At 42.5% G+C, this 72,089-nt stretch overlaps 1 protein-coding gene across 1 annotated transcript; it reads left to right on the forward strand.

Annotated features, from left to right (window-relative positions):
* The first annotated feature begins 3,100 nt into the window (after positions 1 to 3,100).
* On the forward strand, positions 3,101 to 39,577 carry KIFBP (kinesin family binding protein). The gene is made up of 7 exons (XM_047702125.1): positions 3,101 to 3,598; positions 10,609 to 10,707; positions 26,328 to 26,407; positions 26,724 to 26,907; positions 29,519 to 29,603; positions 34,129 to 34,244; positions 38,137 to 39,577. The coding sequence occupies exons 1-7, from the start codon at positions 3,173 to 3,175 to the stop codon at positions 39,010 to 39,012; spliced, it is 1,866 nt and encodes a 621-aa protein (XP_047558081.1). The 5' UTR covers positions 3,101 to 3,172; the 3' UTR covers positions 39,013 to 39,577.
* Positions 39,578 to 72,089: the final 32,512 nt, after the last annotated feature.

The raw sequence follows: 72,089 nt of genomic DNA on the forward strand, positions 1-72,089 counted from the left end.
CTTTCTGATGTAAAAGACAAAGAAATTCATGAATTTCGTTTTTGTTGTTTTCTTTGTTTTCTGAAGTGTGGAGGGACAGAGAGAGAGAGAGAGAGAGAGAGAGAGAATCTCAAGCAGACTCCACGCCTAGCACAGAGCCAGACATAGGGCTCAATCTCACGAACCTGAGATCACAGCCTGAGCTGAAATCAAGAGTTGGATGCTTAACTGACTGAGCCCCCCAGGTGCACCAGAATTAGTGCTTTTAGTGTGGAGCTTTTACTACAATGAAGGTAACTGGTAGACATTAGCTGGGCCAAGCAAGTTAAGTTCCTTTCACTACAGATGCCTTCCACTTTTCTGTCTCTGTTGTCACCTTCCGGGAGACAGAGCTCAGCTCACTGCTCTGTGGTGAGCTGTGCTCTGCTACCCACTGCACACCTTTCACAGATAGCTTTCAAATGTTTCATGGGGCTCTTAAGAATGCTCAGCCCTCAAAATACCTCTGTACAAAGAAGACCGGGAAAGGGAACATACTCCCTCTATGGCAGCCAGAGTTCTATTGCAAATTTCCTACTCTCATGTGTTTGTGTTTTTTACTATGTCTATGTAAGGATTTTCCAAAAATCCTCATTTTAGTTTTCATCTGGGTGTTCTTCCAGTTAGATATGTAGAGGTCAGCACCATGGGTCATGGAGGTTTATCTTTTGAGCTCCTACTCTGATAGCATAACATACTGATTGAAAGTGTGGGCCCTAGAGCAAAACTGCCTACGTATGACCTTGGTAAATTATTACTCTCAATGGACCTCAATTCTCAATGTGCAGAAGGGGAATAATAATAGTTGCTCACAAAGTTGTTCTGGGGATTAGATGATTTTTCCCCCCAAGTTTTTATTTACATTCTAGCTAGTCAACATACAGTGGAATATTAGTTTTGAGAATTAGATGATTTTAATATATAGAATGTTATTTGGCTTGTGGTAAGCAATTAGCGACCATTATTAAACTGTGCCAGTTGCTTTCCTATTCATGAACAGCTAGGTACCAAGCACCTACTATGATTATTACAGCAGTTTCCTCACCAGTCTTCCTGTTCTTTCTCAGTCCCCCATCCCCCAGTTGTTTTAAAAATAATCCTGTAAGTCAGATTTTGTCACTCTTTCAAAACCATCCAATGGCTCCCATCTCACTCAGAATAGCCAAAGTCCCTACAGTGGCCTTAAGAGCCCTACATGATTGGGCCCACATTGCTTCTCGGACTTCATCACCTTTCCATTTTCTACCCCAGGCTCTTTAAAATCTTCCTGTTCCTTAGACACACCAGATACATTCCTATGTCAAAGCCTTTGTGTTTGTTTGCTCTTCCTCTTTCTGGGATATACCTCCCTTAATGTCTTGATGGCTCACTGTCTTACCTTCAGACCTTTACTCAAAAGACACTCCTCAAAAGCACCTTTCCTGTTCAAAAATAACAACCTTACTTCACCTGCTAACACTCCTTATTTTCTCTTTTGTTTCCATGACAATCATCTTCTGACATTGCTATGTAGTTTTTGTTTTGTTTTGTTTTAAGATTGTATTTACTTATTTGACAGAGAGAGAGAGAGCACAGCTGGGGGTACAGCAGGCAGAGGGAGAGGGAGAAGCAGGCTTGTGGGGCGGGGAGCCGGATGTGGGGCTGGATCCCAGAACCCTGGGATCATGACCTGAGTGGAAGGCAGACACCTAACAACTGAGCCACCCTTGCACCTTTGCTATATGGTTTATTTAATATACTGAATGTCTTTCCCTATAGGAGGGCAAGACTTTTGTGTTTTTAACTGCTGGATTCCCATAGTGCCATTCTCAGAGATGCTGAACATAAGAGTTAAAGTGGTGTGGGAGGGAGAGGGGGCATGTGAAGAGGAAGAGAATGAGTTCCGGTTTCAACATACCGACATACAGTGGAACATTCAGGTGTGGTGGTTCCAGCAGGGAGATGTACATTACAGTCTGGAGCTCCAGAGAATCATTGGGCCTGGAGACACAAGTTTTTGTAACAGAGGCCATGGAAATGCATAAGATCTCCCTGGGACAAAGTTTAGGAAGGAGTCCCAAGGAACATTAACATAAAGGATTGATTTTTTTTTTTTTTAAGATCTTATTTATTTACTTGGCAGAGATCACAAGTAGGCAGAAAGGCAGGCAGAGAGAGAGGAGGAAGCAGGCTCCCTGCGGAGCAGAGCCCTATGCGGGGCTGGATCCTAGGACGCTGGGATCATGACCAGAGCCGAAGGCTTGAACCCACTGAGCCACCCAGGCGCCCCAAAGGATAGACATTTAATTTCATTTCTTCCTTAGGATAATTCTGTAGAGATAAGTAATAGTATCCCTTAAGTTTTACCGTTAGAAACCTGAAGGTTAGAAAAGTTATCTTGTCATAAGCAGAGCTGAGAATCAAACTATGTATATGAACTGCTAAAATCCGCGCTCATCTGTGTATCTCCAAGCGCACCCCCGAGCTGGCTAGCGCCCAAAGGTTAGCACCTCCGCCCCGCGCCTTCTACCCACATTTGAATTGCATTTGTGTTCATAACTTATGGAATGGAAAAAGCCACGCCTCAAGTGGCTTATCACAGGCCTGGGACTTCTGTGTTACTTTGGGAAGTTGTACGCATACCTACAACCTATTTCAGTGAAAACACCGGTCGATCACAGGGCTTTTTACGTAGTGAATGCTTTCATTCAAGAAGCTACATATTAATAATAAATGAGTCCTTGTTACATTTTCATCCCGTCACGTGCTAGGTTACATACGAATATCAGCAGGCTTCTGTCATTCAGATTAAACCAACTAACGGGAATAGTTAGGTATGTTTCTAACGTGTTCGCTTAAAGGCAGCCGATACTTGTAAGCAGAAAGAACTTCTACGGGTCCCGCAAGAGAACAACTAATCACCGCAGAGGGTGGGGCGGGCGGTGGGACCACCCTTATGGAGAGCTTCGTTTCCGCGACAACGGTTGCTGTGGCGCCTTCCACGCCTTTCCATTGGTTACGGCCGAGCCCATTGCCGGTCCTCTGGCGGACCTGATTGGTTACGGTTCTGCAGTATCGGAAATCTGTCCGGGGCCGTAAGTGAAGTGTCGCAAAGCAGAACGAAGGCGCGAGTCCCGATTGCAAGTATTGAGGACGCCCAGGCTGTAGAGCCGTTATGGCGAATCCTCCGTGGGCCGAGATTCGTGAGAAATTCCAGGCCGCGCTGGCTCTGTCACGGGTAGAATTGCATAAAAACCCGGAGAAAGAACCCTATAAGTCCAAATACGGCGCCCGAGCACTGCTGGAAGAGGTCAAGGCGCTGCTGGGCCCCGCGCCTGAGGACGAGGATGAGCGGCCTCAGGCGGAGGACGGCTTGGGCGCGGGGGACCACACCCTGGGGCTCCCGGCCGAAGTGGTGGAGGCCGAGGGGCCCATCGCCCAGGGGGCAGTGAGGCTGGCGGTGATCGAGTTCCACCTCGGGGTGAACCACATCGACACCGAGGAGCTGTCGGCGGGGGAGGAGCATCTGGTGAAATGCCTGAGGCTGCTGCGCAAGTACCGGCTGTCGCAGGACTGCGTCTCCCTCTACATCCAGGCGCAGGTGAGAGCGAGCCCGGCCCACGGCTGTGGGCCAGAGGCGAGGGGTGGAGAGGGTCCCCACTCTCGCCAAGGGCGAAGGCAGATGTTATCAGGCACAGTTTGGCCCCGTGTTTTTGAAGCTTTGGAATAAACAGCTTGCCAACTCCAACAACATCACTTGCTGTTTCTCTCGGTCATGGTCAACGCGTTGGTTTCGTGACACCCTGTTACATCGTAAATACCTTTTCCAGCTCTTCTCCACCAGTCCAACTCCTTTCATTTCATTAAGAAACCCGCAGTAATTTAAATCTAAATTTAAGGTCTCGAGGAAATTACGGAGGATGATCTGAGTGCATGCTTAATTTAAAACAAGGTTGTTTGAAAATCTTCAGTTGCTGTTTTTACCCTATATGTATGTGTACGTTTGCTCCCCAGGGAATTCCTGCTCATTCTTCAAACCCGTCTCAAAACAAACTTAATACTTTTAGTGACTTTCTTTGGATCATTTTGTTTCGAATTTGTATCTTTGAATTCTTATAGTGCTTATTGTTTCCCATTTATAGGGCCCCTGGTTTATTAAGAAATAAATCTGACATTCCCTTCCAGAACATAACACTTCAAAATACAGGTTTGTATGAACTCCTCGTATGGGCCAGGAACTTGGCATAAGCTTACAAACCTTTACATCCAGTAGTTCCAGTTTTTAATACATGTGATCCAGGGAACATTTACCAAAATTGATCCTATGATAAGTAGGCCTCAAAGAAAAACTTCAGAACTAAAAAGGAAATTGTATAGGTCTTTTTTTTTTATCATGATCCAGTAAAATTAAAAGCTACACAATAACAGGAACTGTATCTCTTTTTGTACACTATTTATAACCTCCTACCTCCTGCATATTAGGCCATTCCAAATATTTGTCCAGTGGATGAATAGTCTAATGAAATTCATAGAATGCTGAACTCAAACAAAACCTCAGTTACTTGAAATTTTCTTTAACCATATCGTTGCCTAAAATCTTAATAATTTCAGCATCTCAAGAATAGAATTAGAAACCTTTCTAAATGTGATATAGAATGTCCAGTATTTACTGTATTTTGATTTTAATGTGCACATTGTTTCATATCTTAATATTTCTAAAATCAGGATGCATCTTATAGCTGTGTCATAATTTACTTGGCAGTGTTTTCTTGGTGATAGGTAAAATAATTGTGTCTTACAGATAGGACATCTTACATCTTGAAATACAGTATTTCAAGCAGCCAGCGTTTTCTGAACGGTGAATTATTTTAGGTATTCTTACCAAAATCAGGAACAAAACCTTGATTAGAAGTTCTGGCCATTGCAGGGGCAACTGGGTGGCTCAGTTGGTTAAGTGGCTGACTCTTGATTTTGGCTCAGGTCATGATCTCAGGGTGGGTCAAGGGATCCAACCGAGGTGTTGGGCTTCGTGCTCAGCAGGGAGTCTGCTGCTTTCCCTCTTTCCCCCCTCTGTCCTTCCCCACTGCTCATTCTCCTTCTTTCAAATGAATAAATAAAATCTTTAAAATAAAATAAAATGAATGGGTGAATCTTAAAAAAAAAAGTTTTGGCTGTTAAATAGTATAGAAAGCCAGTAAGAGTTACTAATTTTGGGAAAAAATAAAATAATTTCTAAAAGTAACTATTTGCATATGTGATCCTGGTATAACTAAAAACTGAAGGCATCAGCTGAAAAACTAATAGAACTGTGATCAGTTCAATAAAGTGGGAAGATATAAATAAATGTATTTAATCAGTAGTATTCGTGTATCTAAGCAATACTGGTTAAAAATACTATTTTTAGAAATTACTTTCACAACAGCAATATTAGGGATAATAGAACTGATAATCCTAAAAGGAAAGATATAACAGTTTCCTGGGTGGCAAGAATTAAACATAACAGTCATATTCTCATATTCGTTTGTAGGTTTGATGAAGTTTCTGCTGAAATCGTAGTAGTTTTTCTGGAGCTTGACAGAATGAATATGTGTATCTGAAAGAATAAAGAAAAGTGAACATAGGAAAAAGAAAAATGCACTGAGACTAGCTTACCAGGTATTAAAACTATACAGCAATAGTAATTTAATTAGATTAGATTAAATAGTAATTTAATTTAATTAGCTAGTACCTAGCTTACCAGATACCCAAACTATACAGCAATAATAATTTGTCTATTTGTGCTAATGTGTTTCTTTCTTTTTTTTTTTTTTAAACATTTTATTTATTTATTTGACAGAGATCACAGGTAGACATAGAGTCAGGCAGAGAGAGGGGGGGAAGCAGGCTCCCTACTGAGCAGAGAGCCCGATGCGGGGCTCAATCCCAGGACGCTGGGATCCTGAGCTGAGCCAAAGGCAGAGGTTTTAACCCACTGAGCCATCCAGGCGCCCCTGTGCTAATGTGTTTCTACTCTAATGTTCTGTTGATCTGTTGTTTCCAGTGGCATTATTACCGTACTAGAATTTTATTACATTTAATATTTGCCATACAGGATGAGAGTTTATTATTTATTTATTTATTTATTTATTTTAAAAAAATTTTTAAAGATTTTATTTATTTATTTGACAGAGATCTCAAGTAGGCAGAGAAGCAGGCAGAGAGAGAGGAGGAAGCAGGCTCCCTGCTGAGCAGAGAGCCCAATGCAGGGCTCGATCCCAAGACCCTGGGATCATGACCCGAGCCGAAGGCAGAGGCTTTAACCCACTGAGCCACCCAGGTGCCCCAAGAGTTTTTTTTTTAAAGATTGTATTGATTTGTTTATTTTAGAGAGAGAACATGCAAGCAGGGGTGGGGCAGGATGGGAGGGAGAGGAAGGGAAAAAGAATTTTAAGCAGACTCAGTGCCAAGTGTAGAGGATGGGGCTTCATCTCACAACCCTGAGACTGTGACCGCCACCAAAACCAAGAGTCTGAAGGTTAACCAGCTGAGCCACCCTGGTGCTCCAATGATGAGAGAGTTGATCTCACTAATAATAAAACAAACTAAAAGAATTAGAAAAATTGTATCAGATTGGCAGAGATTATTAAAGATATTGCTTATACTTGTTATTGGAGAGAGAGATACTACCAAAATTTGTATTTGAAATACAAATTCACAGAACTTTTCTGAAGATCCGTAGGTGTCAGAATTCTGGAGTCAAGACTTTGACTTTAAAATTCCATATCAGGGGCGCCTGGGTGGCTCAGTGGGTTAAAGCCTCTGCCTTTGGCCCGGGTCGTGATCCCAGGGTCCTGGGATTGAGCCCCGCATCGGGCTCTCTGCTCAGCGGGGAGCCTGCTTCCTCCTCTCTCTCTCTGCCTGCCTCTCTGCCTGCTTGTGATCTCTATCTGTCAAATAAATAAATAAAAATCTTTAAAAAAAAAAAATAAATAAAATTCCATATCAATATCCTAAAATAATATTGGGACAGGTATGCAAAGGTACGTCAACTTGGATATCTTCAAAAACCATTGAAATAAATATCAGTCAGTAGATACATGGTTAAATAAATACTGATAACATCCATTCAGAAAAACAGTGTGCAGCCACTAAAAAATAATGATTTATATTTGTTAACCAAAAATATCAATATTAAGGGGGAGACGGAAGACCATAAGGCAGGTTTGGAATTAGGTAGAATGATTCTGTTTTGTAAAAGACTGTGTATGTGTAGGAAAAAATTTGAAAGTAACAGCTCATGGGAATTTATGATATTCTGACTGCTTTGTCTCAATATGGTGTTTCCTTCTTGGGAAATTATAAAAATACAAAACTGGATCCACATTAGAGGCTCATGGCCTTAAGAATGATTTTTCTTCTTGGGGCACCTGGGTGACTAGTCAGTTAAATATTGACTGTTGATTTCAGCTCAGGTCTTAATCTCAGAATGATGAGATTGGGCTGTGTGCTGGGTGTGGAGCCTGCTTAAGATTCTCTCCCTCTCCCCACATTCCCCCATCTTGAGCATGAGCTCTCTCATTAAAAAAAAAAAAAAGGAACTATTTTCTCCAGTGTTCTCTCCAATTTTTGCTATCAGCAAGATACACTTGCATTATCATCTTGTTTTTTTTTTAATGAAGATTATGTTAAGTAGGCTCCACACCCAGTTTGGGGCTTGTACTCATAACCCTGAGATCAAGAATTGCGGGCTCTACCCACTGAGCGAGCCAGTTCCCTTCATTTTGAGTGAAATTTAACTGCTTCACCTTAGTAAATTTCCACACAAATTAGTAGATTATTGAGGGTTGCTGGCGGGGAGGGGAGGGGAGGGAGAGGGTGGTGGTGGGGTAATGGAAATTGAGGAAGGTATGTGCTATGGTGAGTGCTGTGAAGTGTGTAAACCTGGCGATTCACAGACCTGTACCCCTCGGGCTAATAATAGATTATATGTTAATAAAAAAATAAAAGAATTATATATAAAAAAGATTAGTAGATTATTCTCCCCACTCCCTGGATATATATGTATGAAGAGTAGCTTTTGTGTGTCTTTATAGCTTTATTGAGGTATAACTGGCATACAGTAAACTGTATGTCTAAAGTACATGATTTGATGAATTTATATACCCATGAAACAATCACTCCAATCAAGGTATTGACCATATCCATTAATTACCACTACAGGCTTCCTGTGCTCCTCTGTGGTCCCTTTCTCCCTCCCTTTCTCTCTCCCTTCTTCTTAGTCCCTCCTCCACATTTTCTAGAATTTCATAATGGAATCATTCAGTGTATCCCTTATTTTGGTCTGACTTGTTTCACTCAGCAGCATCATTTCATTGCTGCATCTGAGACATTCATGTTTTTTTCTTTTTTAGTCTGTTAATATAGTGAATAACCTTGATTGATTTTCCAGTGTTAAACCAGCCTTTCCTTCCTGTGGTAAAATACACTTGGTGTTTTTACCACATAAAAACTTGGGTGAAGTATTACCCTTTCTATGTATTGTTGAACTCAGTTTGCTAAAATTTTAACATTTTTTTCATATCTATGTTCATGAAGGGTATTAGGCTATGATTTCCTTGTTATTGTCTTTGGTTTAGAATGAGATGGAAAGCCTTCTTTCCTCTACTGGAATAAGTTGTACAGAGTTGGTATTATTTCTTATGTGTTTGGTAGAATTTGCTAGTAATACCTTTTTAGCTGTTTTTATTTTTTATTTTTAAAAAGATTTTATTTATTTGTTTGACAGAGAGAAAGGGATCACAAGTAGGCAGAGAGGCCCACAGAGAGAAGAGAGAGGGGGTGGGAGAAGAAGGCTCCCTGCTGAGCAGAGAGCCTGATGCAGGGCTTGATTCCAGGACCCTGAGATCATGACCTCAGCTGAAGGCAGAGGCTTAACGCACTGAGCCACCCAGGCGCCCTGCTGTTTTTATTTTTATTTTTTACTTTTTTTAAAGACTTAGTTATTATGGCACTGGTGGCTCGGTCGGTTAAGTGTCTGCCTTTGGCTCAAGTCATGATCCTGGGGTCTTGGGATCGAGCCCTGTGTTGGGCTCCCTGCTCGCTGGGGAGCCTGCTTCTCCCTCTCCATCTGCCTTTCCCCTCCACTTGTGTTCTCTCTCTCTTAAATACATAAATAAAATCTTTTTAAAAAGATTTATTTATTATAGAGAATCTGAAGCAGACTCTGTGCTGAGCATGGAGCCTGATGCAGGGCTTGATCTCATGGCCCTGAAATCATGACCTGAGCTGAAACCAAGAGTCAGATGCTTAACTGACTGAGCCACCCTGCCCCAAATGTTTTTATTTTATATTTAATTTTTTTCCTACCTAGTCTGGTTTCTGAGGGCAAGAACATGATGATGCTCTGTGAATGATATAATAGTTTCTGGTGTATTTTAGGATTTATATTATATTTAAGCATAATTTATGTAGATTGTCAGTGGTAGTTATCTTTGTGGAGTGAACATTTTAAAAAACCAGTAACATTATGTGTCAGTTATATCTCAGTAAAAAGAATTACAAAACTAAAAAAACATTATTGATTTTTAAAAATCAAATAAATTCTAGATCTGTTGCATAGTCTTTACCTTTAAGACCTCAATAGGTTATGGTTCAAAAGAAAAATATTAGTCATTTCTAGACATGCTTTAGGGTTCTCTCCTTGGTTTAACATTTATCGTACACTGCAGTCGTTGATTTCTGTAGCACAGGCTACCCTGGATCTAGCAGGTTAAATATATCACCATACCATCAAAATTGAGCAAATGTGCCAACCAGTTCCTGATACTAGGGAAATCTCGAGACTCTGTAGGCTAGATACAGTATTCTCGGGTTGGGCTTATTGGTGTCATGGCTAAGTGGAGCTTCTCAGGGACTCTTGTCAGGAAAAATAAATTGAACTAGAGAGTGAGACGAGGTGACTTGTGGATCCATTTCTAAGATCAGGAAATGAATATTAAGGGAGATTATATTCCTCGAGCCTGGTGGGCAGAATAATCAGTAAGTTGGTCATGGGCCAGACCCTTCAGGTTTCCCCAGGGTCCTGCAAAGAACCCTCATAATTAAAAAGGAGATAACGGTCCCATCTCTGTACATTATCCTTATGACCTACAGTCCCTACTGAGGACTGATTGCTTAACTTAAAAAAATGATAGAAACATTATGTGAAACCAGAAGACCAGAGGTCTGTGTTCCAGAGGAATGATCAGGTCAGCTTTAAACTGTAGGATTTCTAAACATTTTTGTGCCTGTGCCCCTTTTTGCAGCCTGTATTTTATAAAACAAGATTATTTTAAATGTATAATAGAAAATGTAAAGGATTACAAAAGAAACCAATAATATAGAGGTTTATCGAAACGTTTGCTTAAAAGATTTATTTATTTATTTAAGGGGTGGCACAGGGAAAGGAAATCTCAAGCAGACTTCCTGCTGGGCCTGGAGCCCGAAGCAGGGCTTGCTCCCATGACCGAGATCATGACCAGAGCTGAAATCAAGAGTCGGATACTCAACCAACTGAGCCAGTGAGGCGCCCCTGAAAGTTACCTTTACTGGAAGATTTATATTGTCATTATTTATTTCTCTTTTATTTTCCAGAATAACCTGGGCATCTTGTGGTCTGAAAGAGAAGAAATTGAAACTGCACAGGCTTACCTAGAATCATCAGAAGCACTGTATAACCAGTATATGAAAGAGGTATGTTGGATGTCAGATACATTTAAAATTTTTTTTTGAAGATTTTATTTATTTTACAGAGAAAGAGAGAGACTGCGTGCGTGCACAAGCAGGGGGAAGGGCAGAGGGAGAGGGAAAAGCAGGCTCACCACTAAACAAGGAGCCCGATACAGGGCTTGATCCTAGGACCCTGGGATCATGATCTGAGCCCAAGGCAGACGCTTAATCGACTCCGCCACACAGGCATCCCAGATTTTAAATTTTTATTGAAATGAGTCAAGTACCTGGGTAGTTCAATTGGTTAAGCATCTGCCTTGGGCTCAGGTCATAATCCCGGGGTCCTGGGATTGAGCCCCTCATTAGACTTCCTGCTTAGTGGGGAGCGCTTCCCTTCCTCTGCCCCTCCCCTACCTATGCACACGCACTCTCCCTCTCTCTGTAAAATAAATAAAATGTTAAAAAATAAAAAAACTAGTCAAGATATGAAGGCTCTGATTCCTCATTTACAATGTTAGTACATGACTCTTTAGTTATACTGAGGAATCTCTTGATAGGGGGCTGTCTAGGTGTTTACCTAATAGGGTTCTTAAAAATAATCCTCGGGCACCTGGGTGGCTCAGTGGGTTAAGCCGCTGCCTTCGGCTCAGGTCATGATCTCAGGGTCCTGGGATCGAGTCCCGCATCGGGCTCTCTGCTCAGCAGGGAGCCTGCTTCCGTCTCTCTCTCTCTCTCTCTCTGCCTGCCTCTCTGTCTACTTGTGATCTCTCTCTGTCAAATAAATAAATAAAATCTTTTAAAAAAAAAATAATCCTCAAATGGGGACTAAGGGCAATCTTAGTCCAAATATAATTGTATAGGAAATATTCTGATACTATCCTAAAATACTGATATTGGCATACTTTCATTTATAATCTAAAAATTGTATTTTGAGCACGCCTGGGTGCCTCAGTTGGTTAAGAATCTGTCTTTGACTCAGATTATGATTCCCAGGTGCTGGGATTGAGCTCTGGATCGGGCTCTCTGCTCCGTGGGGAGTCTCCTTCTCCCTCTCCCTCCCTCCCTCCTACTCATGCGTGAGCTCTCTTTTTCTCTTGTAAATAAATAAAATCTTTAAAAAAATAAAAAAATTAAAATTAAAATTCTATTATAAAAATAAATAAAAATAAAAATTTTATTTTGATTTCCATGAGAATAGCAGTGCTTACAGGAAAGCAAACAGCTGCTTTAGCAAAATATCTGATGTCTTTGAGGCATGGTTCTCAAATTTCAGCATTATCAATCTGGAGGGCTCTGGGGAGCTTGTTAAAACAGAATGCTTGGGGGCGCTTGGGTGGCTCAGTCGTTAAGCAACAGGTCTTGGTCCCAGGGTCCTGGGATTGAGTCCTGCATCGGGCTCCCTATTCAGCAGGAAGCCTGCTTCTCACTCTCCCGACTCCCTCTGCTTGTGTTCCCTCTCTTGCTGTGTCTCTCTTTGTCAAATAAATAAATAAAGTCTTAAAAAAAAAACAAACCAGTATGCTCACAGGGCACCTGGGTGGCTCAGTTATTAAGCCTCTACCTTCGGCGCAGGTCGTGATCCCAGGGTGCTGGGGTTGATCCGCACATTGGGCTCAGCGGGAAGCCTGCTTCTCCCTCTCCCACTCCCTCTGCTTGTATTCCCTCTTTCGCTGTTTCTTTCTCTCCGTCAAATAAGTAAATAAAATAAAATCTTAAAAACAAACAAAAAAAAACCCCAACAGAATGCTCACCCCAAACCTTTCAGTAAGTCTTGGTTGGGGCCCGAGAATTTGCCTTTTTAACAAGATGCCAGGTGATGTCGATGCTGCTGGTCCAGGTACTACACTTTGAGAACCACTGCCTCAGAGAAAGGATTTTCAGTGATTTTTTTTTTCCACTTGTGAAATCCCTTTGAAATATAGTTTGTAAAAACTGAGCCACTGTGGTTAAGCAGGTCAGAATCCATTCAGCTCAATCGTCTAGACACCTTCTTCCCACCCCACCTTGGTAGTACAAAAGAGGTGCCATAGATCTTTCTAGGGCTGTAGGGAGCTTAGATCGAAATTTTCAACTTTAGAGGTTCACAACCTTGCAAAGGCGGCAAATCACTGTGTTACCATCCATTTCTTAATTTTTTAAAAATTTTTTAATTTTAATTTTTTTTTAAAGATTTTATTTATTTATTTGACAGAGAGAGAGATCACAAGTAGGCAGAGAGGCAGGCAGGGAGAGAGGAAGGGAAGCAGGCTCCCCGCTGAGCAGAGAGCCTGATACGGGGCTCGATCCCAGAATCCTGGGATCATGACCTGAGCCAAAGGCAGAGGCTTTAACCCACTGAGCCACCCAGGCGCCCCACCATCCATTTCTTAACAAATTTTACTTACTAAAAATTGGCAGTTTATAGGAGATTACCTATGTGTGCAGGCAAGGGGGGAATAAGAGCTATTTCTGTATTGTCAGCTTAACTTTTCTTTCTTTTAAATGTTGGCAGTCTTCTAAAATTACAGTGGATTTTAGTTAATTCTGTATCGAGGCTATGTGTAGCACTCCTTTAAATAACCAGATATTTTGAGGCTTCTCATATGCAGAGTTCAGAAGCAGTGCCTTACTGGGGCACCTGGCCAGCTCAGCCAGTAGCATACGTGACTCTTGATCTCAGGGTTGTGCATTTAAGCCCCATGTTGTGTGACGAGATTACTTAAAAACAAAATCTTAGCACTCTTGTGTGAAGCAAGCAGAGCCAGAGTCAAGACATGATGGCCTGGCTGCCCCACAGGATTATCAAGGGAACCCAGCATTTGCTGGCAGAAGTTCCTGGCATCCAAGCAGAACCAGATGAAAGCAGTGCGCATTATTTTCATGTGGTCGTTGCTGGCCCGCAAGATTTCCCTTTGAGGGAGGGAATTTTATTTTATTTTGATTTTGATTTTAGTTTTTTTTTTTTTTTTTTTTTGAGGGAGGGGGACTTTTAAACTTGAACTACTCCTTCCAGAAAAATACTTGATGGTAGCCCTTAAACTATGTTTCAACACCAAAACTTATCATTATAATGTAAAGATGTTGGGAAGAGTATGTTTAGATGTTTAGAAAGACAGTTGGTCCCCAGCACTGTGGGTCTGCACAGTTCTGCTACCGATCCAGGTTTTACTGAGTGTAGTTTGACCCATGGTGACGAAGCGGAGCAGCAGAAGACCAGTGAAGCCCCATGCACTAGGCTGTATACCATGAGTAATTCTTAAAGTCAATCTGATCGTTAAGCGTGCATCACTTCTTTTCTGCCAAGACTTCTTCCTTTTTTGTTTGCACTTAATGGACACAGTCTTAGAGACCTTACGGAATAAAAGCCCGGACATCTTCAGTCCTTTGGTGATTAAATGCACATTAGCAGATCTTTGTCTTGTCCTCTTTCACTGTTGTAAAGCAGGAGCAGGGGCTAGAAATATCTAGGGGCTAGAAATCATCTGAATTGTTGTGAATTGTTTAAAAGCAGTCCTCTCTGCTTTTATTCATTTCCCCCATCAGGTCTAAGTGTAAAGCACTGTGGATGAAGTTGTCAGGATTAGCTCTAGGGGAGTGGGTGTTTTCACTTTTTGGGGGGGGGGGCAGAAAAGTAGTTCTAATTTTATGGGTTCCTTTCCCTCTTTTATGGTGGTCTAATTGCCTTGGATAACAGCAGCTAACCAGTTCTTTAGAATATGCTCTCTAGCCAAGTCTAACTTTATTTAGATGCTACAGATGAGCAAGCTTGATTGAACCAAAGTGGGAACATTAAACAAACATCACAGCCCTCACTGATAAACATTATGACTTTGCTGTCAAGTGTAGAATCCTTCCTTCAAGAAAAAGCTAATGACCATTTTGTATGGCTTGTCTGGAAACTTCTGTAATCTTATGTTTTAGTAAAGTATTTTTTGTTATTCTACTTTGCCTTTGTTACAGTATTTATTCTATTTTTCCAATGTGACAGTCATATTTAAAAATTAAAACTGAGGGTGCCTGGGTGGCTCAGTCAGTTAAGCATCTACCTTTGGCTCAGATCATGATCCCAGGGTCCTGGGATCCAGCCATGTTGGGCTCCCTGCTCGGTGGGAAGTCTGCTTCTCTCTCTGCCCCTCCCTCCCCCACCATGTGCGCAGGCTTGTTCTTGTTCTCTCAAATAAATAATTAAAATCTTTGAAAAAAAGTTAAAACTGATGGAACATTCTGTTTTGGTCTTCACCATCTGACAAGTTGAGTGTCAAGCAGTGGATTTTGCTAGTTTCTTTTCACCAATGCAAATTTGGAGTATTTATAAGCTGGCCCTGAGTGAGCATAAAGCATTGGTGTCTGGTATTTTTTTTAACCTCCTAGGAACTAAAAATAAATGTGTGTTTTCTGAATAAAATCTTAAAAAAGAAAAAGAAAAAGAAAAAATCAATGTCTTACTAAGTTCACCAGTGTTTTATATGTTGCTAAAATCACTGGTAAGTTTTTAGTCCTCATTTTATTTGACTTCTCATTAGCATTTGGCAGGTTGTTAGTCTTTCTTCCTAAAACACTTCTTTAACTTAGCTTCCACCTCCCACTTCTCTGTGGTGCGCCTTCTGTGGTTCCCTAGCCTCTGAACACGGGAATACCCAGAGTGGTCTCTGGGCGTCTCCTCTTTCCATCTGCATTCATTCCCTTGTTCTAAATAACATCTCTTCGCGATGGCTCCCAGTTATATCTCTGGTCTGTACCTCTCAAATTCCAGACCTGTCTGTCCCACTGCTGCTGTGATATTTGCACTTTTTAAGGAGTAGGTATCTCTAAAACCACTGTCTAACACTGAGCTTCTGATAACCTTCCTCTCCCCACCTCTCTTACGGTAAACACCAACTTCTTTCTTTAGTTGCTGAGGCCTAAAGCCTTGGAGACTCCTCTTCTCACACTGTATCTTATTTACAGTTGGCTTCACCTTTAAATTATATCTAGAATCGGACCACCGCTATCCCCTGGTGCAGGCTGCCACCCCCTCTTTCTGAGGTTAGTGCTGTAGTCTCTGAGCTGTCCTTCCTGCTCTCATGCCCCCTTCGGCCTGTTCGCAGCCTGTTCAAAGGCAGATCACATCACACCACTGCTTCCCTGGGGCTCTGTGCTCAGAGTAGACCCCAAAGACCTTATAAAGACTACAAATTCAGTATCTTACTTGGCTATCCTTACTTCTGTAATTTTTTTTAAGACTTATTTATTTGAGGTGGGGAGGGGCAGAGGGAGAGGCAGTAAGAATCTTAAGCAGACTCAGTGTTGAGCACAGAGTCTGACCCAGGGCTCGATCTTACAACCCTGAGATCATGACCTGAGGCGAAACCAGGAGTTGGATGCTCAACTGACTGCACTACCGAGGTGCCCCTTTTCTATTTTATCTTCTGCTATTCTCTCCTGTCTCATTGTGCTGTAGCTTCATTGGCCTTCTTGCTGCTCCTGAAAAACACCAGACAAGCTCTTGACTCAGGGTCTTTGCCCTTAACTGTTCCCTCTGCTGAGACTGCTCTTCCCCTAGCCACTGACCTGGCTCACTCCTTCATTCCCTCCCCCTCGTGACCCAGATGTCTCCCATCCAGTGAGCACTCGCTGGCCACTCCGTCTAATACTACAGACCACCCTCTGATGCTTCCTTTTCTCCTTCCCTGCTGTATTTCCTGTTTCACATGTACATTGTCTAACACATTGGCCATTTTAGTGATTTATCTTACTTATCACCCATCTTCAGTACTAAAATGTAAGCTGCATCCTGATGACAAGGATTTTTTTTTTATTGTATTCACTGCTGTCTCCACAGCATCTAGAACAGGACCTATTTCTTTCTTTCTTTTTTTTCTTTTAAAGATTTCATTTATTTATTTGAGGGAGAATGAGTGAGAGAGAGCATGAGAGAGGAGAAGGTCAGAGGGAGAAGCAGAAGCCCAATGCGGGACTCGATTCTGGAAGTCCGGGATCATGACCTGAGCCGAAGGCAGTTGCTCAACAAACTGAGCCACCCAAGCGCCAAACAGTACCTATTTCTTGAAATAATGAGTGATATTCCACTTTGTCCATCCAGATCAACCAAAAGCAGAATGTTACTACTGTGTGAATGCTTGAATGAATTTAATAGAGCATTTCAGTTTAAATATATATACAGTAGTAGTTTGTTGGAGAATTTAATTGCTTATATGATTTTGTACTTAGTATCAGTAGTCATTCGGAATAAAAATATTTTTTAATATTTCATAAATTACTGAGCTAACAGTGGCAGGCGTTAGAATGTCATTTAAAAAATCTGTAGATAAGAAAGAGTTCTAGGTAAAGGAGAGATCTAAACACAGCACGGGAAGATCACTGGGTTTGAAGGTAGGAGAGCAGGGATTCTAATTTGGTTTGTGGTTGTAACTAACTGACCTGGAGGAACTCAGACTTTCTGTGCCACCTGTTCCTCATCCCTAAGATGGAGATAACTTTCCTATCTTAACAATACAGAAATGTTGTGGGGATCAGATAATAGAGTAGTTAAAGCAGAGTCGCCAGAAACATGCTCTATCAAATAGTCACATAATGGTTAAGTAAACGATGGTACACTAATAAAAGAGAATATGATACAACTGTTAAAATGATAAACTCTGGATCATGAATACATGGAAAATGTATACAATACATGCATGCACCTTGATTATACTTTTCATCTTCCCTGTAAGGATGGGCTAGATGTTATAAGTAGTAACAATGATCATTTTAGTTTTGGAAGTTGTAGGGACGCCTAGGTGGCTCGATCAGTTGGGCGGCTGCCAGCCCAGGTCATGATCTCAGGGTTCTGGGATCAAGTCCTGAATCAGGTTCCTTGCTCAGTGGGGAGCCTGCTTCTCCCCCTGCCTGCTCTGCCTGCCATTTTCTCTGCTTGTGCTCTCTCTCACTGACAAATAAATAAAATCTTAAAAAAAAAAAGTTGTAACTAATGAACACTAATGTTTATTGTGTGCTTAAGCACGCTGTATTTTATTCTCACAACAACTCTGAAGGAGGTACTGTTTAGTGGTTGTTCTTGTTTTATGGAGGAAGTACTGTTACTCCCATTTGCAGGTAGTGAGTGTCTGATTCAGTGAGGTTAACATAGACTGTATGGCAGAGTCAGGATTTAAATGGTTTGTCAGACCGTAAACTCTTGTTCTTTCTCATGTACCATGCTGCCTTCCAAGGTAATATTGTTGAATAATTATTGTATTAAGATAAAAGGATTCTTTTTCTCCATAAAATTGTTCAGCTATAGAATAAGTAATAAAGAAAATATATTTTATTGTTACAAAGAGTATATTCATTAGTAGGTTTTGTGTGAGGTTAAGAGACCAAATATTGGGGAACCTAACTCATTTGGTGGGGCATGTGACTTTTGATCTTGGGGTTATGAGTTGAACCCCACTTTGGATGTAGAGATTACTTTAAAAAAAAAGTCAAAAAAATCAGACAGAGGTATATTTAACTTACTTATTTAAATTTTCTCAGCTTTTTATTTTTTTTTTTTAAGATTTTTATTTTATTTATTTGACAGAAGAGATCACAAGTAGGCAGAAAGGCAGGCAAACAGAGAGGAAGGGAAGCAGGCTCCCTTCTGAGCAGAGAGCCTGATGTGGGCCTCATTGCCAGGACCCTGGGATCATGAACTGAGCCCAAGGCAGAGGCTTTAACCCACTGAGCCACCCAGGTGCCCCTTATTTTTTAAGATTTTATTTTTTAAGTAGTCTCTACACTTAGGATGAGGCTTGGACTCACAACTCCAAGATCAAGAATTGCGTGCTCTACCTACTGAGCCAGCCAGGCGCCCCCCCCCCCCAGCTTTATTGATATAATTAACATATAACATTGTATAAGTTTAGGGTGTGCTGTGATAATTTGATAGGTGGATATATTGCAAATGATTACCACAGTAGGAGTAGTTAATATCTCCATCACCTTACATAATTACCTTTTTTGGAGGGGGGTGATGAGAACATGTACAATTTACTTTCTAAGCAACTTTCAAGCATATAGTACAGTATTGTTAATTATAGTCACTGTGCTGCTTATTAGATCTTCAGAACTTACTCATCTTTTAACTGGAAGTTGCGCCTGTTGCCCAGCTTCTCCTCATTTCTCCCTCTCCCAGTCCCTGGCACCCACTGTTCTACTCTATTTTTAGGAGTTAAGTATTTTTGTGTTTTGTTTTTTAAATTTAAGATGCTATGTATAAGTCGTACCATTCAGTATTTGGAGAATAGCCATTTTAAAGCATTTGACATGTTATAAAATTGCTTTTCCAAAAAACACTAGCAATGTACTCTTTTTTTTTTTTTTTTAAGATTTTATTTTTCTGACAGAGGCAGGCAGAGAGAGAGAGGAAAGGAAGCAGGCTCCCCGCTGAGCAGAGAGCCTGACACGGGGCTCAATCTCAGGACCCTGAAATCATGACCTGAGCCGAAGGCGGAGGCTTTAACCCACTGAGCCACCCAGGCGCCCCACTAGCAATGTACTCTTATTTCACTAGTATATGAGAGTTCTCATCTCCTTCAGAACTTATCTATCATAGCTTTTAAAAAAATCTGTGCTGTTATTGTAGGCAAAATGGTCTTGTTTTAACTTGAATTTCTTTGATTATTTTTAAGTGTTTATATTCTATTTTTATCTTTTTTTTGAAAGCATTTACTTCATGCCTTTTTACGTATATTTATTTAAGTTTGTGTTTTCTGGCTGATTTGTTTGCTCATTTATATTAAATTTTTATTTTAAACTGAGATATTGAAATATTATGTTAGTATAGGATGTACCATGTAATGTTTCAATATATGTATATATTGTGAAGTGGTCATCGCGAGTCTAGTTAACGTCTGTCACCACATACATTTACGGTTTTCTTTCTTGGGGTTGAGATCTTTTAAGCTCTATTCTTTTAGCAAAATTCAGATGTAGAGTACAATAGTAGTAACTGAAGGCACCATGCTGTATAGTACATCCCCAGGATTTATTTGTTTTGTAACGTGAAGTTTTTGTCTCTTGACCACCTTCAGCCTTTTCTCCACTATCTCTACCTCTGGAAACAACTAGTTTGCTCTCTGCTTCTAGGCATTCTTTTTTCTTGTGCGTTTTTGCCTTTTCTTTTTTTTTCTTTTTAAAATTCCACATGTAAGTGATCCCACATGGTATTTGTCTTTCTCTGACTTACCTCATTTACCATAATGTCCTCAAAGTCCATCCATATTACAAGTGGCAGGATTTCCTTCTTTTTTTTTTTAATGGTTAAATAATTTCCTGTGTGTATGTGTATTTTTTTATCCATTTATCCCCTGATGGACACCTAGGTTGTTTCCTTGTCTTGGCTGTTGTAAATAGTTCTCCAGTGAACAAGGGGGTGCTTTTATCTTTTCGAGTTAGTCTTTTTATTTCCTTTGGCTAAATACCCAGAAGTGGAATTGCTAGTCTTATGGTAGTTTTATTTTTAATTTTTTGAGAAATCTCCATACTGTTTTCCATAGAAGCTGCCTAATTTACATTTCTACCAACAGTGCACAGGGGTTCCCTTTTCTCTAACTTTGCCAGCACTTGTTATTTCTTGTCTTTTTTGGTAATAGCCATTCTGACAGGTGTGAAGTCATTTCTCATTATAGTTTCGATTTGCATCTCCCTGATGATTAGTGATGCTGAGCATCTTCTCTTGTATTTGTTGGCCATCTGTATGTCTTCCTTTGAATAATGTCTGTTTAGGTCCTCTGCCCATTTTTTAATTGGGTTGTTTGGATTTTTTTGGTACTGAGTTTCATGAATTTTTTATATATTTTGAATATTAACCCCTTCTCAATACATGATTTGCAGAAACTTTCTCCTATTTGGTAGGTTGCCTTTTCATTTTGTTGTTGGGTTCCTTTGCTGTTTAGAAGCTTTTTATTTGTTATTTTCCCACTGTTCATATTTTACTTATTTAACAAACATTTATAACACTTACTTACAGTACCTTCAGGCACTGTTATAAATATTACCAATTTTAACTCACTTAATCCTCATTACAACTCATAAGGTAGATACTTTTATTATTCCTATTATATAGATGAAGAAAAAGAAGTACACTAGATTGTGACTCACCCAAGGCCACACACTAGTAAGTGGTGAAGCTGGGGTTCTGACCCACATGATATGATTCCAGAATCCATACTTTTAACCACTATAGTCCATTGTCTCAGTAGTTGGACTTAGTCTAAAATACAAGTTTGAGGTGCTCCTTTAAGAACTGTGTAGGGTAGGGGTGCCTGAGTGGCTCAGTGGGTTAAAGCCTCTGCCTTCGGCTCAGGTCATCATCCCAGGGTCCTGGGATCGAGCCCCACATCGGGTTCTCTGCTCAGCGGGGAGCCTGCTTCCCCCCTCTCTCTCTGCCTGCCTCTCTGCCTACTTGTTATCTCTGTCTGTCAAATAAAAAATTAAAAAAAAAAAAATAGACCGTGTAGCGTAGGGGCACCTGGATGGCTCTGGTGGTTAAGTGTCTGCCCTCGGCTCAGGTCAGATCTCTGGGTCCTGGGATCGAGCCCTGCATCTGGCTCCTTGCTCAGCGGGGAGTCTTCTTCTCCCTCTCCATTTGTCTCTCTCCCTGCTCGTGCTCCCTCTTTCTCTTTGTATCTCTCTGTCTCAAATACATAAATTTTAAAAATGTTTAAAAAAAAAAAAAAAGGGGATGCCTGGATGACTCAGTCGGTTAAGCATTTGCCTTCAGCTCAGGCCATGATCCAGAGTCCTGGTATCAAGTCCCACATCAGGCTCCTTGCTCATTGGGAGTCTGCTTCTCCCTCTGCCTGCCACTCTCCCATGCTTGTGCTCTCTCTCTCTCTCTGACAAATAACTAAATAAAATCTTAAAAAAAAAAACAACTGTGTAGTATAGAGAGGACTTCCGTATCTATACCAAAATGATAACAAGTAAAAGGAGTGTGCTGTGAGCAGAATGCACAGATGGAACATTTCTGTTTGCTTCGTCAGTTTAATTCACTAGACATTTATTGTTTTTACTATGTGACAGATACTGTGCAGAATGCTAGGGAATCAAATAGGAAGGAATAAAATATGTTCCCTAACCATAACAAGCTACCCCTAGAGGATAAAGATTGGAGCAAATCAGCATGTTAATTATACCCCCAAGGAATTTTTTAAAAATATTTTATTTATTTTTTTGACACAGAGAGATCACAAGTAGGCAGAAAGGCAGGCAGAGAGAGAGGAGGAAGCAGGCAGAGAGAGGAGCGGATGCAGGCTCCCCGCCAAGCAGAGAGCCCGATATGGGGCTCGATCCCTGGACCCTGAGATCATGACCTGAGCTGAAGGTAGAAGGCAGACACTTAACTGACTGAGCCACCCAGGCACCCTCCCTCTCTGCCACCCCCGCTCCCTGTCAAGGAATTTTAGAATGTACATTTTTTTAAAAAAAGGATTTTAGGGGGCGCCTGGGTGGCTCAGTGGGTTAAAGCCTCTGCCTTTGGCTTTAAGTGCACAGGCAGGGGGAGCAGCAGACAGAGGAAGAAGCAGGCTCCCCCCTGAGCAAGGAGCCTGATGTGGGACTCCATCCCAGGAGCCTAGGATCATGACCTGAGCCTAAGGCAGACCCTTGGCCATTTGAGCCACCCAGGCGTCCCTGGATTGTACATTTTAAAAGTCATGGTGCTTCTTCTTGGTGTTTTAACTTACCTCCAAATGAACTAAGAGGAGCAGAGCACCACAAAGCCAAAGGAGATGTTACTCTCTGTTCTGAACAAAAGATTCACAACAGCCAATGTTTAGGTTTTGAAAAGTAAAGAGATCTTTATTAATTATTATAGAAACCTAATAGAAACAGAAGAGGAAAGGAATCTCTACATAGATGAAGGTAATAGGCAATAAGTGAGAATAAAGGAAAATTACGTCACCCTGGGTGCTTAGAACATCCAACCTCCTTAGCTGGGGAAGCCCGGGGGAAACAGCCAGGTGGGATCCCGATGGAGAGGCCTGGGGAAGTGGCCTCCCCTTAGGTGAGACTTCGAACTGACTGTCCCCAGAAGGGCCATATTTATAGAGCAAATGATGGGGTTTAAAGTTAAACATTGTTTGCTTCCATGAAGCTTGGAGTGAGCTGCATTTCTTTGTTACCATGTTTTTATATTTTCAAGGAGCTGGGGCTCTGTGCGTCTGCCTCCCCTCCTGGGTTCTATTCCAGGGAGCCAGCCCAGCCTGGAGCAGGAGGGGATATGAGACAAGATTTATAGAATAAAACAGAACAGAAGGGCCAATTCTGATCTGGAGGTCAGATAATATATTTCAATCAACTAGGCTCTCAAGGTTGTCCTCACAGCATGAGTCTCAAAAACATTAGCCTGCCTGTGTATATGCAGGTCTAGGTGGTCACTTATGTGGGACAAATCACAGAAACAGCTATCCATATTGACCACCCTCCTTTCATGATTTTAGGCTCATACTCTTTTTTTTTTTTTTTTTTAAAGATTTTATTTATTTGACAGAGATTACAAGTAGGCAGAGAGGCAGGCAGAGAGAGAGGAGGAGCAGAGAGCCCGATGTGGGGCTCGATCCCAGGACTCTGAGATCATGACCTGAGCTGAAGGCAGAGGCTTTAACCCACTGAGCCACCCAGGCGCCCCTAGGCTCATACTCTTATACATGGAATTCTTCATTTAAAATGTTAAGATACAGACTGCCTGGGTGGCTCGGTTGGTTAAGCATCTGACTCTTGATTTCAGCGTAGGTCGTGATCTCAGGTTCGTGAAATTGAGCCCATGTTGGGCTCTGCACTTGACATGGAGTCTGCTTAAGATTCTCTCTCTCTCTCTGCCCCTCCTCCCTCAGAAATGTGTAATACCAAACACCTATGATATTTCATTAAAAATTAGTATTAATATGGAAACATAAAACATATCAAACATTTTGTACTGAGTTATACCTGTGTTTTAGTTCTGAGAAGAGAGTGGTTTGATTTAGGGTCATTTATGACATGTGGTAGCTGTAATGATGAAGTATGTATAGAAAATAATAATTGATTAATTCCCTTCTTCAAAAAAGAGTAAGCATATATATATGTATATATATATATATATTTTTTTTTTTTAAAGAGTAAGCATAGGGGCGCCTGGGTGGCTCAGTGGGTTAAAGCCTCTGCCTTTGGCTCAGGTCATGATCTCAGGGTCCTGGTATCAAGCCCTGCATCGGGCTCTTTGCTCAGCAGGGAGCCTGCTTCCCCTTCTCTCTGTCTGCCTGCCTCTCTGCCTACTTGTGATCTCTCTGTCTGTCAAATAAATAAATAAAATCATAAAAAAAAATAAAGAGTAAGCATATAAACAGCCCTCAAAATTATTGAGATCTTGGAAGAATTACTTATCTGTTGTGTTTGCCTTGGGCCTTGCTTCCTGTCTTAGTCATTTTTACTTTCTGTAAATTCTAGGAATCCAAGTTGTGACGCTTTTAGCATTTACATCCAGAATGTAAGATCACATTTTTAAAAACAGAAGAGGGATTTTGCTATTTGAAGTCCAGCGAATTCACTTTAAAGCAAGGCTGGTCTTGCAGATGTGTCTGTCCTCGTAGAAGTAGATGGACAGTGGTGCTGTTTTGGAGGGCTGAAGATGGTATTATAAGTGATTTACATGTATTAACTCACTGAATCCTCATTAACAATCTTATGAAGTAATTTTATCAACGAGAAAACAGAAGTGCAAGAGATTGGGTGAATTGGACAAAGTAATGCACAATAGAATCACTGATTTTATTGCCTCTGTATTAAAAGGGGGTAATCTATATGCTTTTCTCGTTACGTTGAGAAAAAAATTATTGGAGCAGGGACGCCTGGGTGGCTCAGTTGGTTAAGCAGCTGCCTTCGGCTCAGGTCATGATCCCAGCCTCCTGGGATTGAGTACCACATTGGGCTCCTTGCTCGTCAGGGAGCCTGCTTCTCCCTCTGCCTCTGTCTACCACTCTGTCTGCCTATGCTTGCGCTCTCTCTATCAAATAAATAAATAAAATCTTAAAAAAAAAAGTATTGGAGCAAATATTTAAATATTTTAAATATTTTAAATTTAAATATTTAATATTTAAAACTTTGATTTGATTTTCACTAGTGGTCAGTTTAGAACAATATCACTCTAAGCTTGAACATACCTTTTTATTTGCCATAATTATGTAGGTTTTTTTATTTTTTAAGATTTTATTTTTAAGGGATGCCTGGGTGACTCAGTTAAATGTCTACCTTTGGCTCAGGTCATGATCCCAGGGTCCTGGGATCAAGTCCCACATCGAGCTCCCTGCTCAGCAGGGAGCCTGTTTCTCCTCTCTCTCCCCTGATGCTACTGCTCTCTCTCTCCTCTTATGCTCCCCTCTACTTGTGCACTCTCTTTCTCTCTCTCTCTCTGACAAATAAATAAATGCAATCTTTGAAAAAAAAAAGATTTTTTTATTTTATGTATTTTTTTAAAAAGGTTTTATTTAGGGACGCCTGGGTGGCTCAGTTGGTTAAGCGGCTGCTTTCGGCTCAGGTCATGATCCCAGAGTCCTGGGATCGAGTCCCACATCGGGCTCCTTGCTCAGCAGGGAGCCTGCTTCTCCCTCTGCCTCTGCCTGCCACTCTATCTGCCTGTGCTCACTCTTGCTCTCTCTCTCTCTCTGACAAATAAATAAATAAAATCTTAAAAAAAAAAAAGGTTTTATTTATTTATTGATAGAGAATTCACAAGTAGGCAGAGAGGCAGACAGAGGAGGAGGGGGAAGCAGGCTCCCCACATAGCAGAGAGCCCGATGTGGGGCTTGATCCCAGGACCCTGAGACCATGACCTGAGCCGAAGGCAGAAGCTTAACCCACTGAGCCACCCAGGCACCCCTAAGATTTTATTTTTTATTTTTATTGATTGATTTATTTTTTTTTTTAAGATTTCATTTATTTATTTATTTGACAGACAGAAATCACAAGTAGGCAGAGAGGCAGGCAGGGGGTGGGGAGGCAGGCTCCCTGTAAGATTTTATTTTTAAGTAATATCTACACTCAACATGGGGCTTGAACTCACAACCCCCAGATCAAGAGTTGAGTGCTCTACCAGCTGAACCAGCCAGGTGCCCCACTTATGTAGGTTTTGAAAAGATTTTTTTTTTACTGGACAAAATTAAGACTTGAAGGCAAATTGGTAGATTTTTTTTTTTTTTTTTAGTGTATTTGAGGTTCACTTTCCACAGCAGTTAAAATTCTGTCAGTTTCTAGGCAATCTCCTTTCATTGTTTGACTCTTTAAAAACGTATGATTAAGAAAATTACTTCTTGGGATGCGTGGGTGGCTCAGTTGGTTAAGTGTCTGCCTTTGGCTCAGGTCATGATCCAAGGACCCTGGGACTGAGCCCCATGTCAGGCTCCTTTCTCAGTGGGGAATCTGCTTCTTCCTCTGCCTGCAGCTTCCCCTACTTGTACTTGCTCTCTCTGACAAATATATAAAATTTTTAAAAAAGAAGAGAAAATTACTTCTTGGGTAACATGAAAATGAGCTAGTAAAAAATGAGGTATACTGAGCTTTAAAAATTTGCTTTGTCCAATTTCTCCAGAGGAGGGCGCTTGGTGTTTACAGTTTAAAATTTTAGAGTTCTGTTAAATTTTTAGAGTTCTGTTTTTCTTTAATTGTAGATTGGGAGTCCTCCTCTTGATCCTACTGAGCATTTTCTTCCTGAAGAAGAGAAACTTGCTGAACAGGAGAGATCAAAAAGGTGAGTAAGTACAGAAATCTGCTCTCACAGGTAAATTCCACGTAGTGTAGATAAGATGATTGTTCCAAAAGGCACAGTATTTTCTCTTTTGAGATGCTCCTAAAGTTGTAGAATGTGGATTCTGACATAGATTTAAAAATGTCCGTTTGCCACTTACTAGAAACGTGACCCTGTTCAAATCTGAGGCTCTGTTTTCCTCATCTCTCAGATAGCTACCATAGCCATACCCAACTCCAAGGGCTGGTGAGAGGACTGAGCTATATGAAAGTTCCATATCAATTGTAAACCTATACAAATACTCACTTCTTCTTCACAGATTTGAGAAGGTTTATACTCATAACCTCTATTACCTGGCTCAAGTCTACCAGCATATGGAAATGTTTGAGAAAGCTGCTCATTATTGTCACAGTACCCTAAAACGCCAGCTTGAACACAATGCCTACCATCCCATAGAGTGGGCTATTAATGCTGCTACCTTGTCGCAGTTTTACATCAATAAGGTAAGCTTCTCAAATAGTTGTCTAACCAAAAGTTACTGTACATGGGTATAAAAATAGAACCAGGAGTACCTTGAAAATGTCATCTTTTAAAAACAAGTAGCTTGTATTTTATGATGTAAACTGGACAGAAAAATGCAGCCCAGTTTGCCAGTATACTAGACTTATGTAGCTTTTTATTGCATTAATCCTTTTGAATGGTAAGATGCTGAATTTCTTCCTTGTCTTACATGCTGCTCTCCCCTAAAATTACATTTTAGTTACCTAAGACCAATTCGTTAATACAGAACATGATCATTCATTCTAGGGAGATGTTACCTTAAATTGCGGAGTTTATCTTATAGACACAGCTTTATCTTCATGCAGTAGTAATCTGTAACTATGAGGATTTGTCTGAGGAAGTTGACTGTTAAATGTGGGCTTCGATAAAAGCATGTGATGCATTTCAGTTATTCTTTAGAATTAACTCCTCCATAGTAATTTTTCTCTGTTGGAAATGTCTCTGCTCAGTTCCTGAGTTGTGACTCTCTATGATAAACTTCTTCTGGAGGATTACACAGAACAACCTTGAGCTTCTCAGTTGTTGATCACAGTTATTCAGAATCACGTTGGTATATTTTTAATTAACCCATTTATTCCTTTAGTTCCTAAGAGTTTTAATGCTTAACCCCTTTCAGCCACCTTTCCTGGCCAGATTTTCTATTAATCCTCAGTAAGATACTCAGCAGTAGAAATTACTTCTATTTGTATTTCTGATTCGCTCTGAAATTTTGGTAATTCTTTGCTGATCAGAGTTCCTTCTTTAAATCTCTTTGGTTACCTGCTGCTGTATCCTTCCTGGGCCTTTTTTCTTTCTAAGCTTTTTGTTAGTGCTGGTTCTGTAAATGCACCCTATGTTTAAAGTATTGTCCCACAGAATTTCATTCAGAAAAGCTATTAGCAGGCGAGAAAGGGCTGTGGTGACTGCAGCATCGCTTCTAGGACTTTGGTCTAAGATCAAGCGTGTAAGTAACGCTGTCGCGTCTCTTGGAGCATTCAGTTAAACCTGACTCATGAATCCATTCCATTGTGGTCGTCATCAGAAGTGTTACCCGGTGCCTCTGCTTGTGGCACCTTTTTTTATAGCTTCCAGAGGCCCCTTAATTTGTTTTGTTTAGCAACTTTAAAGCCACATATTCACTGTGATTTTAACTAACGCTTAAAACTCCATCGATATTAATAGTACTAAGATATTTAGATATTAATTTAAAGTATAATAAAAAATTTAAAGTTGTTAAGCATTGCTTATGTGGAGCATGCAGTAATTTTCATGAGTATCTCCCCCACCTTGTGCCTTTTTTTTTTAAACTGAAATGTTTTCTAAGTTTTTGTTACAACTAGCTTAGTTACATTGCAAATAGAGATTTGAACCATTTTTTTTTTAAGCAATGAAGTTGTCATTTTTATATCATTCTCATCTTCCATCTGGTTCCAGTGATGAGGTTTTGCTACTCGATGTGTCCCTACCTGGCAGATGCTAAAGTCCCACATTTACCAGCCACCTAGAGGGCACAAGGCACTCACTGCTGTAGCGGTGGCTGCTTGCTGGCAACAAAGCCAAATAAAACTGAAAGATAATGATGGGTAAGGGATTGCAGGGGGACAGTTAAAGCTTCTTTATGTAAACTGTAACTTTCTTTAGGCTTCTGAGGTTTAACACCAACATTCTGATCTGTAGATGTTGCTGGGCTAATACTGTACACAGTACCTAGCTAGTCTCGAGGTGGCTTCTGAATTTGCTGTCATGGAGAGATACATTTAGTGCTGAGATTTTGAAGTCATAGCCAACCATGAAAAATCTTCTCAACGAAATGAGGTATTATTAATATGAACTAGACATTTAACTAATGAGGGTGGCTTCCAACTAAAAGTTGGACTTTAACTTTGTATCTCTGCTGGGTTGTTCCTATGACTTACGTGATAAACGCTAAGTGTTTCTGAGAACTGTGCCATTCCCAAATTTGAATTAGGAAGTCTTCGAGTGTGTCGGTAAAGCAGTTCCATAAAGTTCATCTGTGAAAATCTGTTAGCTTCAAAAGTTGATGGGAATCCTCATTCATGATATGTAAATTCCCCAAATTCCAGAAGACAGGAATCTCTTCCTATCTATATTTACCCTTTTTGCCTTTGAAGTAGGATATATAGAGAGATCTCTGAAAATTAAATCTTCAAGTCCTCAGACAGGAGACACATTTATCCCAGATGGCATTTTGGCTATGTGGACTGAACCTAAAGGCCTATGGGAAGCCCTCTCAGTCTAGGATGATCACCGTTCTTGAAGCATCCTGAGTGATAACCTGAAGAGAGCTTTCAGTTCAGTCAGCAGTTGTCTCTCAACCAGTTTGGATTATTATGAAGAGTTTGGGGGGATTGTCATTTTAATCTGTGAGGTAGCTTTTTAACTAGAGTATACGTGTCATATACCTTCTTAATGTTCAGCAACCACACAGGGTCTCCTTAGTGGTTTTTACCCAATTTTATAGCTTTTCTCATACTAGAAGTCTTTATGTAAAAGTGTTGACTGCAAATAAGGCTGGGTGATGATTGCACTTACTCTTGTTTATTTCCTCCACAGCTATGTTTTATGGAGGCCAGGCACTGTTTATCTGCTGCTAATGTCATTTTTGGTCAAGCTGGAAAGATCTCAACAACAGAAGACAGTAAGTTCGTATGTGCATGTTTTATTACATAGCTTTTAGAAAACATTTTAAATTTTAGAAAATTCACGAACAGAACAAGGAACTACTATAGCCCTTTTCAGTTCACCAACTTTTAATAATTGCCTCATTTGCAATCACATTTTATTTTTCTTCAGGAGCGTTTGAGAGAAGATTGTGAATTCTAGACTCCTTTACCCCTTTAGTACTTCAGTGCATATTTCCCAAGAATATTTTCTTATATATCATAGAACAGGAAATGTAACATTGATACAATTCTTTATCTATAATGCATATTTCTGTTTCATTAATTATTCCCATAATGTCTTTTCTAGTACTAGAGTATCCAGTTCATGATTTCCTACTGCATTTACTTGTCACATCTCTTTACTGTCCTTTAATCTGGGACAGTTCCCCAGCCATTCTTTCTCTTTCACCACATAGACATTTTTGAAAAATCTAAGCCAGTTATTAAATTAGATTTCCATCAATTGGTGTTTGATGTTTCCTTAAGCTAAGAATCAGATGACACATTTTTGGTTGGAATACTGCATGAGTGATGTGTCCAAATGTCTAGTTTTTAATTACTGTGTTTTATTTGGTTTTAAAAATCACAGTTGGGCGCCTGGGTGGCTCAGTGGGTTAAGCCACTGCCTTCAGCTCAAGTCATGATCTCAGGGTCCTGGGATCGAGTCCCGCATCGGGCTCTCTGCTCAGCAGGGAGCCTGCTTCCCTCTCTCTCTCTCTGCCTGCCTCTCTGTCTACTTGTGATCTCTCTCTGTCAAATAAATAAATAAAAATCTTTAAAAAAAAAAAATCACAGTTAACATGTATATTTGAGAAAATCAAAACCACGGTGAGGTATCATCTCATTCTCATGGCTTTTATGAAAAAGACAAGAAATAACAAGTGTTGGTGAGGATGTGAAGAAAAGGGAACCCTCGTGCACTGTTGGTGAGAATGTAAATTCTCTCACAACCACTGTGGAAAACAGTATGGAGGTTCCTCAAAAATTAATAATAGAAATAATATATAGTTCAGTAATTCCACTTCTGGGTATTTTCCCAGAGAAAAAGAAAACACTAAACCGAAAGATATATGCGTCCCCATGTTCATTGCAGTATTATTTACAGTCACCAAGATATGAAAATGACTTAAGTGTCCATTGCTGGATGAGTAGTAGAAAATATGGTGTATATGCAATGGATTATTATGCAGGCAAACAAGGAGAAAAAGAGAAATCTTTTAAACTTGCAGTTATAATTAAGTTGTGGGATGTAATGTACAGCATGGTGATTGTAGTAAATACTGTATTGCATATTTGAAAGTTGCTAAGAGGGTATATCTTTAAAGCTCATTGCAAGAAAAATTGAACTGCATATGGTCATAAATATTAACTAGACTTCCTGTGATGATCATTTTGTAATATATACAAATATCAACTCATTATGTTGTGCATATGAAACTAGTGTGTAGTTGATCCTTAGTAATGTGGTGGGGTTAGGGGTCACTATTCCCTGTGTAGTTAAAAATCCATGTATAAATTTTGACTTCCTAAAACTCAATTACCAAGAGCTTACTGTGGACCAGATGCCTTACCATAACAACACATATTTTGTATGTTATATGTATTAATGCTCTATCCTTACAATGAAATAAGCCAGATAAAAGACAATGTTGGGAAAATCATGAGGAAGAGAAAATACATTTACAGTGCTGTACTGTAAAAAATTCACGTGTAAGTGAACCTGTGCAGTTCAAACCCGTGTTGTTCAGGGTCAACTATAATGTCAGTTGTACCACAATTTTAAAAAACAGTTGGAGCTTTTTATTATTATCAAATCAGTAACATATCTACATGGGGTCCCTGAACACATTTTACAAAGTTATCAACCCAATAACTTTTGCTTCCAAACCTTAAGGAGGTCAAGTACCCAGTTCCACCAGCTATTTCTGAAAGAGAAAAAAAGGACTTCATATCTAAGTACAGGTTCCAAAGTAGAATCCATTATTTGTGGATTCTATATTTGTGGATTCACCTATTGTTACCATTTACTTGTGACCCCAAACTTCGTACTCTAGGCACTTCTGTGGTCATTTGTTCAGAACAGAAAAGAAGTTGGGTCACCTGAGGTGCACGTTTTCAGCTGATGTTGAACAAGGCAACACTCGTCTTCTTGTTTCAGCTCCCCTAGAGTGAATAAGTGCCCTTTTTGTGGTTTATTTAGTACTCTATTCTTCACATTTTTGTGTTTTTTGTTGGCAATTTCATTGTTTAAAATGGCCCCCGAGTGTAGTGCTAAAGTGCTGTCCAGTGTAAACAGGTGACGGCTGTGACGTGCCTTATGGAGAAATGACAGTGCAGGATATGCTTCATTCAGGCACAGGTTATAGTGCTGTTGGTCCTGAGTTCAGTGTTAATAAGCCAACAGTAGATACTAAGTAAGGGATCGTTAAATAGAAACACACACAAAATAAAGTTACACATATTGATCAGGTGATGAAAATGTGACCAGAAGCTCATGGCAATCTAACCCTGTATTTTTCCAAGTTGTTTCAGCATTTGCTAATAATTCCGTGTTCACAGTGACTATAGAAAGAACATAACTATCACGGATAATGAGAGTCAACTGTATGTTGTTTCTTTAGTTTTACTGTTGGAGATAAAAACCCCCCTTTTGGGGGCACCGAGGTGGCTTAGTTGGTCAAGTGTCTGACTCTTGATTTCACCTGAGGTCATGATCTCAGGGTTGTGGGATTGAGCCCCACGTTGGGCTCCCTGCTCAGTGGAGGGTCTGCTTGAGATTCTCTCCCCCGTCCCCGTTCCACCCCCCCCCCACTTTCTCTCTCAAATAAATAAATAAATCTTAAGAAGGAATAACAAACCCACTTTTTCTGCGGAACCAAATGTTCATCTAAAGGAGACCATCAAACCCACCAGTGAGTTGCTTCAGTGCCATGCTTCTGTGTTGTTTGGGAGGCTAGTGACTTGATTCTCTCCCTGTAGAGCTGGGCACTGTGACTGTTATACTTGGTGTTGGTGGTACACCCATGATGATGGAAAAGGTAGCCTACAGAGGAAGGTTTACATAGATTAATAGCAGTACTTCATTAAATCTGATATGGAGATGGAAGGTGAAATTTCATGTTACTAAGGATTTTTTCTCAAATAGTGAAAGCCAAAATAATTTAAATGATGAAAGTTATTTACTTATTTACATTGTCATTTTATTTATTTTTTAAGTACTCTCCATGCCCAGTGTGGAGACCAATATGGGGCTTGAACTCACGACCTGGAGATCAAGACCTGAGCTGAGATCGAGAGTTGGAAGCTTAACAGACTGAGCTACCCAGGTGCCCCAAATCATGCAAATTCTTAAAATAAATTTTTTTGCGGGGCGCCTGGGTGGCTCAGTGGGTTAAGCCGCTGCCTTCAGCTCAGGTCATGATCTCAGGGTCCTGGGATCGAGTCCCGCATCGGGCTCTCTGCTCAGCAGGGAGCCTGCTTCCCTCTCTCTGTCTCTCTGCCTGCCTCTCTGTCTACTTGTGATCTCTCTCTGTCAAATAAATAAATAAAATCTTTTAAAAAAAAAAATAAATAAATAAATTTTTTTGCTAAAAGGAATGCCTTCCACGGGTGTAACTTAAATATTTTGGTAAAACTGGATATGGGACTTGCATTACAAAATGAAATTATTGGGCCTTCACTAAACTACCTCCATCATTCTGAACGTTAGTTTGGGGGAAGCTTTGCACCCAGGACTAACTTTTAATTCATGAGAACTCCATTTCATTTTGAATTTCACTAAATTGGAATTTTTGACAAATTGGTTAATAGTTATGCTGACTTTCACCTTGTTTGACATATTTCTCTTCTTTTCTTGAGAGAGAGACCATGTATGCGTGCACAAACTTAGGGAAGGGGCAGAGGCAGAGAGAAAGAATGTTTCTCTTTATTTTAGATTTTATTTATTTATTTGGAGGGAGAGAGAATGAGCGAGAGGGAGAGGTAGAGAGAATCTGAATCAGACTCCACGCAGAGCCTGATGTCAGGCTTGATCCCACAACCTCGAGATCATGACCTGACTTTGTGTAGATTTGTTTCTTATAGAAGAAGTGGAAACAACAGAATTAGAAGATGGTTATATTACAAGAATGGTTATATAACCCAGGGAACATCTATTTAATCGTATGTAATGCTATACTTAAAAAATGTTAAAGAGTTGATAATGATATGGGTGAAGTGTTAGTGGTAGAATATGTAAAAGAAAAACCTATATTCAAAATTGAGTATACATTGTGACCTTAGTTTTTACAGACAACACACAAGAAAAAAACTAGAAGGAAATCTACAAAAATAATAACGTGAGTGCCTCTGGGTGGTTGGAATTTTGGGTGGGTTTTCCCCCCACTGCTTCGGTGAGAATCTGTTACTCTTAAATTCAGGAAAAAGTGCTTTAAGAAGAATGTAGTACAAAGTGAAAATTGTGATGGTGACCATTAAATAAATAACGTTCTGTGATTTTAGCTACTGAAGCTGAAGGAGATGTACCAGAGCTTTACCATCAAAGAAAAGGAGAGATAGCACGATGCTGGATCAAATATTGTTTGACTCTCCTGCAGAATGCCCAGCTTTCCATGCAGGTAATGTAGTCAGAAGTTGCCTTTTTTTTTTTTTTTTTTTCCCTTAAATAAGCAGGAAGGAAGTAAAAGCTTAAAATGGTAGTTATGTTTGTTGGGCTCATTGCATGTTTATTATGCACGGTGTGCAGAATGCTCTCAAATATTTCTTGTTTTCCCATCTGCCTTTTAGAATCTTACTTGTTTAAGGTCTATCCCAAATACCACTTCTTCCTTAAAGACTTTCCTTTGGATAGACTATAAATTCCTGGAGAGGTAGGGGCTGCATCATATTCATATTATTATCACCAGGCACAGTAGATTCTCAATATATTAATTGTTCAGTGTGTAATTCTTCATAGCCTAGATGTACCATTTGCCTTCTTTAAACACCATAAAACTTTCCTTGCCCATCCTAAATTACTTAGATTTTGCTTTGTATTATCTCTTCATATTCTTATCTTTTTCCTTTACATCTTTTTAGACGATAAGCAACCTAATCTTTATATACTTTATACAGTACATATATTTATATTTATTTTATAAAAATCTGTATCTGGAAATAGCCCTGCCAGTTTATAGTAGTTGTATGTTTATGGCATTTTACTTAATCTCTCTTTGTCTCAATTTTCTCACAAAGGAGGTGGAGTTGATAACAGTACTTAACCTAATAATGTTATTGTTATCAGAGTTAAATTAACATATATATGCTAATCCATACTGAATCCTACTTTCTTTTTTTTTTAATAAAGATTTTATTCATTTATTTGACAGAGATCACAAGTAGGCAGAGAGGCAGGCAGAGAGAGAGAGAGAGAGGAGGAAGCACGCTCCCTGCTAAGCAGAGAGCCCGATGGGGGGCTTGATCCCAGGACTCTGCGATCATGACCTGAGCTGAAGGCAGAGGCTTTAACCCACTGAGCCACCCAGGCGCCCCTGAATCCTATTTTCTAACCACTAAGGAGGAAAGTAAATCATTTGGATGCAGTATACTAAACATAGATACATAGAAAACTTTCCTGGAGGAGTTAGGCTTTTTTTTTTTTTTTTTGCATGCATTAAAATACAATAATTTTTACTAGTGATAATATAGAACTTATGAAACTACTAAACAAAAGAAAACCAAACCACAAAACCCCAAAAGCATACATCGTGCAAGGATGAGAACATTTTAGAGGTAGAGGGTAAAGGTGAGGCATATTTGGGAAAGAAAGGAAATAGGGAGAGCTAGATAGTTTTATGTCTAGAGAAGCTGGAGCTAGGAAAAGCCATCAACTTGCTTCTGCTCAGAAAGCAGCCAGGAAAGCATGTAAATAAGCAAACAGCCAGGGAGCAAGTAAGTAAATAAGATTTGGGAGACTTAGGGCCTGCATTTGAAGTAATTGTGCCAAGCGAAATAGACTGTCATTTAACTCCTACCCACCACTTACTTGATGCTTCCCAGACTGGGCACCAGGACTTACACCTGATTGCTTGAAACTGCTTTTAATAGTCGCCTGCTCTGAAATGACTCAGATTCTTCTTAATCTGACTTTGCTACTTTAACTTCCTCCTTTGATTATCTGTTCCCCTGAAAAACTTTCTTCAACTCAAGTTTAAGACCTACACAGATGTACTTACGCCAGCTTTGTGCTGGTCGTTGTCCAAGGAGGAAGAAGAGTAGACTTGGGGTTTTCCTTCATGTAGAAGTGTACCTTGGGTCAGTTCCACAAAGGAGAGACACCATGCCAGAGGACATGTAAGGGGAAATAGCATGTGAAGGATGCTCTGGGAATGAGTCGGAATTAGCTGGACTGGAAAAATGGAAGTTCAGGATTCCCGCGAGCGGAAGCAGCACAGGGAGTGTAGTATTAGATGGGGTGGACAAAGGCCTGTGAGGCTGGGCAGAGTGGGAGAGCACGTGAGCTAAGACAGAGTCAGAAGGGGGCTGGCATAAACAGGGCCTTTGAGGAGTGGAGGCTTGAAGTGTTTTGGAATAGTCGCTTGGGGGGCGAATTGAGGGGAAGTACCAGGAGAGGAGGGAGATTAGGTAGAAGAGCACTGTGACAGTCCAGGTGGGAGGTGAAGGGAGCTTGGTCTGGGGTGGTGTCAGGACAGATGGAAGAGGAAAGAATGGATTCCAGAGCTCTTCGGGAAGCAAATGTAAAGGACTTGGAGACAGACTGAAAGTGTGGGGTAAAGGGGAGCAAGGAGGGACAGCTCAAGGATGATTTCCGGGCTGTTGACTGTCCAGGTAGACGGAGGCGTCTTCACTCAGACAGTACTAGGGTAGGAAGCAGCAGCAGAAGAACAGGAGTTCTGCTGTGGACATCCTGCAGATGAGGAGCCTTTGGGTGTTCTGACAGGAGAGGTCTGTGGGGGGCTTTGGATACAGGGCTGCAGCTCGTGAAGAGGTGTGGCTGTAGCTGTAGCGCTGTGAGGCATCATCACATGGGAAATGGTTGCAGCCGTGGGTGCGCACAGTCACCTAGAGGGCGGCGCCATCCAGTAGAAATCGAATACCAGCCCTGTATGTAATTTTCAGTTTTCTAATGGCCACATTAAAAAAGGAGGAAGGGTGAATTAACTTTATACCTTTTATTACCCAGATTATATTTTAAAAATTGTCATTGATATTAAAGAGATTTAAAATTATTTTTGATTTAAGTCTTAGAATTGGGTATATCATGTGGATACAGCCCACATTTCAGTTTGAACGTGCTGCATTTCCAGTGCCCAGGAGTCAGTCATCCACATGCGGTCACCAGCTATTGTTTTGAACAGTGCAGATCAAGAGACAATGTTGAGTGACAGGAAGAAAAGGCTTGGGCGGGGGGAGCATAGAGGGATCTGATGTTCAGTTTTATTGGCCAGGAAGAGGAAGATGAATTTAGTATTTTCTTTTTTTTTTTTTTTTTTTTTAAGATTTATTTGAGAGAGAGAGAGTGGTGGGAGTATGAGTGGGAGGAGGGGCAAAAAGGGAGGGGGAGAGAATCTCAAGCAGATTCTGTGCTGAGCCAGGAGCCTACCGCAGGGCTTGATCCCAGGACACATGAGATAATGACGTCAGCTGAAACCAAGAGCAGGACACTTCACCGACTGAACCATGCAGACACCCTGAGCTTAATCTCTCTCTCTCTCTTTTTTTTTTTTTTAAGATTTTATTTATTTGAGAGAGAATGAGAGAGAAAGCATGTACGCACAAGTAGGGGAGCAGCAGGCAGAGTGAGAGGGAGAAGCAGGCTTCCTACCGAGCAAGGAGTCAGATGCGGGGCTTGATCCCAGGACCGTGGGATAATGACCCCAGCTGAAGGCAGACACTTAACCAGTTGAGCCAGCAAGGCACTCTGCTTAGTCTATTTTTTTAAACCATTTTACCTTTTTTTTTTCTTTTTCCTGTCCTGAGAGGTAGGGGGAGATTTCTTTGACAGTAGATTTAACTGTGTCTTCACTTGAGTGTCTTTGAGACCTAGGACATTTCTCTGTATTTCTCTAAATAACTTCTAGCATAGACATCATATCATTAATCTTAATGGCATCTTGGTGTAGTATTTTTAGGATATAGATTACAGTCGCATTCTAATATTAAAATATTAATATTGCATGTGTATAATGTTTCACAGTCTCTAAGGTTCTTTCATACGTATTTATCTTACCTGAAAAGAGAAACTATAAATGAGTTTTAGCTCCCTGAAGAGGAAAGTCATGTATAAGCAGCTTATTTGATTTAAATATCTTTTTCTTGTTCTTACATTTTTAATACAATTGAAATATAATTAGAAGAAAGGAGTTTTAAAAGATGTGTAAGATTATGGTACCTCCATAAACCCAGCTAAGAAAGAGGGCTTTCTTTTCTTTCTTCTTTAGTTTGCCATAATATTATTTGACAGCAGGAGATCAGTGTGCTGTCTCACCATAATGTATTTTTTTCTTTCAGGACAACATAGGAGAGCTTGATCTTGATAAACAATCTGAACTTAGAGCTTTAAGGAAAAAAGAATTAGATGAGGAAGAAAGGGTGAGGAAGAAAGCTGTACAGTTTGGAACCGGTGAGCTGTGTGACGCCATCTCCGCGGTGGAAGAGAAAGTGAGCTATCTGAGACCTTTAGATTTTGAAGAAGCCAGAGAACTTTTCTTACTGGGTCAACACTATGTCTTTGAGGCAAAAGAGTTCTTTCAGATTGATGGTTATGTCACTGACCATATCGAAGTGGTCCAAGACCACAGTGCTCTGTTTAAGGTGCTCGCCTTCTTTGAAACCGATATGGAGAGACGGTGCAAGATGCATAAACGGAGAATAGCCATGCTAGAGCCCCTCATTGTGGACCTGAATCCACAGTATTACCTGTTGGTCAACAGGCAGATTCAGTTTGAGATTGCACATGCGTACTATGACATGATGGATTTGAAGGTTGCCATTGCCGACAAGCTGAGGGACCCCGATTCACACATTGTAAAAAAAATAAATAATCTCAATAAGTCAGCGTTGAAGTACTACCAGCTCTTCCTAGACTCCCTGAGAGACCCAAATAAAGTCTTTCCTGAGCACATAGGGGAAGATGTTCTTCGCCCTGCCATGTTAGCTAAGTTTCGAGTTGCCCGTCTCTATGGCAAAATCATCACTGCAGATCCCAAGAAAGAGCTAGAAAATTTGGCAACATCGTTGGAACATTACAAATTTATTGTTGATTACTGTGAAAAGCACCCTGAGGCTGCCCAGGAAATAGAAGTTGAGTTAGAACTTAGTAAAGAGATGGTGAGTCTTCTTCCAACAAAAATGGAGAGATTTAGAACCAAGATGGCCTTGACTTAATAATCCTTGTTTTTAATGAAAGTGCAATATTAAAGAGAGATTTCCCCTTAGTCAAACAAACCCCATTCCATTGTGATGTTTACCTTTCTAGCCAGATGAGTGCAGTTTGAACTTGATATAACATACCAATTGTCTTTGCTAGGACCTTAATCAACATAAAGATAATTTATACCTAATTATGTAAATTGCCTTGTTAAGGTGACATGTGATTGGTATGTTAGATTGCTTGTTTCCTATTTAAGTAGAAACCTTTCCTGCCTCAGTTTCTAAAGGTAGGTTCTTTGTTGGCTAGTACTTGATAGATTTGTTAAGAGGAACAACTCCGGAGTTACATACATACCTGGTAGATAAGCCTGTTAATTAAAAAGTAACTTCTTGTAGTTATTCTTCCCAAAATACTTACTTTCCTAATTCCCAGAGAAATCGCTCCTTTTCTGATAACATCAAAAAACTAAGTTATATTGTTGCAAAGTACTGTAAAGTAGTTTATCTCATTTATAGAGGAAAAGGCCTTGTTGGAAATAAATTGACTTGTTTCACTAATAAAAGCTTCCATTTACTCTTTTGTTTTCTTTTAAGAATTCATTTTATTTTTGGCACTTCGAGTGTATTGCTCTACTTGAAGCCAGAGAAGAATATTTCTTGGGCCTCATCTCACAGTTAGAAAACATTAAAACCTCATTCCAAACCAGCACAGATAGTCTCTGTGCTGGAAAAATCTACTGGCTGAGTTTCTTACAAGAGCATTTTGGTGTATTTATAAACCTTGAAGCACTTTTGAAAAAGAATATGTACTTCAAAATAACATCATTAATATACGTTAGTCATTTCAAGAAATGAAGAATTGAAATGGAGTCCCTGTGAAGCACAAAAATCAAGATCGGTTGTAAGGTTTGATGCAGAGAATCTCTGTGTCTGTTGGCTTGCCTATTAATTTGCTTTGGAAAGCCTAGGACTCAGTCGACTCTATGTGTGATAAACACCCTGCTTTTTCTCTGACATCAATTTTTCAGGAAGAAAAAAGAATCAGCATGACAGCCATGTATAACTCACTCCATATTTAATATTGATTGTTAGGTGTTGGATGTGGGTCAGGTACTGTTCTCGCTGCTGTAAGCATAGAGGACACCGTGATGAACAAGATCAACAAGGTCCTGCCATCACGGAGCAACTGAACCAACGAGCAGAGTGATGTCGGGTCAGGAGTGCTGTTAAGGAAGGAACCAGAGTTGATACGGTAAACATTTAATAGGAAGGGGTGCCTGATTTAGCTACGGTCATCTGGAGAGGCCTCTGAAAATGTAGAAGGTGACATTGAGAACCAGACGGGGGGAAAAGGCGGTCAAGATCCTGTGGTGGCGTATTCTGGAGCGTGCTGGGCGCTCAGGCTGGAAGAAGTGGAGGAAGCCACTTGGCTTTAGAAGATAGGAAAGGCCGGTGTGGCTGCAGCAGATGAGGATTGTGGAATGGGGTCGGTCAGGCACAGACAGAGAGTCCAGACAGAGAAGGTTTTGTAGAGGAGGAGAAGGAGTTTGCATTTTATTCTATGTACAGTGGGAAACCTTTGTAGAATTTTTTTTTAAGGTTTTATTTATTTATTTGACAGAGATCACAAGTAGGCAGAGAGGCAGGCAGAGAGAGAGGAGGAATCAGGCTCCCTGCTGAGCAGAAAGCCCGATGCAGGGCTGGATCCCAGGACCGTGAGATCATGACCCGAGCTGAAGGCAGAGGCTTTAACCCGCTGAGCCACGCAGGCGCCCCACCTTTGTAGAATTTTAAAAGGAGAGTGGCATGATCTGATTGGCATATAAGAAACCACTCTGGCTCCGAGGGAGAGAGTAAATTGGAAGGGAAGGGGCAGGCACAGGGCTGGGGGGAAGGTAACAGGGAGACAAGCTGGTTCCATTAAGATTAATCTGAGTGGTTTGGACTAGAGTGATAGAGGAGGGATGGAGAGGAGTGGATAAATTCCATATGTGCTTTGCAAACAGAATGACAGGACATGTTAAAGGATTAAATGGAAGGCATGAGCGGAAGAGAAGAATCAGGAACCATATTAAGTTGGAGTGTGCAGGAGAAATGTGTTGCTATGAAGGAATGAGGGGTTAGAGTTAAGAGTTTTGTTTAGGATGTTAAGATGCTTGAGATGAAATGATGGCTAATAAATCCACTAATCTGACTTTAAAAGGAAAGTGAAGGGGCTCGAGATGGGAGGGAGTGTTCTTGGGGACAAGTGATAATGACTGCATCTCAGCTGCTCTCATTTCTTCAGCTGTCTTTTGAAAACTGATTCTAGAACAAATCCCCCTGTTATAAGCCTTTCTTGATAGAGCTGTTCTGCTACCAACTGACTCAGTTTCATAACTGCATTTATCTAGTCATTCACTATTCCTTTAACAACTGCTGAGCTCCTTCTGTGTGCTAATCATTATTTTAATCTCTGAGAAGATGGTTCGTAAGACACAGCCTTGTGAGCCTTGAGCACTTTTTTCCTCCCAACTGTGTTATTCAACTTGAGTTCAAACGATATTATTCAGGTATCACAGGCACTGGTCTTGAAACCAGTCTTTATCCTTAGAACCGTCCACATACTCTGCTGTTTATCGTTTGCTGTCTGTGGTGACTGTTCATATTTTAAGACTGTGTCTTTGGTTATCAGCAGAGCAGCTGACCTGCTGTCTCGCAGTCCTGCATTCTGTTTGCATACCTGACTCTACAGATGGCTTTTCCTGAGCCTTGCTTCCCAGAGACAGCTGTCCTCCAACACTGCGTTGCTTCTCTAAATTAGTAGTTCTCAAACTTTGTGGTCTCAAGACCCCTTTGCACTTAAAATTATTGAGGACGCCAAAAGGCTTTTGTTTATGTATAGTATAACTTTCTGTATTTGTCCCACTGAAAATTCAAATTAAGAAGATGTTAGCAGTTTATGTTAAAATGGCAATTGAACCCATTTGATTGAAACAAACTTTTATGAAAATTGAAGCTTTTTCCCCCCAAAAGTGGCATATTTTATATTTTCGCAAATATTTTTTAAATTCCAGTATCCTTAACATAGTGTTACATTCATTTCAGGTGTACAGTACAGTGATTCAGCAGTTCTGTATAGCCAGTGCTCATCAAGATGAGCGTGCTCTAAATCCCCTTCACCTTTTTCATGCCTCCATACACCTGCCCTCTGGCAGCCGTGTTTGTTCACTAGACTTAAGGGTCTGTTTCTTGGTTTCTCTTTAATTTGTTTGGGTGTTTTGTTTCTTACATTCCACATGTGAATGAAATCATAAGGCACCTGTCCTCTGACCAACTTACTCTACTCAGCATTAAACTCTCCAGATCCATCCATACTCTTGCAAATGGCAAAACTTCACCTGTTTTTGTTTTGTTTTTTTTTAAGATTTAAAAAATTATTTTAGGGTGCCTGGGTGGCTCAGTGGGTTAAGCTGCTGCCTTTGGCTCAGGTTGTGATCTCAGGGTCCTGGGATCGAGCCCTGCGTCGGGCTCTCTGCTCAGCGGGAAGCCTGCTTCCTCCTCTCTGCTTACTTCTCTGCCTGCTTGTGATCTCTCTCTGTCAAATAAATAAATAAAATCTTTAAAAAAAATTATTTTTAAGTAATCTCCACACCTAGTGTGGGGCTCAAACTCATGACTACAAGATCAAGAGTTGCACGCTCCACTGACCGATCAGTCAGGCTCCGCCAACGTCACCCTTTTTAATGGCTGAGTAATATTCCATATTCATTTTCTCATTTTCTCTCTCTCTCTCTCTCTCTCTCTCTCATTCTTTCTCTGTCACATCTTTCTCATTCATCAACCAATGGACACTTGGGCTGCTTCCTCCCATGGCTGTTGTCAACAGTGCTGCAGTAAACATACAGGTGTGTAAATTTTCAAATTCTTTGGGTAAATACCCAGCAGTGGAATAAGTGGCTCATACAATAATTCTAGTTTTTTGAGGAACATCCATACAGTTTTCCACAGTGGCTGCACCAGTTTGCATTCCCAACAGTGCGAGAGGGTTCCTTCTCCACATCCTTGCCAACACTTGTTTCTTCAGTTTCTGAGTTGTAGCCATTCTGACAGCTATGAGGTGATGTCTCACTGTGGTTTCGATTTGCATCTCCGTGAAGGCGAGTGATGCTAAGCATGGAAACAGGTTTGTTTAAATGCTGTTCTTACTCCTTTGCTGTTACTCTCAGGGAGACTCTTCCTCTTCCCTTGCAAGTCCTCAGAGAAAGTTTTCGCAGTTGTCTGTAACCTAGTGGAGTGTTCTGGGTCATGCACATGTTCATCTCTGCTTTTCAGGTCACAGCTTGAGGCGATGCTTTCAGTTTCTCCCATGATGATCTGAGAGGAGGGGCTTGATGTGTATTTTTCTTTTTGGTTTTTGACTAGAAAATAGACCTGCCCACACTTCAAAGAATGATTTAATTATTTAAGTACTGTCTACACCCAGTGTGGAGCTTGAACTCCACGACCTTGAGATCAAGAGTCGCATGTCCCATAAGCAGCCGGCCAGGCTCCGCAACCTGTTCACACTCTCAAGGCTATTTGTTTTGGACAGTTAAATTTCTTCTTCTGCTCAGGGGTTGGCAAGCTTTCTGTAAAGGGCTTTCTGTAAAGGACGATCATTATTTTAGACTTTCTGGACCATATGATCAGTTGCAACTCTTTGATCCTGCTGTAGACAAGACAAGAATAAATGGAGCTCTGCTCTAATAAACCCTCACTCACAGAAATGGGGCAACCAGGTGGGCATGGTTTGCCAACTCTTGCTTTTACTGTTTACTTTTGGAGTTTATTCATATGTTATATATAACATACCTACAGAAGCTAGTGTTACTTAGCACTAATCTACTCCAGGCGCTCTACTAAGTACTTTACATACGTAATTTCATATATTTGCCTCAAAAACTTTAGGCCATGTGTACAATTACACCCCTTTTCCAGAATGTGAAACAGGCTTGGAGAGTAAGCTTCCGTGATGTACCCAAGGTCACGTGGCTTGCCAGTGGCAGAGCTATTAACTTGAACTAAGGTCAATATTCACATCTTTTACAAAGTTCACAAGCCGCTAGTTCTAGGACTTTTAGTTTCAGTGGAAAACTACACTTCGAGTAAAATTGCTGACAAGCCATCAAGTTAGCCAGATTAACCAAAAATCACATATTGTCCAAACCATAATTATATCTATATATATTTTTAAAGGATTATTTTGTACCTAAGTATCTGTTGCAGTATTTCCAAACTTTTCATAGCTACCCACACTACATGTCTGCTTTCGATTATCACAGTTAGCTACTAGTTAGGAGATATGAAGAGAGAAAACTCAAAGATGTCAGGACAGCAATATTTTCTAAATGGCCCAGTAGGTATAGATGTACCCGTGTTGTAGGAGGCCATACATAAATGGGCCTTTGGTCATTTTGTACTCTAGAGACATGGAATCTTAGGGAGGAAGAAAAAAAAAAAAAAACAATTGGAAGCCATAATATCCATTCAAATTGTTTTTATCATGACTTTTTATTATTATTAGACTTGGGGAAAACCTAGAATGGGAAAAAATTCAAGAAGGCAGGAACTATGTGTCAAGGAGGAATCTCAGAAAAAATATAGTTCTCATGAACTCACCCAGATAACCCACACAACACATGTAATCCAACCAGACTCTAAGGCAGTAACTTCTTTTTCAGAAAGGCCATGACCTAATATTAATTTTTTATCTATAGGAAGTAACAAGAAGGCCTTGATCTTGCCTATATGAAAATAGGGTTCAAAATTACAGTTAAGAAAATTTAAAAAACCAGAGTGCATGGCTGACTCAGCTGGTAGAGCGTATGACTCTCGATCTTGGGATTTAGGTTCAAGCCCCATGTTGGGCGTAGAGGTGACTTAAAGTCTTTAAGGGGTCTCTGGGTGGTTCAGTCTGTTAAGCATCCATTCAACTCTCGGTTTCAGCTCAGGTCATGATGTCAGAGTTGTGAGATCGAGCTGCACGTTGGGCTATGCACCCTGTGAGGAGTCTGCTTGGGATTCGCTCTCCCTCTCCCTTCCCCGCTGCCCCTCCCCCCATTTGTGTGTGCGTGCTTGCCCTCTCTCCAGTAAATAAATAATTAAATGTCTTTAAAAAAAGAAAGCCAAAGAACCTGCTGGATAATAATGAGTTTCTCAGTCTGGCATGACCCACACAGCCACATACCAGCTATCAGCACAGAGCTCTTTCCCCCCACTTCCTTCTGAATTATCTCACTCGCTTTTTCTCCACTGGTTATCTTAATCACTTTGCCTTTCCTGTTAGCACCCTCAGGCAGATTTGGTTATCAAGAGACTCATCACCCTTGAAAGTCATCTATTATCTCATTCGGATGCTTTTTATGCTTTTAATTTTCAGCCGAAACCTATTGCTTGGATACTGAGAAAATGGTACAGTCACGTAAGAAATCCTAACAATGAGAACGGAATAATTTCAATCTGCTCTACTGATTATGCAAAACCGTGGGCTGGCTTTACATTAGGAACTTGTCCTTTTAGACCCAAGAGTTTTAAACTCTGCTTCTGAGTATTTAATCCTTCGTATGATTTTCTGTGCACAGAGACCATAGAATCTCATTACCTTTCATTAACAAGTATAGAGAGATGATTCCTAGGCTCCTCTGGAAGAGAGCTTAAGTTTCATTCCCTGGGTATGTGCCAGAGTGTTCTAACTTGTAATTAATGGGCCCACTTTTACCTCCTTAATTTGAAAATAATACGCATTATCTTATCTTGTGAAGTTGATGGAGCATGTATACCAAACATGGAAGGTATGATTGGAATGATATATGATTATGCGTTATATATGTCACTTTGGGAGTCCTTGGGGATGCTTCAAGAACTAGGCAGACGCCCTCCAGGGCAGCTGATAAGGTAGGAGAGGCTTGGGTGAAGCTGTTCAGCAGAGATGGGTCTAAGCTGCCAGAGACAAAATCACTAGGTTTCAAATAAGAACTCCAAATTCAGGTACTGATTGGTAATTAAGCTGCTTCTCACATGGGCTACTGTGTTGTTCCAGGGCCAGCAGCAGGAATTTAATTTTTAATGATGGTTCATGACTATTGGATAATTAGGGTAATCATACTTAAGATCATATTTTTAATAACTGGTTGCATTAGCACAAGCTATAGGACAGTGTTTCCTAAAGTCCCAGCACAACCTGCTTCAGCATCATTTACAGGCACCTAGTAAAATGCAGATTCCCAGGCTCTGGCCCAGAACGAATTAGAAACTCTGGGGATGGGATCTAGGAATCTACATTTTAGTACAACCCCAGTGTGATTCTTATGTATAATAAATACAAGAACCCCTGCTCTTAGAATTAAGAGGAGGAAGGTGAGCTAGAATGTACTGGAACAGCTTTTTAGAGAGAAGCTTCCAGAACCAGAGAACTACTCTGTGCCTTTGGTTCCCAAGAAAACCCAGCCTGGGGATAGAGGGACAAAATGAACATTCTCAGCAATTTTAGGTGGCCAAGAAGCTGCGACTGTCTCTTCCAGCTTCCCTAAGCATCCCCCTTCACCAGCAGAATTCTGCCGGGTGCATGCCAGTGAGGTGCCCAGCCTGGTAACCACAGCTGCAGGTCTCTTAGGGCCCAAGGGGAAGCTCCAGGATGAGAGTTAGGGACTTTCTAACGACCCCTCAAGAATATTCTAGAATGCCTCAAGGGTGGCAAGAAAAAGGAAAGGTTGTTTGCCAAGCAGCAGTTCTTGGAAGATTTGAATGGAAATACCCAAATCATTTCCCCAGTGGTGTGGTACTAGCTACTCTGCATATAGAGCCAGGCCTATGGCTCAGGAAACTGACAAGTTTAGGGTGAAACAAATACACAGGTTTCTTTGCTCTCACACCCTAAGAAAGACTGTGTTCTGGCAACTTCTGGTTAGAAGAAAAATTGAGTGCATGCTTATGAAGATGCAGTCCTTCCTCCAGTAGTATAGATTGTGGCCCTTCCCTTGGGAAACCCCCAACTTGCAGAATGGAGACAGGTTTGTACTTGGACCTGCCATTAATACTGTCTTCTTTTTGGAGGGGAGGAGAGTTGCATGCCAGGTGGACGAGAACTTGAACTCTGTGAATGAGAAAAATACAGTCATCCCTTCATACTTCTGTAGTCAGTCGGTCCAAGATACCAGTGTACGTACATATAGGGCATATAATCTAATGTACCTGTACATGCGCATGTCGACTGAGCCACTGCCCAGAAGTCCTGGGACCTCCATGCTGCTAAGGAGGTTCCATGCACAGTGGAAATCTGTCAGTCCTCGTCACTCCTGCCCATCCTTCCACCACACTGCACTACTTCTACCTTGCCAGCCTCTTCTTATGTTTTAATAGCCTTTCAATCTGTCACTTAAATATGATGATACTTGGGATTTGACCTAGGTTCTCAGTCTCTCCAGGCTCCCTGGGGCAATATCATCCGTTTCTAAGGTACTAATTATCATCAGTGTGTAAGTTCACTAATTGCCAAATGTTACTTAGACACACACACAATTGCATTCATTTCCTTTAAAAAAAAATAATTTAGGGACACCTGGGAGGCTCAGTCAGTTAAGCATCTGCCTTTGGCTGAGGTCATGATCCCCGGGTCCTGGGATCTGAGTCCCACATCGGGCTCCTTGCTCAGCGGGGACCCTGCTTCTCCTGCCTGCAGTTCCCCCTCCTTGTGTTCTCTCTCTCTCTGATAAATAAATACATAAAATCTTTTTTTAAAAAGTTAATTTTCTTTTTCAAGTGTTTATTTAAATTCCAGTTAGTTAACATACAGTGCAATATTAGTTTCAGGAGTAGAATTTAGTGATTCATCACTTCCATACAACACCCAGTGCACATCACAAGTGCCCTCCTTAATCCCCATCACCTGTTTCACTCACCCCCCTACCCACCTCCCCTGTGGTGACCATGAGTTTGTTCTTTATAGTTAAGAGCCCATTTCTTGGTTTGCCTTTTTCTCTTTCTCTTTCTTTTTTCCTTTGCTTATTTGTTACGTTTCTTAAATTCCAGAGATGAGTGAAATCATATGATATTTGTCTTTCTCTGACTTATTTTGCTTAGCATAATACTCTCCAGCTCCATCCACGTTGTTGCAAATGGCAAAATGTCATTCTTTTTATGACTGAGTAATATTCCATTTGTGTATATGCCATTTATCCATTGGTCGGTTGATGGACACTTGGGCTGTTTCCATAATTTGGCTACTATAAGTAATACTGCAATAAACACCAGGTGCATGTATCCCTTTGAATTAGTATTTTTAAAAAGTTACTTTAAATACTATTTTTAAAAAATCTATGTAAGAAACATGCTTCATTTAAAAATGGTTTCAAGGGGGGTTTTCTGGTTGGCTCAGTCGTTAAGTCTCTGCTTTCAGTTCAGGTCATGATCTCAGGGTCCTGGGTTTGAGTCCTGCATCGGGCTCCCTGCTCAGTAGGGAGCCTGCTTCTCCCTCTCCCACTGCTACCCCCCCACCCCTACATGTGCTCTCTCTCTCGCTCGCTCTCTCTCTCAAATAAATAAATAAAATCTAACAAAAATAAAAATAGTTTCAAGGAGTATAAAATGGAAAGCAGCAGTCCCTGGTACTGGTCTTCCCCACATACCACTTCAGCCACTCCCAAGAGGGAACCTGTGTTAACTGTCTTTTGGTGGCTACTCAGATATGTGATACTAATACCTTTATATCACTGTTTCTTGATTTATCAATTTTTAGCATCGTCTCGGCTTCTTCCACTTACAGTCCCCTACTTCCCCTCCTTGCCTCTTTAATATGTCTCAATACTGATACTGTTTTTGGTTAGACTATATATGTAGTACAGATAAAGCTCAGACATTTCATGGGTTCGGTTCCAGACCCCCACAATAAAGTGAATGTAGGCATCAAGTGAGTCAAATGAATTTTTTGGTTTCCCAGTGCGTGTAAGAGTGATGTTTATACTGTCCCATAGTCTGTTAAGTGTGCAGTAGCATTATGTCAAAAAAAAATGTCCACACCTTAATTGAACAATATTTGATTGCTTAAAAAAAAAAAATCTAGCCATCAGCTGAGCTTTCTTTGAGTCATCATCTTTCTGCTGGTGGAGGGTCTTGCTTCAGTATCAATGGCGGCTGACCGACGGGGATGGTGGCTGCTAAAGGTTGGGGCGGCTGCAGGGATTTCTGAAGACACAATGCATGTTGCCTCACTGATTAACTGTCCCTTTCATGGATGATGTCTCTGTCAGATGGGATGCTGTTGGATAGCATTTTTCCCACAGTAGAACTTCTTTCAAAACTGGGGTCCGTCCTCTCAAGCCCTGCCCCTGCTCTGAGTGGTTGTGATATTCTAAGTCCTTAGTTGTCATTTCAGCCGCCTTCACAGCGTCTTCACCAGGACTAGTTCCCATCCCCAGAAACCACTTTGTCTGCTGATCCAGAAGAAGCAACTCCCCAGCTGTTCAGGTTTGGCCATGAGTTTGTAGCCACGAAGCCCCAGCTCCAGGCTCTCCTTCTAGTTCCAGTTCTAGTTCTGGTTCTAGTTCTAGTTCTAGTTCTAGTTCTAGTTCTCATTCTAGTTCTCTTGCTGTTTCCACCACATCTGCAGTTACTTCCTCCACCAAGGTCTCCAACCCCATGAAGTCCTCCATGAGGGCTGGCATCAACTTCTTCCACACTCCTGTACATGTTGATATTTTGACCACTTCCCATGAGTCATGAATATTCTTTTTTTTTTTCAAAGATTTTATTATTTATTTGACAGACAGAGATCACAAGTAGGCAGAGAGACAGGCGGGGTGGGGGGGAGCAGGCTTCCTACTGAGCAGAGAGCCCGATGCGGGGCTCGATCCCAGGACCCTGAGATCATGACCTGAGCCAAAGGCAGAGGCCTAACCCACTGAGCCACCCAAGTGCCCCGTGAATATTCTTTTTTATTTTTGAGATTTAAAAAAAAATTTTAAGGGGCCTCTACACCCAATGTGGGGCTCGAACTTACAAACCCCGAGGTCGAGAGTCACATGCTCTACGGACTGAGCCAGCCAGTTCTTCATCATGAATGTTCTTAATAGCATCTAGAATGGCAAATCCTTTCCAGTACTTTTCAATTGACTTTGCCCAGATCCATCAGAGAAATCACTATTATGGCAGCTATAGCCTTAAGAAATGTATTTTTTTAAAGATTTTATTTATTTGTTATTTGAGAAAGAGAGAGAGAGAGACTGAGAGATTGAGAGAACAAGTGGGAGGAGGGGCAGAGGGAGAGAGAGAGAATCTTAAACAGACTCCCCCTGAGTGAGGAGCCCAACATGGAGCTAGATCCCAAGATCCTCAGATGATTACTTGAGCTGAAACCAAGAGTCGGATGCTTAACCAACTGAGCCACACACGCGCTCCTATCTTTTTAAGACTCTAAAAGCTGGTAAATAAACTACATTGCAGTGATTATGTAAATATCATCCACTGCAGAATTAAGTAAAATAGACCATGATAATATTCATTTTGCAGTGCAGATTTCTGTCCTTTTTGGAGTTTCTAACTGCCTTGTCCCTCCTTCTGTATCTGCCCTTATTATTCTGCTTGTCAAACTCACTTTCATGATCCCATATTCCTCCTCTTCCCCCTCAAAGCCCTCCGTCCAGGAGCCCTTCTTCCTGCTTCAGTCCGCACAGATGCTTCTCCAGATGTCATGCTCAGGTCTCTTCCCAGGACTTCCTTTTGGTGCATTTTCAGGGTGGAGTCCCTCTTTCTTAGGTCCTATATCTGCTTTTTCTTGGTTTATTAAATTTTTAAATTAAAGTAATAGATGCTTGTTATAACCAGTCAAGTACGGAGACATACGAAAATCTCCCCTCGTTTTTCTCCACCCTTGCATTGCAGAATCTAAGTTAACTGTATGGGAGGTGCCCTTCTTCACCTTTATCTATGCTTAAATACATATATTTAAACATGTGAACACAGATACGAGTTCCTTTTTTTTGTTGTTCTACAAAAATGGACTCAAAATCTTACTCTGCAACTTGCTTCTCTCCCCAATTTAATAATTTATCATAAAGCTTTCTCCAGCTCAATACAGATTGGTATGACTTTTTTTTTTTTAGAGATTTATTTATTTTAGAGAGCAAGCAGGGGAAGGGGCAGAGGGAGAGAGAGAGAATCCCAAGCCAGTTCTCCACTGAGCAGTCAGCCGGATGCGGGGATGGATTGCACAACCCTGAGATCATGACCCCAGCTGAAACTAAGAGGCAGACACCTGACCAACTGAGCCGCCCAGGCATACCTGATACAACTTTTTTAATAAGCAGCTTCTAACACTATAGCCTATTCACTTATTTCCACTGATGAACAGTCATGTTATTTTCAGTTTTTATGTGACTATAAACCAATAAACATGCTTGTGAATAAATCCTTACTTATCAATACATAATGTTGCTTTTACTTTTATAGGATAGACTGCTAAAACTAAAATGACCAGATCAAAGGAATTGCATATATAATTTTAACTTACTATTGAAATACAACATATGTATCAAAAGGTGCATCATAAAAAATGTACTGTTTAGGAGGGGGGTGGGAGGGATGGGGTGGCTGGGGGTTGGACACTGGGGAGGGTATCTGCTATGGTGAATGCTGTGAATTGTGTAAGACTGATGACTCACAGATCTGTACCCCTGAAACAAATAATACATTATACGTTAATTTTAAAAATGTACTGTTTAATAAATAATCACAAATAGAACACAAAAGTGTGATCAGAACCCAGAACAAGAAACAGAACATTGATTCAATGCAATCCCTTTCAAAATACCAGTAGTATTTTTTACACAACTGGAATAAATAATCTTAAAATTTGTATGGAACCACAAAAGATCTGGTTAGCCAAAGCAAATCTTAGGAAAGAAGAATAAAACTGCAGGTATCACTACCTCAGATTTCAAGATATACTACAAAGCTATAATAATCAACACAGTATGGTACCAACACAAAAATGGACACATACATTAATGTAATGGAATAGGGCCCAGAAATAAATTTCTGCTTGTGTGGTCAACTAATCTATGACAAAGGAGGCAAGAACATTCAATGGGGAAAATGGAGTCTCTTCAACAAATGGTGTTGGGAAAACTGGACAGTCACGTGCAAAAGAATGAAACTTACATCATACACAATCTTACATCTTACATCATACACAAATATTACATCATATATCACATACATCACTAATCTTACATCATACACAAATATTAAATCAACATATGTGAGACTTGAATGTAAGATCTGAAACCATAAAGCTTCTGGAAGAAAACATAGAAAGTAATCTCTTTGACATCAGCCTTAGCAACATTTTTCTAGATAGGTCGCCTTAGGCAGGGAGGAAAAACAGCAGAAATAAGCTATTGGGACTTTACCAAAATAAAAAGCTTTTACATAGTGAAAGAAACCATCAACAAAATAAAAAGGCAACCTATTGAATGGGAGAAGATATTTGCAAGTGATATATCCAGTCAGGGGTTAATATCCAAAATATATAAAGAAGTCACCACCAAAAAAAGCAAATAATCCAATTAAAAACAGGCAGAGAACCTGAACAGACATTTTCCAAAGAAGACATACAGGTGGCCAAGAGACACATGAAAAAATGTTCAACATCACTAACCATAGGGGAAATGCAAATCAAAACCACAACAAGATATCGCCTCACACCTGTCAGAATGGTTAGTATCAAAAAGCCAAGAAATAACAAGTGTTGGCAAGGATGCATAAAAAGGAATCCTTGTGCACTGTGGGTGGGAATGTAAATTGGTGCAGACACTGTGGAAAACAGTATGGAGGTCCCTCAAGAAATTAAAAATAGAAATGCCATATGATCTAGTAATTCCACTACTGAGTATTTACCCAAAGAAAAGAAAAACAGGGTAAATGCACCCCTGTGTTCATTGTGGCGCTATTTACAGTAGCTAGGACATGGGAGCAACCTAAGTGTTCATGGATAGAGGGATGGACAAGGAAGGTGTGAGATGTGTATATATATATATACACATACACATACCATAAAAAGAAGGAGATCTTGCTGTTTGTAACATGGATGAACCTAGAGGTTATTATGCTAAGTGAAATAAATCAGATAGAAAAAGACAAATACAGTATGATTTCACTTATAGGCAGGATCAAAAACGAAAACAAATGAACGACAGCAATAACAGAAAGCAGAATCAGACCTGTAAATACAGAGAACACACTGACGGGTGGGAGGATGGGCAAAATGGGTGAAGGGGAGTAGGAGGTACAGGCTTCCAGTTGGGGAATGAGTAAGTCTCAGGAGTGGAAGGTACAGATAGGGAATACAGTCAGTCATATTATAACAATGTTGTTTGATGACAGATGGTAGCTACGCTTGTGGCGAGCACAGCAAAAGGTCTGAACTTGTGGAATCACTAGGTTGTACGCCTGAAACTAATGTAACATTGTGTCAACTGTACTTCAAAAATAAAACAAACCCTCAGAACATGGCCAGCCCTGGAGGAACCTGCCTCATGCCCCTGGGGTACCCTGCCAAAGCTACCTCTATCCCGATTTCTAACAAGGCACATACTTTCATTTTAAGATATTGCCAGCTCTCGCTATAAGAGTTGTAGCAATTCACATTCCCACAGGAAATGCACAAATGCGTTATTAGTATCCCCACGTTCTCTCTAGCTTTAGAGGTCATTTTTGCAACTTTTTGCTTACCTGATGGATCAAAAGGGGATCTCACTGTTAATTTAATTTGCATTTTTCTGACAAAGCTGTGAGGTTGAGCACAGCAGTACAAGCTCCTTACTCTACAGATGGGAAAACCAGGCCCAGGGAAGAGCTCCGGTCCTCCCAAGTCACTCTCACTCCGGCTTTGTTCTGGGATCAGTGGTGTTGTGGGACTCAGGAGGAAAGAAAGATCACCCCCAGTTTGCAAAGTTCCTTAAGCATCTGTCATTCAAGCAATAAAGGGTGCAGGGGAAGAAGACATGCACACACCTCATTTTACTGTTGGGCCTGGAAGACACACCCTGTTCTGGGCAAACCTCTGATTTTGTGGACTTGGCCAGTTTGGGGGCACAGATGAGCTTGGTCTCCACAGAGATTGCTAGGCTGGTCTGAGCCTCACGTGGAGCTGCTAGGGCTGCCCTGTCCCCTTGTGGTTAGAGAAACTTCCAGAGGGCAGAGGTGGCAGGAGGAAAGCAGAGCCCAAAGATGCAGTCAGATTCTTGATGGTGGTGGTGACACCTGGACCCAGGTGTTCCTGAAACCCTGACTCACCCAACACATCACCTCTTCTGCTTAGATCCATTAGAGAGTATCTGTCATTGATAATTAAGAGTGCAGACTTTAGGGGCACCTGGGTGGCTCAGTCGGTTAAGCATCTGACTCTTGGTTTTGGCTCAGGTCTTGATCTCAGGGTTGTAAGATTGAGCCCCACATCGGGCTGCCCGCTTAATATGGAGTCTGCTTGAGACTCTCTCTCCTTCTGCCCCTCTCCTGCCTCCCCACAAAAGGACTCTCTTCTACCACGCCCACAGAGGAGGACATCAACTCTCAGTCACTGACCTGAGCTGCCCAAGTGTTCTCGCTAAGCTTCCCAGGTCCCTATACCCACCTTGAATGAAAAGATGTGAATCACTGTGCACATGAAGCTCGTGTGAAGCAAACTCTGTATGGGAAGATTCAATTTAATAGAAAATATAAGTTGGGTGTCAGGGCGCTTGCGTGGCTCAGTCGTTAAGCGTCTGCCTTCAGCTCAGGTCACAGTCCCAGGGTCCTGGGATAGAGCCCCGTATTGGGCTCCCGGCTCAGTGGAGAGTCTGCTTCTCTCTTTCCCTTTGCTCCTCTGCCTACTTGTGAACACACACTCTCTCTCCCTCTCAAATAAATAAATAAATACATACATACATACATAAAATTGTTTTTAAAAATTGGGTGTTAGGTCCTAAAAACATTGGTTTCTCAAAGTGTGTTCCCTGGATCAGCAGCAGCAGGAGCTCCGGGAACTTGGAAATGCAGACTCCTAGGCCCCACCCAGGTCTGCTCAATCAGAAACTCTAGGGGCGGAAGGGGGCTGCAATGTCAATTTTCACCAGCCCCCCAGGGGACTCTAATGCCAGCTCAGATCTGAGAACCGCTGTCTTTTAGAGGGTTCTCTGTTGTGTAGCTCTCCGGGGTCCCTTACATATGATTCACTTTGAACAAATAAATTTAACTCTGGATTTTCAGGGGATATAAAATGTTTGTGGGTTTTTTTTTAGATTTTATTTACTTACTTTTGTGAGAGAGAGAAAGAGCACAAGCTGGAGGAGGGGCAAAGGGAGAAGCAGACTCTTTGCCAAGCAGGGAGCCCAAGGCGGGGCTCCATCCCAGGACTGTGGGATCACTACCTGAGCCGAAGGCAGATGATTAATGGCCGAGCCAGCCAGGCGCCTGGGATAGTACTTTTTAGATGATGCCTTAGTCACCTGGGGCTGCTGTAACAAAGTAGCACAGCATGGGGGGGCTTTGAGATGTAGAAATTGATTTCTCAAAGGTCTGGAGGCTGGAAGTCTGAGAGGAGGCTGTCAGCACACGTTGGATTCCGGTGAGAGCCTTCTTCCAGGTTGCAGGCCTCCATTTTCTGGCTTCATCCCCAGAGCGAGCTGCTCTCTGGCCTCCATTCATGAGGGCTCCGCCATCATGATTTCCTTACCTCCCAAAGTATCCCCCTCCTAATACTCTTGTACCATCACACTGGGATTAGGGTTTCAATATCTGACTTTTGAGGGGTACATAACTGGTTGATTGCAGATGAGATTAATACTTAAATCAGTAGACTTTGCAGAAAGCAGATTCCCTTCCTTAATGTGCGTGGGTCTCAACCAACCAGTTCAGGTCTTAAGAAAAAACCAAGGTCCACCAGGAGGAAGGAATTTGTTTTTCTGGAGAACCTTGACTAGTACAGTGCCTGAGAAGGGACCCGAGCGCAGTGTGGATGCCAGTGCCCTGGAGTTTACTCACTATCCCATTCCGCCTTCCAATTGCTGATCGTGCTTATTGACTGAAAGAGTAATCTAGGCCTCAACTGAGCAAAAATGCTGGGAGTAGAAAGTCTAGAGACTCCCATGGCCTTGCCTGGTGAGAGGCACCCCGGGTGCTGACCCCCATGTCTTGATTCCATGGCGGCTCCAGCTTTCCCTGCTGGCGGATTCCAATGTTCCAGTCATCTAAGTGTGAATCTTCTACTTCATCCTGGATGCAAAGTGGTCAGCTTACTATTTTTTCCTTTTTCGCTGTGTAGCACTTATGTAAGCAAGGCTCTATTGGAAAAGGTAGGGCCTCTGTTGGAACCCATGGTCTGAAAGTGTGTGTGTCTGTGTCAAGTACATGATCAGAATACATTTGTGTGGGCTTGGGTGTAGCTGTCTTCGCGTGCTTGCGGAGCATCTGTGAACTTGCTTATTCGTTTATTAGTTTAACACCGATTTAGGAGGGCCTTCTTTGGGCCAGGCACTATGCTGGGCTCTGGGGACCCATAGGAACAAGACATAGGTCTTGCCCTCAGGGGCTGTGCAGTTCCAGTCACCCCCAGGTCTGGATTTGGGAAGAATGCGTGGTGTTAGAGGTGGGACCCACAGGCTCTTTCGATCTTAGCTATTCGTCATTAGAATGCTGGTACCAAGAACCTAATGATATTCTCCACGAGAGTTAAAGATCCTGGCAGTTTTTAGAGTGGGCTGGCCAGAAGCAACCTTCCTAACCCTTAATTCCACAGACTCTCTGTGAACACCTATGGCTCCTTCACTTACATGTGATTTGTAGACTTGGTGCCTATGAGCCCAAGCTTTGACATCACACCCTTCCCCAGTGATCTGATCCTGACCTCTCTCAGTTGCCCATTCCTCATCCATACTAATTTAGGGAAAATAATACTTCTATACTTACCTGCTGGTTCTATCTGGTAATTTAGTGAGATGATATTTACCATAATGCCTTGCATACATGCTACATAAATGTTAACTTCTGTAATAATTTCATTATTGTTACTTATGTTTTTATTCTTGATTCCTCAAGGGTAAGGACCATTCCCCCCCACCACCCTTACCCTCCTCCTTATTCTAAATAGGATTGAAGGCAATTTTCAGCAGGTTAATGATAAAAATGGAGGAAAAATGAATGTGGGAACATGAAAAGGAGCCAGAGAAGAGACTAATACAGAAATGGACATCCTTGCTTTGGTGGGTCACGTGATGGATCCTGAGCTTCCTAGGAGCCAATGAGAAAAGGGAATCTAGATCAATTACACAGTTCCATACCAGGTCCAAGAAGTAAAACAAACTGATGACTCAGGAAAAACACACCCTGGGCAGGATTTTTCCCTTCTCATTATGTTTCCTCCTTGACTTTGTGATACATTTTACTGAAGGGAAGCCCTTTTATAGAAAAGTGTTTCTGAGTGTGACAACTGTCCTAACCCTTAGAGAGGCCCACCCCTCACTGCCCCCAGCTGATCCAATAGAGAAGACCTAGTTCCTGGCCCAGAGAACCAATCTTGCAATAGGCCTGTGTTCCTGAAACCAAAGGTGTCACATGCAGATTACAAACAAGATGAGTGCACGCTGTGGTTAGGCTGTTTTGTAGTAACCCATTTCCTCTCTTTTGCAACTTCAAGTTCAGTAGGCCTGGATGTAAACATGAGTCATACAGACCCAGTTCTTAGGCTGATATAATTTATGTCTAGGCCCCAAGTTATTTGAATGTTCACTTCTAGCCCTTGAGGCAGCATATCGAGTAGTGATAAATAAAACCATGTTGGGTATTTCTTTTGTGCAACACCCCTACCTCCACTGGCCCTGCTTAGGAACTCAGGCTTCTAGCTTCCTGCACAGAAGCCAAGGAGGAGGTACAGGTAGGTATTCCAGGCTTTGGAAAGTCTAAGGAGGGAGCCTACAAACTTGAGAGCTGGAGAAGCCTGAAAACTTCCTGGAGGAGGTGGGACTGGAGGCTGAGACAGGACAAAGAGGAAAAGAGGGATGGGTGGTGATGAGGGCTCAGGCTAGGATGGTCCAGCAGTGCTTGGGCCCCAGGAAGAGCCCAGCCTGCTTGGAGTGGAGGTCCACGAAGGGGGAAGGGGAAGAGAGTGGGGATGTCAGGATGTTCCAGGAGGCCAAGCCTGCTAGAGCTGTTCCCTGTCCCCTCATCCTCCACCCAGCAAGGGTGGAATCCATGCTTATCCCTCATATAAACCCCCTCAGAGGATCTTTCTGAAACTTGGGAATTTATTGAACTTTAAAAAGAAATCATCCTTAATTGTGGCTAATGGTCAAAGGTAACATTTCTGTTGATGGAAATGGTAGGATCCCAGACCTTGGCTTTGTGGGAAATCTGTAGTGTGGTGTTGTTTGGGGTCATGTCAAGACTATGGCATTGGTCGCAAGAATATTCTTTTCCCATCCTTTGGGGGAAAATAAGTACGGTTGGTTACTTTTCTTTTGGCATCTTTGGAGGAACCCAAGGAAGTAGCTTGACCGTAAATGTGCTGGTGTCTGAAACATTTGGTTCTTCTTCAAGCCACTGGGCTTGAAAGTAACTTCCCAGTTAGGTGGGGAAGAGCAGGGCGTCTGGGGTGAAGACAGGGGTGAGGTGGGTGTGGGGAGGCCAGGGGTGGAGAGCGGGACCCTGGAAGCTGGCATCGCAGGACTGGGCAGGGCTTCTACAGATGTGGATGATTTAATCTCATGGTATCTTCCTTCTTCGTGTAAGGACATGGAGAGGCAGAGAGGTTAGAAACCGCTTGCGGAAATTCACGGAGCTGGACAGCGGCAGGCGTCCCGCTTCAAAACTCAGGTGTCTGCAAAGGCCGGCTCTCACCCTGCCAGGCCACCTTCCTCAGCAGCAAGAAGCAAGGCCGAAGGCAAACAGGAGCAGCGGCCCTGGCGCAAGTCCGCATCGGTAGAGGACCCCTCCCTGGCCCCTTTCCCCACACACCGGCTTTGATGGGGCCGCGGGCCAGGCACAGACATTCCCCTCCCCATCCCCCACCCCGCCCCCAGGTGATTCTGATTTGGCGACCGACCCCTCACTGTAAAGAACCCTCCTTGTTGGTCGGCCTGGGGGTGGTGGGCTGGGGTCCCTTCCGGGCGGAGACGGAGGACAGGCTCTTAAGGAGGAAGGGGAGGCCAGAGCAAAGAAAGAGAAAGCCGTTCTTATCGTGCAAAGTTGTGTGAGAACTAGGACGAGCGCGGAGGAGTGTGTCACAGGTGTCGCAAGAGACCGGGAAACTGCCTCCTGCTGACTTCAGCTCCGGCCCGCGCCGCACCCCCGCTGCTGACGTCACCGGCGCGGGGGCGAGGGCCGGGGGCGAGGGCCGGGGCGGGGGGCGGGGGGCGGTCAGCTGGGTCCCCGCCGGCCGGGGCGGCGTGGCTGCCTGGGCCGAGACGCCCCTTTCCCGCCCGCACACTCCGGGGCTACAGGAAGGGGCCGGCCTGGGCTCGGGCCTTGAGGTCAACACAAACTACGGGGCTTCCTAACCGGCTTGGGGCCCCTTTGCAATGCTGAGCTGGCGAGGGGCGGTGGCGAGGGAGGGGAGGGGGATTGGAGAGAAGCACAGACACTCAGATTTTGGCTGACGGTTTCAGGGAAATGAACGGACTTCCCAAAATGCATTCATGAAGCCCTAGGGGGTCCGTGGGCCCCACGTGAAACACCGCTGGTCAGTCTGGAGCTTCTGTGACTGTGCTGGCCATTGTTCGGCTAGACTGAGGCAACTGCTGGCCGCGTGTGGTCACTGAGCACTTGAACTGTGGTGGGTCTAAATTCAGATGGGTTCTGAGAAGTGCACCCTGGATTGAGTATGAGTGAAAGAAAATCTCTCATTAGTAATTTTAATGTTGATTATGTATTAAAACATATGTTGGATATTTGGGGCGAAATGGAATATTTGATGAAAATTGCTTTTACCTGTTTCTTTCTGTTTTGTGAAACTGTGGTTAGACGGGCACCTGGGTGGCTCAGTGGGTTAAGTGGCTGCCCCGTGGTCTCAGCTCAGGTCTTGATCTCAGGGTTGTGAGCTCACACCCTGGTTGGGCTCCACCGTCCGGGTGGAGCCTAGTTAAAAAATTAATAAATAAAATCAAAATGCAGCCAGAACATTTGAAATGACATATGTGGCTGGAGCGATGTATCTATTGGACAGCACTGCTTTGTGATGAGGTCCTGTGGGCCGAGACTCACGGACCTCTCCCCTCAGTCAGCCAGCGGGCAGGAGCTCTTTACAACTCCCCGTGGCTCACTGCAAGCCCAACCCTTCCTCTTTCTGTAGGAAGCAGTTACCAGAACGGGCAGGGGAATCTCGGCAAGAACAAGCTATAAGTCGTCTCTTCCCAAAACTAGACTGAAAGCTCTTTGAGGGCAGGGGCACGTCTAATGCTTCTGGATCCCTCCAGGGATGGACACCCAGCAAATGGAGTGCCACTTTTGAGATCAGAGCTCCAGGTAACATTGGTGTACTCGTTTTCCAAAGCTCCACGAGCTGGTTGGCTAAAAGAAGTGTATCCTTTCACCGTTCTGAAGACCTGAAGTCAGAAATCAGGTGTCACCAGGGCCTGCTCCCTTTGAAGGCTCTAGGAGAGGATCCTTCTTTCCCTTTCCTTAGCTTCTGGCGGTGGCTGGCAATCTTTGGCCTCTAGATGCATCAGTCCAATCTTTGACACCGTGAACACATGGCCTTCTCCCTCTGTCTCACATCTTTCCTCTGTGTTCAAAATTTCCTCTTCTTGTAGGGACAGTTGGATTAGGGTTCATCCATATCCAGCATGACTTTATTTGAACTTGATTACATCTGCAAAGATCCTATTTTCAAGCAAGGTCACATTCTGACCTTTCAGTGGACACGAATTTTTTTTGGAGGGGGGGACACTATTCAATCCAGTGCAGTTGGAGGGTATCTTTTGTGAGGAAAGTATTTCCAAAGAATCTGGTTAGTTCTTGGGTAGTTTCTATTACATCTCCTAACGCCAGGAAACTCGGAGTGCTGAGTGTATGCCAGGCACTGGTCTAGACTCTAGACACACAATGATGAATATGACACAGTCTTTGTCCCCATGGAACTCACTTTCTAGTGATGGACATAGATGATCAGTACACTGGTATATGATATAATGTTGGGCTATGGTAAGCAGTGTGTGAGGAGGGACGGAGGGGAGTGGGTGGTAGAGTGGTGGGCTGTTTTTGATTGGATAGGATGGGCAGGGAAGGCCATTCTGAGGCAACACTTGAGAACAGAACAGAGAGTTACAGAAGCATGTGGGGTCAGAGACAGGAACAGACACAAGCCTCCTCTCCCCCCGAATTAGGACAGTGCTTGATGAGTTCAAGGAACACAGGGAGGGCACAAGTGATGTGGGTCACCCACCCAAGGTGCTGGGGCTCAGGCCAAGCAGAGAGGCCTGGGCTGAGGGCAGGGCATCCGGCCTCTCCATCCGGAGCTGCCGGCCTTTGGTGGGGGTGGCAGTGGGGAGGGGCCTTCCAAGGCTTCTAGTTCAAGGGTTTCACTTCCTCCAGCCCCACTTCCCCCATTGTTTGACTGGGTGGAGGCTGGTTATCCCTGGCTATTGCCACAGTGATCCCACGTTCTTGTCATATTTTCTTTTCCACAGACAATAAGAATGGAATTTGGTTTTTTCTTTGCTACTTAATCTTGAAGCTCAAGGTCCTAAAACCTCTTCTTCCATTTCTTCTGTTTCTTGCAGCAACAGGCCTGAGACTTTTCACTCTGTCTCACCAGAGTTTGAGGCTGGTGTCTGCTTTTCTCGGAAAGGGGGGCAAGTAGCACCCAGGCCCCGGTGTCGGTGGGCTCTCCATCCGGCTGACTCCGTCCCCTCCTTCAAGTATTCACTCAGATGTGCCCTTCTCCGGTGAGCTCCCCAACCACCTTATTTAAGAGGAGAGCCTCCCACTTCCAGCTGCCCTCCCTCTTCACTTTTGTCCACTTCCGCCTCCCACAGCGCGTGGGGGAGTTCCCGAAGCATCGCGTACTGCTCAGTGTTTTCCCTGACCCTACCCCCAGCCCACTAAATCCTAACCTCCACAAGGGCAAAGATTTGTACCTTTTCTTCACTGAGGTAACCCAAGCACCTGGAATAGTGCCTTGCACATAGTAGGTACTCAGGTATTTACAAACTGAAATGAATGAACCAAAGCGAGTAGTTGTGGAGAATAATCTTAGACGGTTGAACTGGGAGAGCCCAGAATGACTGATTACTCCTCTGTGTCCTCCTGGACATGGGCCCTGAGATGCAGAGAACAAAAAGGAGTTCTTTTTTTTTTTTTTTTTTAAGATTTTATTTATTTATTTGAGAGAGAAAAAGAGAGCACCCAAGCTGCCCGTGGGAGCAGCAGTCTCCCTGTTGAGCAGGGAGCCCAACATGGGGCTCCATCCCAGGACCTTGATTCCAGGATCCTGGGATCGTGACTTGAGTCGAAGGCAGACGTTTAACTAACTGAGCCACCCAGGCACCCCCCGAAAGGAATTCTTTAGAGGACCTCTAGAGAATGCCAGGCTTGGTGCAGGAAACAGAGAGGTAGCGTGGAATAGAGCTGGGAACAGACCTGGGCAGGCAGTTTCCCTCTGTGCACAACTCCAAGGGGTGTCATTCTCATAGAACAGAAAGCATATGGTGCCCCTGGGATTGTTTAAGGTGGTGGCCTAGGGGTGAGATAGGTAGGGAGAGACTGTGGACGGAACAGGGTAGGGAGCTTAAAGAGAGAGTGGACACAACCTTGCAAGGTGTGGCAGCTCAGAGGGAGGGCCCAACCCAAGAAAGAGCATCAGCAGCCAAGGTTGGGGGGAGTGCGGGTCCAGGATGGCCGCCATGATGTTCTCTATGCCAGACTTGATGAGTGGGCAGCTCGAGTCCTGGGGCCAGAAGCTCAGGCTTCTCTCAGGCCCAGTTCTTTAACCCAGTGGGGTTCACTCCCCTCACTCTATACTCTAGCCACTGGCTCTTCACCCTGGCTGATGGTAGACTCTGGGGAATTAACAACCAAAGCAAAACAGGATGCCAGGCACCTGCCCCCCAATGTTTATAGCAGCAGTGTCCACAATAGCCAAACTATGGGAAGAGCCCCCTTTTATGTATTTTAAAATAGAATTCTGAGGAGGGGTCTACAGACTTTCCCTGATGGCCAAAATGATCCCCAACTGAGGTGAAGATATACCTTGCTGTTCCCTGCTGACTCCCAAGAGAAGACAAGTGACATCTAGTAGAAATAGCAACTCTCTCTCTTGTCCTATGTGATCTGCAGACAAAGGTCACACCGTTTATGGTTAGGGTTGTCTGGCCTCTTTTTGTGGTGGGTCGCTCACTCTGATTCCCATCTCTTGGCAAAAGTGCCCCTTCGGCTCCTTGGCAGCCTGGGGAAGGCCCTCCTGTGTCGCTGGGACTGGAGGAGTGACAGTGCTGGAACCTGTGGGGGCTGGTGCAGGCCACTGGCTCCCAGTGCCTTCTGGCCCGTCTCCCCCGCCCTGCCCCCACTATCAGAGAAGGAAACAGGAGACTGGTGGATTCCCATCCGTGCTCATTTAGACCTCTTCTTCAACTTGACAGGCTCAGGGGCATGGCAGCATGGCCCAGACATGGTCCCTGCCCTGGGGAGCTCACCGTTGAGGGGAGGGAAGCAGAGCTTAGAACTCAGAGGAGGAAGAGAATGAACAAAACCTTAGGAAGGTTTGGGGCTAGGCCTGGTATCGGAGTGTAGAGCAAATCAGAAACAACTGGGTTCATTTTAAATGATGCTTCCAAGTTCTCCCACCGGCTCCTGGGCTCTCGGTGGGTTGACCAGAGCGTTGAGCCTGTTTAGAGGAAACAGGAAGTAGGAATGCAGGGAAGGGCTGGGTCGAGGAGTCTGGGCCCACTTCCTGGGTGGCTCAGCTCATGCTGGGAAGACACCTGTTCCAGGCAGCCTGGATGCAAAAGCTTTTGGCCTACTTTCCTTTCAGATTTCAGTGAGAGCAAACACTCCGGGTCATGGTGGTTTGGTTCTTGTTAAAATCCTGGAATCTTCTCCCTGCTTGAGGAGGAAAGTCTTGGGTGGAGCACAGTCTAGGGTGTGAGCTGCTCAGAGCTCAGCAGTGACCCTGGGACCCAGCCCCCACCCCATGGACACACTCACTGGTGACCTGCTGGTGAGAGGTTGCCCTGTCACTCGGGGAACTTGACTTCCCCACTCAGCAGCCATAAACAAGGCTTTGTTAAACAAAAGGAATAGCAGCTGTGGGGGGCAGGGGTCCCGAGGGGATCAGAGGGCTCTGGGTGGACATCTGAGTGGGAAGTCACTGAGGTAAGAGCCTGCATAAAACTCAACAGAGGGCAAGCCCAGGAAATGACCCCCTTGGTGCCCGGGGTCAGAGAACAGGCTCTTCAGACATGACCTTTTATCCTCATGGGGTCAGGGAACTCCTTCCGCCACTGGCAAAAGCCACAGACTCTTCTCCCCAGGAGAATGCATGTGTATCATTGAAATTCTACACACCGTTTCAGAGGTTCTCACCTGGAGGGTAGAAACCCTGTGTTTGGGGGAGAAAAATATAAAGCTAGAAATGTGCAATGAATCCTCCACAACCCATCGCACAGCTGGTGGCAGAGCCAGGCCTCCAGGTCCCTGCTGGCTGAGTCGGATGCCCTCTCCCCTCCTTGTCAGCAGCAACCCTGGAGGGGAGGAAGTGGGACGGAGGGTAGGCCACACTTCTGGTTCCACACCAAACCGGGGACACTAATTGGTAGAAATGAGCACAGGATACCACAGGTACGGAAGGCGGCAGAGGCCTCGAATCCTCTCCAATTCTCACCCTCCCTCTCAGTTCTTGATTCTACTGCTAAAGAGCAGGTTTCATACCCTGGGGGAGTTACAGAGTTTTCTAGCCTCTTCAGTATCAAAGACCTTCCTCCTCAAGCAGAGAGAAGGTTCAGGATTTTAACAAGAACCAAACCACAGAGGGGCGCCTGGGTGGCTCAGTTGGTGAAACGTCTGCCTCCCACTCTGGTCATGAACTCAGGGTCCTGGGATGGAGCTTCGGGCTCCTTGCTCAGCAGTGAGTCTGCTTCTCCCTCTCCCTCTGCCTGCTGCTCCCCTGCTTGTGCTTGCTCTCTCTCTCTCTCTCTGTTAAATAAATAAATAAAATATTTAAGGGGGAAAAAAAAAAAGAGCCAAACCACAGAAACCCAGAGTGTTCACCCTCGCTGAAATCTGAAAGGAAAGTAGGCCAAAGGCTTTTGCATCCAGACTGCCTGGAAGTGGTGTCTTCCCGGCATGAGCTGAGCCGCCCAGGACAGACCCCTCACCCCAGTTACCCCTTTGCAGTGGTGGAGAAACTGCTGATGACAGGAGGAAGCTACTGGAAATAAGGAGAGGGTGACCCACAACCTCCCGACTGCCATTACCTACAAATAAGGAGGAACGGTGGGGAGTGTACTTCTAGTGAGCTGAAATCAGGGCAGACCCTTGTCCCCAAAGGGATTAAGAGCAAATCAGGCTGCAGACATCCGAGGCTGGGGTTTGAAAGAGCTGTGCCTACAGGCTCTGGTGATCTGAGTCGGTGTGCATTTCAGATATGCTGTTCCCCTTCGGTTATAGGTTCAGAAAGTCTGGGGGCAAAGCCCTGGGGTGTCCGGTGTGGGCAGGGCTCAGGAGAGCATGGATTCCAGAGTTCAGTCCCCAGCTTTCACTCTCGGGGCTGATTGTTTTCCCTTTAATACCAGCTCAGTGTGGACCACAGTATTCTTCTTCTCTGCTTTCTCTCTTCCTTATCTCCTTCTTTCTGTGTTGCCCAATTCAAGCCACTGCCAAAGGGAAGCCAATTCCTTTTTCCTGCCTCCAACCAATTTTTTATTTCATGGTCAAATTTGACCAATTTGGGGCAAAACACGGATTAGTGAAGAGTCTGAGAGAATATTTGAAAAAGAGAATCTAGATAAGAATGGTTTATAATTGGCCTGTGCCTTGACCATACTGGGGTCTTAGAAGAGTTTGTTCTCAAGTTTTCATCAATCAGTGGTGCCTGGGTGGCTCAGTGGGTTAAAGCCTATGTCTTTGGCTCTGGTCATGATCCCAGAGTCCTGGGATCGAGCCCCGCATCCCTGCTCAGCAGAGAGCCTGCTTCCACCTCTCTCTCTGCCTGACTCTCTCCCTACTTTGTGATCCCCTTCTCTCTATCAAATAAATAAATAAAATCTTTTTAAAAAAAAGTTTTCTTAAATCATAAAGCCCTCCCGACCTCACCCTCGTCATCCCTGCCCCCCACACAGCACACACACTTGACCTTGTTTGCACAGTTCATTCACTCTATCTCAGGGGTTTGCTAAGTAAACGTGAACTTCATGTCTTCTCCTACCAAAATGGGAGATTTCTCTGAGTCGAGAATTACATTTGGGAGTTCCTTCTGTGCAAAATTCTCCTGGTTTATAAGTGCCTCTGAATATAAAATGGGCATGAAGTTTGGGGCTGGCGGGGCCTCTTTTTGACACCCCAAGAAGTTCAGGTAACACAATGAGATTGCAGGGACAATAACCCTCCCCACATAGGTGCTGCCTCTTGGAATTGCCATGGGAAAAAATGAGAAACCATTTATAAGATAATATATATAAAGGGGCGCCTAGGTGGCTCAGTCGGTTGAGCATCTGACTCTTGGTTTTGGCTCTGGTGGTGATCTCGGGTTGTGGGATCAGCCCTAGTCAGCCTCTGAAGTCAGCGGAGTTTGGGAATCTCTCTCTCTGCCCCTCCCCCTGGCCCCCCCACCCACACTGTGTGCCCGCACACCCTCTATCTTAAAATAAATGAACAAATAAAATCTTAAAAAAAAAAAAATATATATATATATATATATAAAATCTCCAAAACTTGTATTTTTGGATCCTTGCTCCTTGCAGTAGACAAATTCTGTGACTTTTTTGATATAAATAAACAGCTCATCCTTAATGAAGACCACTTGAAGAAGAGTTTCAAAGGCAACATGTCACTATTCCTCACAAATTTCTGAAGCTTGAATATGGGACATACACTGCTGATGTGTGGTCACTTTTGCAGGACACCATGGAATGAGAGGAATTTATTTTTATGCTTCTTTTTTAATGAGAGGAATTTTTTTTTAAACTACCCTCTGTCATACTCTTTTGAGTAATGTGTTAAAGCCAACCCAGGAAACTCCTTAGGAAGAGCATAAAGGTCAGGAATTAGACTGTCTCTCTGGCTGGTGGGCTGACGAGGTCACATGGCAGTTTGGGGATTGCGCAATTCCTGATCATGTCCTTTCTTAATAATTCACTGGGTAGGATTACATGAATACTTTCTGTTGCCTTCTTAATGTCATAAAAATAGCAAAAGAAGTATCTATAAGGTAAGAAGAAGAGAAAAGCTCAAACAGCGAATTCTGTTCCATTCTACCCAATGTACCTGATAGTGATCAGAGGACATCTCTGAGACTGGTTCTCCTTTTGACCTTGTGTACTTCCTGTACTTGGCTACGTGTGCAGGACGTGCTGGCCCGCAGGGCTCGGTCTCCCTGTTGCACTGCCATGATGCAAGGGGCGGCAACCACCTGCTATGGAGAACCTACTGGGCACGAGCAAGGCGCTTCTGTGGCTCAGTGCCAGCCCACAGCAAGGGGAGAGGCAGTGGCCCCAGGCTGCATTTCACAGAGGACAAAAGGAGGGTCCGAGGGTCTCAGCAACCTACCCCAGGTGAGGTAGCTCTACGTGGCAGAGCCAAGCTTGTGCCCCAGATCTGTCTGGCTCCAGAACCCATGTTCCGAAGCCTCTACTGCCCACCCAGAGACTTTGCCTCCATTTCTTTTTCTGGCCCACACATTTTAACATTGCAGGAGTGAGACAGATTGGCTTCCAGGAGTTTATAATCTAGGTAATCTTATAATCTAGGTATCTTTTCTAAGGAGAAAAGATGACATATCAAAAGCATCTCCTTCTCCTGGTTCCACAATGAACCAGGCAGTCAGGGGTTCTAACTGGAGCATCAAACCCCTCAAGCCACTCGGCAGGACGTTGCAACAGAGCACCAAGGGGCTTCCCCTTGATTCCGGCCAGGGCCGAGTGGACAGGGTGGGGCGAGCGCTGCCAGTTGAAACCGTGCAAGATGGAGGAACCGGGATTCATGTTGCTGGATGATGGGTAAGGGGTAGAGAGCCTAACAGCAACATCAACACTTGTTACTTCTTCAGGGGGCTAAACAGGGCTAGCTTTGAAGTGCCTTACAGGCTTTGATGGGCTGAATCTAGCTGACCCATTCAGAGTGGATACCGTTACTCCATCCATTTCCCACATGAGAAACGGAGGCAGGGGGGCTTGGGAATTTCCTGGGTCCACCAGCTAGCATGAGGGGCACAGGGATCTAAACCCAAGCTGGCTGGCTCTGAGCCCAGGCTCTTACTGCACAAAGGACAGGGTAAGTTGAGGTATACCCTCTCTCGGACTTCCCCACTGCACTGTCAAAACTTTAATTCTTGGCTCATCGTCTGTTTTCCCCACTAGACTGTGTCTCTGAGTGGGCAGGGGTCCTGTCTCTCCTGTTCTCAGATACCTCTAGTATCTCTAGCACCCAGACTAGTGATAGGCACACAGAAGATGCTCGAACGTTTGGAAAAATGGGTGAAATGCATCACAGAGAAGCAGAGGATTCCTTGGTATGAGCAGCACTCCCTTCCGCCCCTGCCCGCACCATATTCGGTACCTGGTGAATATGAACGAGTCACCTCACTTCCTCCCCAACTTAGCAACATGATGATAACAGAGGTGAAACTTAACAAAACAGTCTGCCCTTCCTCAAAATGTTCCATAGAGCTACCTTGTGACTCAGCAGTTCCATTCCTGGGCATATGCTGAAGAGAACAGAAATATAGTCCATGCAAAAATTTGCACAGAAAGCTCAGAGCTGCACTCCCATAATAAAAGCAGAAACAACTCAAATGTCCATCCTCGGATGGAGCAACAAAGTGAGGTGCATACAGGTGAATGTCATCCAGCTATAGATACATGCTGCATGAGAAGACTTCAAAAATGTTATGCTAGTCTGCAAGAGACTCATTTTAGACCCCAAGACACTTCCAGATTCAAAGTGAGGGGGTGGAAAACCATTTATCATGCTAATGGACATAAAAAGAAACCTGGGGTGGCAGTCTTTATATCTGACAAATTAGATTTTCAACCAAAGACTATAATAAGAGATCAGGGAGGACACTATATTATACTTAAAGGGTCTATCCAACAAGAAGATCTAACAATTGTAAATATTTATGCCCCTAACATGGGAGCACCCAATTATATAAGCCAATTAATAACAAGATCAAAGAAACACATCGACAATAATACAATAATAGTAGGGGACTTTAACACCCCCCTTCATTGAAATGGACAGATCATCAAAGCAAAAGATCAATAAGGAAATAAGGGCTTTAAATGACCCACTGGACCAGATGGACTTCACAGATATATTCAGAACATTCCATCTCAAAGCAACAGAACACACATTCTTCTCTAGTGCACATGGAACATTCTCCAGCATAGATCACATCATGGGTCACAAACTAGGTCTCAACTGGTACCAAAAGATTGGAATCATTCCCTGCATATTTTCAAACCACAATGCTTTGAAATTCAAACTCAGTTACAAGAGGAAAGTTGGAAAGAACTCAAATACATAGTGGCTAAAGAGCATCCTACTAAAGAATGAATGGGTCAACCAGGAAATTAAAAAATTTAAAAAATTCATGGAAACAAATGAAAATGAAAACACAACTGTTCAAAAACTTTGAGATGCAGCAAAGGTGGTCCTAAGAGGAGAGTATAGAGCAATACAAGCCCTTCTCAAGAAAGAAGAAAGGTCTCAAATATTCAACCTAACTCTATACCTAAAGGAGTTGGAGAAAGAACAGCAAATAAAGCCTAAACCCGGAAGAAGAGAAATAATAAAGATCAGAGCAGAAATCAATGAAATCAATGAAATAGAAACCAAAAGAACGGTAGAGCCAATCAACGAAACTAGAAGCTGTTCTTTGAAAGAATTAATAAGATTGATAACCCCCTGGCCAGACTTCCCAAAAAGAAAAGAGAAAGGACCCAAGTAAATAAAATCATGAATGAAAGAGGAGAGATCATCTTAAAAAAAAAAAAAAAAAAAAAAAAAAAAAAAAAAAAAGGAGGAGAGATCACAACCAACACTGAAGAAATACAATTATAAGCAGATATTATGAGCAACTATTTACCAACATATTTGACGATCTGGAAGAAATGGATGCATTCCTGGAGACAGATAAACTACCGAAACTGAACCAGAAGAAATACAAAACCTGAACAGACCCATTACCAGCAAGGAATTTGAAGCAGTAATCAAAAATCTCCCAAGAAATAAGAGCCCAGAGCCAGACCACTTCCCAGGGGAATTCTACCAAACATTTAAAAAAGAATTAATACCTATTCCTCTGAAACTATCCCAAAAAATAGAAATGGAAAGAAAACTTCCAAACTTATTTTATGAGGCAAGCATTACCTTGATCCCAAAACCAGATAAAGACCCCATCAAAAAGAAGAATTACAGACCAATATCCCTGATGAACATGGAAGCAAAAATTCTCACCAAAATACTAGCCAATAGGATCCAACAGTACATTAAAAGGATTGTTCACCACGACCAAGTGGGATTTTTTTTCCTGGGCTGCAAGTTTGGTTCAACATCTGCAAATCAATCAATGCAATACAATACATTAATAAAAGAAAGAACAACAACCATATACCTAACTCTCATTAGTTGCAGAAAAAGCATTTGACAGAGTACAGCATCTTTTCTTGATTAATACTCTTTTTTTTTTAAAGATTTTTTATTTATTTATCTGACAGAGAGAAATCACAAGTAGGCAGAGAGGCAGGCAGAGAGAGAGGAGGAAGCAGGCTCCCCACTGAGCAGAGAGCCCGACGCGGGGCTCGATCCCAGGACCCTGAGATCATGACCTGAGCCGAAGGCAGCGGCTTAACACACTGAGCCACCCAGGCGCCCCTCTTGATTAATACTCTTCACAGTATAGGTATAAAAGGGTACATATACATCAATATCATAAAAGCCATCTATGAAAAACCCACAGTAAATATCATTCTCAATGGGGAAAAACCAAGAGATTTTCCCCTAAGGTCAGGAATACAGCAGGGATGTCCACTATCACCACTACTATTCAACATAGTACTAGAAGTCCTAGTCTCAACAACTAGACAACAAAAAGAAATGAATAGTATCTGAATCAGCAAAGAAAAAGTGAAACTTTTATTCTTCACATATGACATGGTACTCTATTTGGAAAGCCCAGAAGACTCCACCCCCAAATTACTAGAACTCGTACAGGACCTTCAGCAAAGTGGCAGGATATAAATTCAATGCAGAGAAATCAGTTGCATTTCTATACACCAACAGCAAGATAGAAGAAAGAGAAATTAAGGAGTCTGTCCCATTTATGACTGCACCCAAACCCATAAGATACCTTGGAATAAACCTAACCAAAGAGGCAAGGGATCTGTACTCAGAAAACTATAGAACGCTAATGAAAGAAATTGAGGAAGACACAAAGAAATGGAAAAACATTTAATGCTCATGGATTGGAAGAACAAATATTGCTAAATGTCTATGCTACCAAGAGCAGTCTACACACTTAATGCAATCCCTATCAAAATACCATCAACTTTTTTGCACAGAGTTGGAACAAATAATCCTAAAATTTGTATGGAAACAGAAAAGAACCCCAAATAGCCAGAGGAACGTTAAAAAAGAAAACCAAAGCTGGTGGCATCACAATTCTGGACTTCATGCTCTTTTACAAAGCTGTGATCATCAAGACAGCATGGTACTGGCACAAAAACAAACACATAGATCAATGGAACAGAATAGAGAGCCCAGAAATGGACCCTCAAATCTATGATCAACTAATATTCGACAAAGCAGGAAAGAATATTCAGTGGAAAAAAGACAGCCTCTTCAACAAATCGTGTTGAGAAATTTGGACAGCCACATGCAGAAGAATGAAACTGGAC

The sequence above is a fragment of the Lutra lutra genome, chromosome 14 (assembly GCF_902655055.1).
Source record: "Lutra lutra chromosome 14, mLutLut1.2, whole genome shotgun sequence".
Lineage (NCBI taxonomy): Eukaryota > Metazoa > Chordata > Mammalia > Carnivora > Mustelidae > Lutra > Lutra lutra.

Coding starts and splice junctions, on each gene's coding strand:
- KIFBP (XM_047702125.1), top strand. CDS start 3,173: ATGGCGAATCCTCCGTGGGCCGAGATTCGTGAGAAATTCCAGGCCGCG. Junction 26,408..26,723: donor GAACAGGAGAGATCAAAAAG/GTGAGTAAGTAC, acceptor TCTTCTTCACAG/ATTTGAGAAGGTTTATACTC. Junction 29,604..34,128: donor GATCTCAACAACAGAAGACA/GTAAGTTCGTAT, acceptor CTGTGATTTTAG/CTACTGAAGCTGAAGGAGAT.